Here is a 72,089-nt window from a genome sequence, read left to right as displayed (position 1 = left end):
AATGTGAACAATATCCTGCCATGAACCTTACCCTTGAAATCAGGAGCACAGAGAATACCATAAATATTTTCCCTTTAGAAACATGAAAACACAGGTAAAATATGCAACATTTTATGCCACTAGATGAAATAAAATCAAATCTTTATCTCCAAATTATTGTAGGAAAAGTATAAATCTACCAAAATGACAATGGAAACCAATGATAAACACTAGTACAAAATAACTTATCAGAGTTTATTATATACAGTCTGTCTGCTTTCCTAATTAGTCTTCCCTCAGGAATAAAAGTTTCCACAGGAAGGAAGTTTCTTCCATTTCTTCAGGGCAACACTTGCCCTTCCTAGAGTCAGTAGCAACACAAATGCCTTCTCTTGGGATTTAACTGAAACATGGGAAAGCTTGTTAGGGAAGCTGCAGTGCACTGCAAAAATTATAATACACTTGAAAAATAGCGTTCTTCAATTTTCTGTTCTGTCTAAAGAAATTAAAAACACTAACTGAAACAATGAGACTGGTAGATGAACTTATCTTCTACGTTAGATGGAGCACAGGCTTTGCAACATTATCAATATGACTGCTCAGTGCATCTACCTTGCATCCTATGGGAACACAGCACATCCGACTCCTTCAACTGAGCACCAAAATGAAGTGCACAAGCGGATCCTAATTGGATACTAAACTGACTGATTCTGAATTGGATTCATCTCAAATGGGATGAATGGGATAAAATAAGCTTTTTACTGTGTTTATCAGCATAATTGTAGAAAATGTGCAGCCTCTGATATAGCAGTTGGCTCCTGGATCTGAAAAGATTGCCAAACTCTAATATAATGTATTGTAGGAAATTCCAGCTACCGGTACTATTCAGAATTGCCTATTCTTTCAATTCTGTTTTAAGAACAATTATATATAACTTGATTTTCTATATACTAACCAAAGTTGGTTAATTACAATACACTGCTTAATATATTTAATAACGTCTGAGACCATGAGAAAAACAGCTGCTTCTATTAAAATATCCTTTTATAAAGGAGCTAGGTCAGCGGTTCTCAACCTATGGGTCGCGACCCCATTTGGGGTCGAACGACCATTTTACGGGGGTCGCCAAACAACGCGATCCGCCATTTTTCCCCCTCAGGGGGCGCCGCCAAAAATGTGCGCCGCGCATGGGGGCGGCGACGCGCATGCGCGGCGCATCCGTGTGACGGGATTCGCCGTCACACAAAGGTTGAGAACCGCTGTGCTAGGTTTTATTAGCATAGACTCTAATACCTGCTTAGCCTAAGCAATCTTAAATATCATCTTATATTATCTATTCTACTCTTAAGAATGGGTAATAATTAACAATTTTTAATGATTTCAGTTGTTTCATTTGGACATCTATTAAATCACTGCAGACAGCATATTTTTATTTGCATACAACTTAATTTCTTAATTAGCTTAATTTCTCAGAGAATCCGTAACTTTTCCAGCTAACGAAAAGAATTTATTTATCCCTGATTGGATGAAACGTGCTATAAAAATCGCCACAATAAAAGTCACTGATCACAGAATCACAGATTTGAAGCTAACAATTAAATCCAGCACCCTATTCAAAACATATATTCAAATTACAGGAAGTCCTCATTTAGCAGCCATAATTGGGACTGGCAACTCAGCTATTAAGCAAAGTGGTTGCTAAGACTGAAACTGTGAAGATTGGTTAAAGTTACTTTTTCATTACTGGTCATAACTGCAAAAATCACTAAATGTGGTAGCAAAGCTCGTAATGCTTTTCCTAAAGATGACTGTCAAATCTCTGCACGCATTCAGTGGAGTCCACTATCTCTATATGTCAGTATCAAATCGATCTTACATTACATTTCTTAATAATGAACTAGAACAATGGCGGCGAACCTATGGCACGGGTACTAGAGGCAGCACACAGAACCCTCTCTGTGGGCACACGCGCTGTCGCCCCAGTCCTAGGCCTTCAGCTGGGTTCTATAAAACCTTTTCGCTTTAGGCCTCCGCCACCATGTGCAAAAAAAAAAAGGTTCAATCAATCAATCAATTTCAACTTCTCACGGGAAAAAAAAGATCTCGCAAAGTTGGAATTGATTGAACTTTTTAGTCCCACCCAGTCTGCCGTTACCACCGCAGCCACGCCCACCCAATGGACTACACCCACCTAACTGGCCATGCCCACCCAATGGGCCATGCCCACCCGGCACTCGACAATGCATAAGTGGGTTTTGGGTTGCAGTTTGGGCACTCAGTCTCTAAAAGGTTCACCATCACTGAACTAGAACCAACCTTCCCATGACTTAAATGGATCTTTCTGTATGCTGAGGTGACGAAGAACAAGTCTTGATCTTCTTATGTGTGACTTTTTAAAAAGTATCCAAAGATTGCTGTCATATCTATTAGTTTTCTCTTTTAACACTAAATTCTTCAATTATTTCTATACCCTTGATTATGATTAAACAACTTTTAAATAGAAACTTTATAAAGTTAATAGTTCTAATCTCTTTAATTGGAAGAGAAATCAGTTAGAGGTTTTATTCATTAATAATATAAGGGCTTTTTAAAATGTGATTATTATTTTCATATTGTTCTGGTGCATTTAATGAAAGAAAAAAACAAAATATTAAAAATAGACATTCATTTTTCACTGTGAATAATGTGCTGTTTTTTCAAAAATAAACATATTTAAGCTTTGAAAAAATATGCACAAAAACATTGCAATATATAGTACTTAATTTTGTTATGAAACTTGTCCTTGATTACAGATTTTAAATCATAGATAGTCGTGATTATTTCTTTTGCTTAAAACATATCCTATAGGTCATTTAAAGTGTTGATGATGGAAGTAGGATAAAGCATCTATAATAAATAAAGAAATATATCTCTTTCTCTCCCCTTTCTACCCTCAATATTGTTTAGCGGCTTAGATGTTTTTAACTTATAGTTCAAATGTGGGATAGCATATTGGTCTAAGATAACAGAAATACTATTCTGACTCAGATATAAAAAACACCTTCTTTTAAATCCAGTCAGATAGATAACTCAAAAGAAAAATTCTTATAATAAACAAAAAATATATTTATTAGAAAGATTACTTGCATTCATGCTGTGGTTGATACTCCTGGAAAATACATCCTTTGTCCATTTCTTTAGACCATCTCTTTAGGTAAAAGTATGATGCTCTTCCATACCATCTTTATAACGACTCAGGCTTATTGTGTGACCTTCCATGGCCCATGCTTCTTACAGACAAAAAGATTCCCATGTGGCTTGTGTCCAGGAAGTCTCCCAATGACCTTTTAGACTCCGCCCACTGACCCATCAACATACCTAGCATTTAACCCACTAACTGCCAGACACTCTAACACACTGATACCTGCTCTCTAGTTAGGGCTACATATACGTTCCAGAATAAATACCACACAAATATGGTCAGCATTCAATTAAGTGTCAACCGTTTTGATGTAGCAGTGCAAAATTAAAATACACTAATTTTCTACAGGACAAGAAAGCTGATTGTGCTAAAGATACCAGATGAAATCATACAGAGATAAAAAGCCCTATTTACTGGAAACCTCCTGTGTAGTGACTAGCCATCTCACTCTTCCTTCCAGCAAAATGAGATTGGTTGCAATTAAATACCTTCAAATGCAGCAGCTCCCATCCCCTTACACTTACACACACACACACAAATATTAGCGATCTCTTTGCCCCTCCAGAAAGACACTTCCAAGCACCTCTGGGTTCCAACTCCCTAATCAGTTCAAAGATTGTTCTGAAGAATGAATAAAAAAAAGAAAACAGTAGTTTGTCTAAATATAATCCAAAATATAACTGTTAATCATATAATTTTATTAGTGCAACTCCTGATTCTTTCCATATGTTGTTTACTGCCCCTCCCTTCTTCAGAAAAAACTGAGTGCTTATGTTTTTGAGCTTACAGCGGAGATATATTCATATATAAACTGAGAAGTCTTGAGTTCTCAAGCCCTGAGCTACAATAACTAGCCTCAGTTAGCAGGGACCAGGAGATTACTTCCTTATGGTATATGACAGTTGTCTTTTTTACATTAAATAAACGGAATGCAATGATATGTCTTTTGTCCACTGGCAGTGTTCAGCCAAATTCCAGAAAGCACTCCAAATCACAAAAGTCGTCCATCTGCAAAAGGAATGCATCAACATTGTTTGAACTCTGGGAAAATACTGGGATTCTAAGGCAAGCTTACTCCACTTATAACTCCCCTATTTTCTTCTGATTAATTTATGCACACAAATATGTTAGGAAGGCATGGCAGGATACTTTCTCATTGGAACCCCAACAAACCCTCTCTTGGGGAGCCTCACCTACCCTTGGGAAAATGCCAACTGGATTTCACACATAACTTATGCTTACAGCTGTGCAGCTGTGTGGTAAAACGCTGTGGGGTCTTCAATACAGGTAATCCTCGACTTACAGCAATTTATTTATTTGAGTTGCATTGAAAAAAGTGACTTATGACCATTGTAGTATCCCCCATGGTCACATCATTTACATTTGGATGCTTGACAATTAACTCACATTTATGATGGTTGCAGTGTCCCAGAGTCATGCAATCTCCCTCTGAGACCTTCTGAACAGCAAAGTCAATGGGGAATGCCAGATTCTCTTAACAACCCATGTTACTAATTTAACTGCAGGGATTCACTTAACAAATGTGGCAAGAAAAGTCGTTAAAATGGGGTAAAACTCACTTAATAACAAATTTCTCGCTTAACAACGTAAAGGTTTGGCTCAACTGTGGTCATAAGTTGAAGACTATCTTATACACTCCCATCGGTTCCACACGAGCTCTCTTGCCTTCCACCGCCCCGCCACGAACTTGCGGGGACCAGCCCTGCCTCGCTTCACGCTTTGCTTGTAAACAACTTCTCACTAGAGCCGGGCGCGCCGTGCGTGGACGCTCCGGGGACTGGCAGCGGGAGAGAGCTGGGCGGCTGGGCAGGTGGCACAGCAGGGATGCCACTGAAGCGGAGCGGGAAGCGGGCAACGCCAGCCAGTTTTCTCTTTTCGAAGAGGGGAAGGAAGGAAGGAGTAAGGCGGGAGGGGGGATGCGTGAGGGTGAGGCCCCCCCCCTCGGAATTGTCCACCGCTTCCCGAAGGGTCGAGTCACCTGGATGTGGCAGGAAATCTCCGAGTCGTCCAACAGACGGATTGTGCATTTCATATCCTGGCTCAGCGACCTGATGCTCGAGCTACGGAACCGAATCATTTTCATGGTCCTTCTGCCCCCTCGCCTCACGCATTCGCAGGGAGCGAACATGCACCGCAAACCCGAACTGGGGGCCGGAGACCAGCCCTGCCGCTGCTTCGGCCCCTCCTCGCCGGGAGGGAAACCCCGAAAAAGGGAGCGACCCAGCGCCTGCCTCGTGGGCCGGCGGGCAACTCAGCCCCGAGGAGGCGGCGCCGGCTCCGGTTGCTGCTGTTGCTGGGCGAACATCCTGGAGAGGGAGAGGGGGGGTGGACTTCGCTTGCCTCGCCGAAGGCGGCAAGTCCACCTCTCGCTCCACAGAGGGCCACCGCCGCCGCCGCGTAAAGCTGCCGGGGAAGGTGCGTGGCCGCGGCACGCGCAAGCTCTGGGTTGGGGGGGTTGGGGGAGACGCTGTGCCTTGGGGGCGCGAGAGGCGACGGGCTGGCGAGGCTCCTGCTGACTGCGCGGCTGCGTCAGGCTCTGCGCTGCTCTCCTCTCCCGCCTCAGCAGCATCCTCGGCTCGCCGCTGCCCTTCCCGCAGTCGCATTCCCCCCCACCTTCTCGTGAACCTCCCGCGCTTTCCCCTGCTTGCTTACTTGCCTGCCTGCCCGCTTTCCCCTCTCTTCCCCGTTTCCCTTTTTCCATGTGCCCTTAGCTGCCTTCTTTCGATTCCCTCCCCAGTTCTCTGGGTGCTTTTCAACAAAGCTTCATTCACGAAAGGTTGGAGAGTCCAGACAGCCCAGCCTTCCATTTGTAACCAGTATATACCCACGCTTCTTGCCTCTTTATCTTTGCGTGGTTAAAAAAAAAAATCCGGCGGGGTGAGATGAAGTACAAGTACGCCGTTATTATAATAGCTGACCTAAAATCCAAAATCAAAATATCTGATCATGTTTCTCCGAGTGCTTTTCTTCACCTTTTCTATCACCCAAATATCCCTCATTTTCCCTTTCTTTCCATTTCTTCTTTCCCTCCATTTGCTTGTCACTTCGGTGCTTCCAAAGAAGAGTATTATTGTGCAGTTGCAGTAACTCGTTAATTTAATTTTACTATGTTTTAATCTTTGCCTGCTTTCTTATACCTTCTATTTTTTTTTCTTAATATAAACGTGGATTGAAAAGGAAATATGGCATAGCTGTCCACTTGCAGAAGGGACTTTGGTTGATAGTGCAAGGTGCCATTTATCCATAGAAGGATCTTTCTTTTCACGATTGCCTCTTCCTCCTTTTCCTTCACATCCTTTCTTCATAATTTTATGAGATGATGAAGATGATGGCTCTAATTATTATTTTCCATCTTGCCATTTGTCTTTTTTTCCCCTAAGAACCAAAGTAGGTGGGACAATAATGCCAAATGGAGCAGAGTGTATTATAAGAGGGACAGGACCTGGAGTTTCTAGTGGAAGGAATGGGGAAGTCGTTACTCTGATTATCAGTTGGGAGAATTCTGCAGTGGTGAATTGAAGAGCTTGTCAATTTACTGATCCAGCTATTCATGAATTAACACTGGAATATGCCACATGGCTTTGGTGGGCCATAATTGATCTTTATTCTGCTTTTATTGCCTCTTTTAGATTATGGAAATCTTCCAACCTCCTTGAAAGGTATGCCTTGAGGCTGCCCTTGGATGGTGTTTGAATAAATGAGAAAATACTCCTACCTTTTAAGCCTGGCTACCACATGGAATGGACTTGAAATGAAGGGAACATCCTCCTCTGGACAAAGCTGAAAAGAAATTTGTTACCAGGGAATGGTTATGCCATACTTAGGAACAATGAGGATTGGGCCTTGGAGGAAAAAAAAATAGCCCCTTTGCTATATTGTGAAATTTCTTCAACTATATCACTTTAGAAAGTTCTGGGGAAACAGCATAGTGAAAACTGGGAAATTTAGTTGGTGTTGTTTGTGAAATACTTTAAGCCCCTTCTTCAGCTAGTATCCATAATTTGGATGTTGTTTCTCTTAGCTTTTCTCCCTTATCCTTTATGTTTCTTTTTATTTATTTATTTATTTTCTGCAGGTCTTTAATTTTTGATATTATTTCCCTGTGGCAGGATAGTTTTTAACTCTTTTATTGATTTTAATTGCCTGTTAAAAGAAAAGGGTTATTGCAATTTATTGGAGGAAATATAACATTAACTTTCTTACTGTTGTTTTATTGTCTTTGCCTTCTTTGTTCTTCATTTTCTTCTGTTTTTTTCTCCCTGTTTTTACTGTTATCCAGCTGCCCTATGTATCCAAGAAGCAGCTTAACAGATATCACGTACAATACGCTTGGCAACTGTCAGGGTCAAGCTTTTCCCAGTTCCTAAAAATGTCTTGTTCTGCCAAGTGGAGGATGTAAATCCTGATAATATTAGCTTCTTGGCGCCTTTTTTGGCACCCAAATCAGGCTTCGGTAAATGAGGTCAAAGCATTGTATTGTGAACGGCAAAGGGTTAGAATATAAAGTATGGATGAAGAATCGTGCTTAGTTTAGTTCACTTTCCCACATCTTATATGCAGGGAAAATATATGCTAAATAATTATTAAGCCCTTCCATAAACATTCAGTATTCACACAGTTGTAAATCAATCAAGAGCTAAATATTCCTGACAAATACAGAATAAAAGTGTAAGAGAACAGTGGAATAAATAAAAAACAATATCCTCTCCCTGTGTAACTATAGTAGTGTTAGTTTTAAAATATATTATTTCAAACATATGGAAAACTTTCTGTTGTATTGACTCTGGAAGAGCAATTTGAGGGCCCATGAAGATTTTTCAGCTAAAATACCAGAAAGTTCATTGTGTTGCGTGCTTAAAAATGTCTTTGAGGGTGTCTCTATATTTTGCTATTCAATTGTATGTTCAATGTTTATTCCAACAAAATCTATACAATTCATAAATAAGAAATAATCACTTTTGATGGTATTGCTATTTTGGGATTGACATTCTGAACCCATATCCCAATAATTCTGCTCAATTGTTCAGCACGTGTACCCTAAATTTACTTAGCCATCTAACTTAGATATTTCACAGTGGCAGAAAAATGTACTTAGTCCGCTGACAGTTTTATGATGAGTAATTTCCCCTTCTCCCTTTGAAAGGAGAAATAATCAAAAGAATACCATTCACTTACTGAACTATACAAGTTTCTACAGAGGTATTGTGGGCATGTTATTCTGCAGCAAAAAAGTCTTAAAAGACTCGCATTTATTATCATGGAAGCTTTTGTGAATCATAGGCTACTTCATTAAATGGATGTAATGACGATGTTAACACAGTAATTTGAAAGCTGTGACACTCATAAAATTCTAGTCTCTCATAATTGCACAATTACATTATTCTGGTAACAAATTAATAGCTGAAAAGGTGAGTGATTTTATACTGCATCAAAGGTGCTTCCTTTTGGTTGTACCCACTGGATATAAAAGTGAGACTTGCCTCAAAGAAGCAATTTAATATTTTTATAGCACTAGGAAAAATAGTGCTTTTTCCTTCAAGATCTTTTAAACATTCTTTTAAAACTATTTTATACTCTATTCTCTATTTTTATTTATTAATGCTATTTTATTATAATTGTTTAAAATATTTCATTTATTGAGCAAGGCATTTTATTTTATACATTTAGAATCTGTATTTTATTTTAAAATTACAAATTAATAAGATCCAAAATAAAATTAAACAAAAGTAACTTTATCCATTATGTTCATATTTAAAAAATAAATGGAATTAACAGAACCAAATATGCTAAAGTTAGTTATCACATATAAGACATTTAAACAGACTCATTTTAAGAATCAGATACATTATACTAGAACAAGTGGTAGAAGCAACACAAACTGCAATTTCAGTTAAATCCCTCATGTAAAAATCTGAATGACTATTAGATTTCAGCAAAGAGATATAGATAATGCTAATTATTAAGTACTATGTACTCTTCATCCAGTTTTTTTTTTGTGCTACAGTATAATTAATTTCAAAGAGAATTCTAGTCTCTCATATTGTACTATAATAATATATTTAGGGTGCAGAAACCCACTCTCTCACTAGATGGCAATATTTTTGTCATTATCCTCCTTATAACATGCTAGGACTGATAGTCCTAGCATATTATAAAAGATTGGCAGTGATATTCTGGGAGAGTTGTGTTTTTTTCAAATATTATCCAGCGTTATTGACTTTCTAAATGAGGAAAAGCTCCCAGAAGGAAACAACGCAAAGCATCCCGCAGCATCAACTTTGACAAAAGAAAAGTGAAAACGACAAATTTTATAGACTTATCCTCATTCCCAAATGGGACATTTAGAAAAGCAGAATGTGAATAATGTTTATCAATAAAATGAATTTGCCTAAAGTATTTATTACCATATAAAATGTGTCATGGGATTCTCGGTGGCCTGTACACTTCATTCATCCTGACTGATTTGAAGATACGTTTCAGCTGAATATGGATAAAATACAAGGTAATATAGGGTCTCATCTGCACAGCTTATGAGCTTATAAACATGTTGCCAGCTACTGTCTTTCAGCATTAGCAAGTCCCAATCACAGCCATGATGGCCCTGAGGATAGCACATTATGTTTTGTGATGTGCTCAAGCAACATAGCATTTCAGCATATGCACAGGAAGAGCTATGTTATATAAAATTCTACTGCAAAGCATTTTACAATATATTTTAATGAAAAATACTGGGAAGTTTTCCTGGCTAGAAGTATTTTTTGATGGAAATCATTAATTTCTCACAGGTGTAGACTAAAAATTTTGTTCAGAATAAAGCAGAAGTTTCTCCTGCAAAAAAAAGTAGAATTTATCTTTGTAGCTGGCACTGTACATAAATTATCAGTACTGATTGTGATTTCATTGGTTAAGTACTCTGAAAGGTGATAGTCAGCTTGTTTCTCACATATTTGTGCCTGAACATTTTGTCTTGTATCTTATTTTCCACAAGATGAAAAGTTCTGTGTTCTCCTTCCCTTGTTTAATTGATGGTTAGAGGCAGTAGCCCCTTCATACAATGCTCATTATAGAATTAACAAACAGGAACATAATATGAGGATGGAAAAAACTTAACTTCCTAATTGTCATTGGTCAAATAGATAGAGTAATAAAAATGATACGATGGTTCTTTAAAGATGGATCTCAAGCTGAGCTAGAATTATTCTTGCCACCAAAATGTTAATTATTTGTCATGTTTTTAGTATCTGGAACTTACTAGACTAATTGGAAATTGCAGGCCCAATAAATAAGGAACAAGCAAAGTGGAAGAATTCTGTCTTAAATTGATTTGTTTGGGGCTACAGGCCAAGGAGCCGCAGTCAAATGGATTGCATCTTCCAAATGAAATAGTATTTATGTCTCCTTAGATGCCAGAAGAAAACACAATCTCCTTTATATAGTTTCCCCAAATGATAATCTTGTTATGGGAAAATACAAACACAAATCTAACATTAGTGTAAAAAGGTCACAAAGAGGAGTGGCTGAAAATGATTCACTGATCTAATCTAAAGTAGTATGTTATTCTGGAAGTATATGAAACAAAGTGAATGCAAATAACAGGTTAGTATTGAGAGCTACTCATGTTATATTTAGATATTTATCTTGTGCATATTATGTACTTATGGGATATACTTTTTGAATTAGAGTTACTGTAACTATGAAGACATGTACGTAATATTGAGTTCTGTCTCAATTTTATCTTGCCAAGATAATGAATCGTTCATTGGGATAAATAGCCTGTTATTTACAGTATGTACATTTTTACTTAAAGAAGGGATACAAGTTAAGGACAGAACTTAACTGCCTAAGAAAGTCAATGATATACCATGCCTAAATCAAGATTAATTTGTTTTTTTTATCAACTTCAACACATGGTTGTAATTCTAGTCAAATCTTCAATAATTTGCCTTGAAGTAACAGTTTTGTAAAATCTCTGTGGTAAACAGGGACTTGGAACTAAATTCCTCCTTCTAACTCTATAATATTTATTTATTGGTTTGTTTGCTTGGATTGGACTGGATTGCCATTGGTCAAGCAGATATCCCATTTCTGAACCACCCATGTCCCTCAAAGAGGGAATCTTCCAAATTATATAGTATTTATGTCTGCTTAAAATGGTATGTAAGGCTATTTAATTAGCGAAAAACCCAACACAGCTTTCAGGCAAGTTAAAATAAATTATATAACTTTAAAAGAAGAACCATGTGGAAAACAACTACCCAGGAAAAAAATTAAAGATTAAACACATGTAGTATACCAATAGGTTCACAAAACTACTAAGTGCAGGACTTGCTGAAAAAGCCAGGTTCTGATAGCATTCCTGAAGGTGTATGCAAATCTCTGAGGAAATGCAGTTTCAGAGGGTGGGGCAAGTGATGTGTCAGTATTATGGGACTCCCACAAGATAACATTTCTTCAGTAAGAAAATTGGAGTATGCTGACTCTGTTGGATCAAGTGGAACAGACAGACAATGAAAGAGAGGCAGTCCTGCAAATAACCATCAACAACTTTAAACTTAATAACTTGAATTGCCCCCAGAAACTTAAGTGGGAACCAGTGCAGTTTGCACACTAATAGTGTCATAGTGTACCATTGTGTGCCCATAACTACTTCTGCTGCCAGAGTCTGGACAAGATGTAACTTCTGATTTGTCTTCAAGATTAGAATGCATTGTAATAATATAAACAGTTGGACCATTGGAACACAACTCAAAATGAGATGAGCCATTTTAAAATAATTCTATTTATTTGGTCAGAGTTGCACTGCATGAGAGGGAGGAATCAAATGACAGCCCATGAACACTCCTTTATGTACATGCTCTAAGCCAGTGGTTCTCAACCTGTGGGTCAGGACCCCATTTGGGGTCGAACGACCATTTCATGGGGGTCGGCAAACCACGCTGTCCGCCATTTTTTCCCTTTTCCCTAGCTGTCCTACTCCCTCTTATTGGTGGCCACAACCACTTGGGGGTCACCACAACATGGGGAACTGTATTATGGGGTCACGGCATTAGAAAGGTTGAGAACCACTGCTCTAAGCCCTGTATTCCTTTATTTTCAGTTTTTAATCCCCTTCCTTAAAAAAAAAAAAAGCAAGAGGCTTTTTGCTTTCATATTTTAATTATATAGAGAATCTTAGATACTTATTTGTGAGCTATAAGAGCTGGCTATTGCATTAAAGAAAAAGAAGCAATACTGCTCCAGCTCAGGATATACAACTCATTAACGAAACGGCTTGGCAGATCATTTGACATGATGTCTTAGATGAGTTCTTAAAAGGGTGGAGAAGTCAGGGACTGTATTCACATTGTAAAGAGCCAGATTGGTATAGTAGTTAAGGCACCTGAGTAGAAACTGAGAAACTGCTGAGTCCTGTACTGGTGGAAGAGAATATTTGTCCCCCAGGGTTGAACTGTGGGATCCTTGATGCTCTTCAAGCTTGATTTGTTTTCTTGCAGATGTTTCATTACCAAACTAGATAACATCATCAGAGCTACAAAGGAGTGCTCTTTTTTTTAATAGTCATGCCTTAGGCACAAAGCTAGATTGTGCCTAAGTGGGTCAGACACTCTCAGCCCTAGGAAGGAGGTAATGGCAAAGTATTTCCGAAATCTTTCCAAGAAAACAGAAAAGACTAGTTCAAGCAATCACCAGGAGTCAGCCTTGGGAACTTGCTTTGGCCTAGTGCAGGGGTCCCCAAACCTTGGCAACTTTAAGGCTGGCTGAGGAATTCTGGGAATTGAAGTCCACAAGTCTTAAAGTTGCCAAGGTTGGGGACTCCTGGCTTAGTAGACTGGACTCACCTTTGTCTTGAGGACTAGTGTTGGCTTCATTTGAGTAGCTTGTGGAATTCATTGGGGTTGAGTTGGTGCCGGCACAGGAAATTGCTGAGGAATACCAATTCAGGCTCAGAAGCCTTAATAAAGACTCCTTACGTCATGATGTATGCCTACATGCATGAGTGGGACAGCACATAGGGTAACCAGAGTAAATAAGTTTCTTGTTACATTATTCCTAAATTAGCATGTTGTGTGAATTGATAATATGTTTTACTATTTCCAGTGTAAATAATTTGGGACCTATCTGGAAATCATTACTTATTTTAGGAGCATGGTAAAACATTACATTGAAGTCAGTATAGTTTTTTTTTTGTATAGATTTTATTAATTTTTATAGGGTTAGGAATAAGGTGGGGTTGGGGTTGGGATTTGGGTTAGGGTTAGGATTAGGGTTGGGGTTTTTCCAAATAACATTATCAATATTTAGCAAAAAATATTTAGCATAATGTCTGGGTTCATGTGTTTAACAAACAATAATAGATAATAGTTAATTATCATAAACAATATGTTACTTAATCGCTCAATAGCCTTCTTCTTTCTAATATATATTCAAAGTTACATATCACATTCCTTTCTAAATTGTTTTTCTAGCCATTGATAGAAATTATCCCATGTTCTAAAATACACTGAGTCTTCTTTGTCTTTTATCTTTAAAGTCAATCTATCCATTTCTGCACACTCTAAAATTTTCTTAATTAGTACTTCTTCATCTGATAAATTTTAATTTTTCCAATGTTAGGCAAACACAATTCTTGCTGCCGTTAGTACGTGTAGTATTAAGCTTTCTCATAATTTGCTATTATTCCTAACAAAAATAATTCTGGCTTAAAGTCTATTTGTTTTTTAGTCATTTTCTCCAACCATAAATGTATTTTAACCCCCAAATTTTTTGCTTTAGGGCATTTCCATCAGATATGATAATAAGTACCTGGTCTTTGTTTGCATTTCCAACAGTTGTTTGAAGTATTTTTAGACATTTTTGCTAATCTCACTGGTGTCATATGCCATCTGTAAAATATTTTATATAAGTTTTCTTTATATGCCACTGCTTTAGTTAATTTAATATTTCTTTCCCATAACTTTTGCCAGTCTTCTAATTCTATATTATATCCAAAGTTCTTTGCCCATGTTATCATTGTTTCTTTTACTTGTTCTTCCTTCATCTTTAAGTTTAACAGAAATTTATAGAGTTTCTTAATCAACTTTTCATCTGTTTTTAAGAATATCTGATCAAATTCTGTCTGTTCTTTATAAAATCCCATTGTTTTAACATCTTTTTCATATCTCATTTGAATTTGCAGGTATGGTCACCATGCTAGATCAATACCTTGTTCTAAGGCAGTATAGTTTTTAATATTGTTTTACTTCAACAATACTTGGGCAGCTGCAATTTATGTCATTTCTCATCATATTATCCTGTACAATAGTGCCACTCTGAACTGTTAACAGTAGGCCTTGCCTTACAATCACAATGGGGACCAGAATTTCCATTACTAAGCAAGATAGTTAAGTGGGTTGTACCCAATTTTACTATCTTGTTTTGCTACCGCTGTTAAGCAAAGCACTGCAGTTGTTAAATAAATCACATGCTCATTAAACAGATATATGGCTTCCTCACTGACTTTGCTTCTTGGAAGCCAATTGGTGATCACATGACCCCACGACACTGCAACTGTCATGCATACATGCTGGTTGCCAAGCACCCAAATTCTGATCACATGACTATAGGGATGCTGTGACCATTGTAAATCACTTTTTTCAGTGCCATTGTAAATTTGGTAAATTTGGTCACTAAATGAATGGCTATAAGTCAAGGACTACCAGTATTTTCATTCAAGCTGATGTTATTATTGAAATAACAGTAATGGTAATGGGATTTTATTAATATGACATTCCTACTTTTTTATCAATTCTGTCTCACATTTAATACAGAAAACGATGGCAAGGCTTCCAGATTGAATTTAGGTAAGCTTTTGTTCAACAAACACAAGGATTCAGATTGAATAGGATTGTAGCCTTCCAGCATGCACAAAAAAGAATTAAATTTTGCTGTATAAAAATATACAGAAATGAAGTTTGAGGACAGCATTAGATAAAAAAATGGGGGGAAGATCCCAGTATGACATTCGGTCCCTATCTGTAGACCAGTTCAAGCTCCTGACAAGCTCATCAGGCGATGTCCATCAGGATCTGTGGAATTGTTTGGAAACAGCAAGGACAGATTTGCCAGTGGGGCTTTCCTCAAAAAAAGAAAAAAGAAAAAAAGGTTTCATTCAAATAAATTGATTCTACACCAAAAACCAAGATAACAAAAAAAACCTCACACAGTAAATCAGTTTTAAACTAAATTATATGTAGTATTTTTAAAGAAAATCAGCCCTGACCGGTCTTTGGAAGCTGAAGCTTAAATATTTTGCCCACCAAATGAGAAAATAGGACTCATTGGAAAAGACCCTGATGTCGGGAAAGACTGAATGTGAAAGGAGGACATGGCAGAGGATGAGATTAGATAGCGTGTCATGAATTGGGCAAACTCTGGAAAGACAGTGGGGGTCGAGGGGGTCTGGCATGCTATGGTACAGGGGATCGAGAAGAGGTGGACACAACTTAGTGTCTGAACAAAAAAAATGTACCTAGTTAATACATAGAATATAATGTCATGTTTACAAAAACCTTAGATTTTCCATTACATTTAAAAATAAAATAAAAAAAATTACGGAAACCCGGACAGGGATCGAAAAAGCCAGATCTGGGTTTAAAAACCTAGCATCCGCACCTCTGAGCAAGAGGCGGAGAAGGGAAGGAAAGGGAAGGGGCAGGGCGAAAAGGTCGGCGTCGAGGAAGGCAAGCCGAAGCAAAGGAACCACTACTTGCTGCCCGAGCGCCCCGCGATGGTTTTAGTGGTGGTCATGGGAGTGAGCGGCTCCGGGAAGTAAGCGCAGCTCTTGGTGGTGGTGGGGGGGGGGGCGGAGGGGGAAGAGAGAGAGAGATACGCGGCCGGAAGTACAAAAAAGGCCGCGCTGCTTTTGTCGATGGCAAGGGAGGGAAGTTTGCTTTCGGCAGCTGCGTCGGTCGCTGCAGCCGCGGGGAGCCTTTCCGGCGCCTGTTGAGGCGAGCCGGGGCAGAGCGCGTGGGAGGCTCCTCTGGCCTCTGTCTCTTCTCTCTTTTTCTTCAAGTTTTTTCGGGTGTATTACTCCTGGTAAAATTGAAAAGGCAGGTCCGACTACCTTTGTGTATCTAGTCTTAAATGATACTTGGAATTAACTAGAGATGATACATCTTGTGACGCTCATTCAGGATAAACAACGTAATGTTTTCAAAACGAAGTTGTGGGTGCTCCAGCTCTGGAGGTTTTTGAGAAGAGATTGGACAACCATTCGTCTGAAATGATATATTTTCCTGCTTGAGCTGGGGGTTGGTCTAGATTTCTAGAAGACCGCCAAGATCCCTTCCAATTCTGTTGTTTTGATTATTGTATAGGAAAACAAAATGCATCATAATCCCCTATAAGATTACATGTAGGGATCTGAGAAATAACACCTTACTGCTTGATTTGGAGCCACTTCAGGATGTGTTCCTCGGGGACTTGTCTGTTCAAACATTTTTCTCTGTGTGTGGCATGGTTAACTTTGGCAAAATCTAACTTAATAACAAAAACACCATTGGACTACTCCAAATCATATTCCATCATGGCCAGGAGATGAACCTGTATGTGATGGGCATTGAATTAATAGGACTGAAGATTCATAGGCTGTAAGATACAAGGTTATAGAATGAACATTAGCATCTCCTTAAACCAAAAGTGTCTTTCCTACACAAAGCCAGGAAAAGATCCATTTGGTTTACACCCCTGCACATTATGAAGCAGGTTTTTTTTTCTTTGAAGTACTGAACAGATTAGTTTACCACTGAATTATTTATCAATTATTTATGAATAAAAAGTGGGATAGAAATGCCACAAATATATGTATAAAATACATTTGCATATTTATTTGCAAATATATTATTTGAATCCAGATTCCAGAATAATATGGCACCATTCTCTACTTGTAAATACTCTCTTTGGTACTTAAGCCCAAGCACTTTTGGGAAAAAGAGTGACAGTCATTTCTTTGTTTACAGCCTTGCCATAATTATGCAGTTAACCTTATGAAGAACAGGCATATTGTGACCAAGACATTTACAGAAGGACTAGCAGATGCAGAGAGTATGTTTGGCCTGGGTCTTCATATCTGGCTCTAAAATATTTCACTGAATGAGGTTTACTGATACTTGTGTAGTGCTTTTTTTGTAAAAAAAAAAAAAAGTGCCAGAATTCACACGTCATACAACCTGCCTTGCCTACCCTACAAGGTTCCATCCAAAAAAGGTGCTGGAACTCCGTTCTGGGTGTTCTATGACAAAAAAAGCCCTGCTTGTGTGGCTCAAATAGCTTTTTTTCCCCAAGAGAAGAAGCAGCAGATCATCTGAATAATAGCAATATTGAATCAGATGAAATCATGTAGTCTTGGTTATTATAGAAATAGCACTTCTACTCAGGTCCTTGATCAGTCAGTTATTAGCTATTTGTAATTAAGACGTGTTCATACTGAGAATTCCTACAATTTACTAAAATAGAAAAATACATGGCATATTATTTATTTTAGCATTTAGCCAATTGAGGTTACAAATACAAGAAATGTTTACAAATAGGCTGAAAAAAACATATAGAAATAATTTATTTTACACTATGTTGACTGCACATACTTCACATTTATATATACTTAGTCTACATTGTTTAGCGTTCTTTTTCCTAATAGCATTGTTGGAGAATCTTCTGATGTGAAAATGTAATTTTGTATTGCATGAAGGAACTATTATACGGGTGTGTTCACCACCCACACAAACATGTCAAAATTAATCTGGCACCATATTACCAAATATTGCCTTGAAAGAGTGGGCGAACATTCTTACTCAAACTCCCTGTTAAAATTCTGTTTAATCCAAGTAGCTATATTATACAGGATTACTGTTTAAATATGACTAATTGATTTTCGATTTTTCAGAATAGAGACAGCCTGAATAGTTACCAAAGAATAATGTAGAGCATTGAAAGAATAAACTTGCAAGAAGTTGTGACTTGCTTCTTTGAGGAAGTTGTTAAAGATCATTGTAGTCATCTGCAGCTATTACGCTTTGTGTTCTTGGTTATTTATTTATTAAAATTATTCACTTTCCATCATACCCATGGAAGTGTGAGATTTATATACCAAGCACACTCTTTCACGATGGCTGCGTATGATGATCCAAAGATGCAGTCATTACATTTTCCATCTGATTATTGGGCAGAACTAGTATTTCATATACATTTCACAATAGGGATAATATCTATGCTAGTTTTTCATACGTGAATTGTTTGCCAAATCCACCATCAGAAATAATCCCTAAGTTAGCATTAAGGTGTCAACAGTGTGGGTACCTGTGTTGGTGACTATTAACTTTTAACACAGAATTGTCTGTAATTTCATTTTAAATTGTTATATTTATATCCCATCATCATTTATGCCAGGGGTGTCAAACTGCCGGCACCGGCCAGACACATCATCCGGAAGCCGCACCCACCCCATTACCGGCAATGGAAAAACTGTGCTGATACGTCTTGCTACGTCACGTGACGTCGCGAGTTTGACATGTCTGATTTATGCTGTCCTCGGTGGCATTAACTCCATCACAGGCCTGAAAATTAATAAGATTGAGAACTGGCTCAGACTTCATGCTAAGTTCTAAAGTATGTGTTCTACTGTGGGGTTGGGAAGTCTTAATTTCACAATTCTTAATTCTAATTCACCTATTTTTTTAGAGAATCTTTCAAACTATCTTTTTCAGGGAGTATAAAGAGTTGCAGGGAAAAGGGAATCAGAAAAACATTCAATAGGACTGCACATCTGTTTTTTCTTAGAAATATTTGAAATAGTGAAAACTTGTCTTCTCATTTCCTATCCATAAAATTTGAAGAAACCAATAAATACTATATTAGAAACTAGGAATTCTTTACGTACGAGTGGGCTGTTCAACCAATAAATGATTGTAAAACTTTATCCCTGGAGATGTTTGAAGGCTACAGATGGACTATAAACCCATGTTTTAGAAGACTGGATTCATGTAAGATGCTAAATCAAACTAAACCACCTTATCATGATGTGTTTCTCTAGACTTAATGTTTTCTTCTTTGGATGTAGTTTTTACACATACTTGTTTTATTTTACAGATCCACAGTGGGCTCACTTCTGGCAGATAAGGTAGTTATTTGTAAAATTGTTGATTGTGTATTCACCATTTCTTATAAGTGTCTTCGAAGGTATATAAGAACTGTAATAGCTCAGTGAAATCATAACATCCAAATATAGAGTATTGTTCCTTGATCATTCACACTGTTTATACATTCAAAAGTAGCCTTGATTTTTGCACTCATCCGGTTTGTTTGCCTTGACATGCACAGGCAAAAATAGTGACACAACCCATGAATTATATTTCTCTTGACGTTGCAGACAACAGAGTTGTAGCCTAGGTTTATTTTCCATGTCTTCCAGGTCCCAACAGCCACAGCAAATCATCTTGGTAACAAAATGACATTATGCATGTGATTATATAACCATGTAAATATAGGTAGTCCTTGAGTTACAAGTGTAATGGACCCTGCCTATTCCACTCATAACTCGAAAACTCGTAGAATCTCATCTCTCGAATGAAATCACTCCCTTGCTCGTTAAAACGCACATAGCTCTTTCACTGAACATGAGGGTGGGGAAGGCCATGGAGGGTCTAGTAATGGAACAGGTCCCCAAGGCCTCCCTAACCCATTAAGATACCTCATGCTTCCCCCTCCTTCCCACTGGACTCACCTGGAAAAGATCCGTCTCCTCTCTCCCGCAGTTCTTGCTGCCGTCCAGATCTGAGGCCAGGGAATGCTTCTGAGCCCCCCCCCCTGCAGCCCGATCCGGATTCCGGAGGCCTTTTCCAGGCCGCTGCCACCGGATCTACAGCCGGGGAACGCTTCCGCGGCCTGATCCAGGCTCTGGAGGCCTTTTCCAGGCCGATGGCCGAATCTGCAGTAGGGAACACTTCCATGCCCACCCCCATGGCCCGATCCGAGCTCCGAGGCCTTTTCCAGGCTGCTGCTGCCCAGAAACAGGCTACCGGAGGGCTACGTAAGGTATCCAATCCAGGCAGCAGCAGCCTGGAAAAGGCCTCCAACGCCCCGATCCAGCCTATGGAGGCACGTGGAAGCGTCCCGCAGCTTCAGTTTCATTCTCTGTTGCAGAAAACAGAAGCCTAAAGTACCACAAGATCACGTGAGATCAGTAGCATGAGATCTCGCCCCATTGATCTCACGTGATGTTGTGTTATGAATGCATCGAAGGCCTGGAGCAGTCAAGAAAGCGAAGGATCTCGATCTTCGCAGGATTGAGTATTGAAGGCCTGCTGCCTAGGGAGACCCAGGCAGGGGTGGGGAGGGAAGGAATAACCAGAGTGAATCTTGCAGAGCCACTGCAGTTGCTCATAAGGGCGAACAACTGCCGTGGTGCTGCAGTATTCGTAATTTCCGGGCTTGCTTATAATCACTGTGGGGCGCTCATCACGTAACTTTGAACGAGCATTAAGTGAACGCTCGTAACTCGGGGGTTACCTGTACTATACTTCATATGTAAATCAGGAGATCTGACACAAGTTACAGCATTTACATGATTATGTCATCACACATACCATCTTTTGCCTCCCACAGATGCCCATGAACCAAGTTGGGTCTTAATTCTTATAATCCCCAAATACCAGACAATCATGTTGGTTGAGGAATTAAGAAGTTATTCCCAATGTAACTGGAAGGCGCAAGGTTATGGAAGGCAGGAAGTGCCTGAGACAAGAAAAAATATTGTCATAAATACAGTTCATATATATATATATTATATATATATATATTTTCAACTGGGGATAGAGTCTATTAGACATATTTATTTATAGACCTTTAATTTTGAGGGAAATCTAGTATTATCAATGTGAATCATATGATATACGATTGCTATAACAATTGCCTTTGCTCTAAAAGCATATTCTATTTTTATTAAAACTAAATAATCCATCATTATGTAGCTAGGCTGGAAATTCTATGAGGGTGATGATTATCATCCAGAGGAGAACAGAAAGAAAATGGCTGAAGGAATACCTCTAACTGACCAGGTATTGTACATAGACTTGAGGTCACTTTTATCTAATAAACAAAATGTTAGTGGTGGAGTTGGGAGAAACTTTATTAGAACAAAAACTGAATGATCTGAAGATAACAGATCAGTGAATTAAATACTGTCCTTCAAAGCTATGTCATTTGATATCTCCGTTTCCACTGGGTGTCAGTCCTTCTCTTTTTGCAGAGCATTGTATAAAATAGTTCTAGATCATGGGTGTCAAACTCGCCGTGTCGTGACTTTTTGCAATGCTGGAGCTGGGGTGGATGCGGCATCCGCATGATGTAACCGGTCTGCGGGCCGGCAGTTTGACACCCCTGTTCTAGATGATCTGATTGTAATTCAGCTGGCCTTGTGAGGAGTCTTTTCATCCAGATTCTCCCAAATTGATAATTGGCTAGTCATTCCTTTGCTCCCTCAATAAACTGCATTAAAAAAAATCTCAATATTGATCATACATTAAGTACAAAGATTTAATTATTCAACAAGATTCAGAAAACATTGCTAAAAGTTGCAAGAATTAACAAAATACCAGCAGTTTGAACTCTTAATGCTATGCAGTTAATGTGCTGCTTGGAGTTACAAGAAAATATGGAAGATATAGCAATGGCCTAGGGAATGGAAATGATTTGTGTTTCAATGTCAAAAGAGGCTACTAAACTACTACTAAACATTTGTACCTATCTTGTATGCGAGTAAGCCAACAATCGAAACTTCGTACCTAGATTTCAACAATACATGGAATGAGAACTGCAAGGTACAGAATTTGATTTCAGAAGAGGCAGGGGCACTTGAGGTCACATTGCTAATACTCAGCAGATAATGAAAGAGTTCCAAAAATACACCTGTTTTTACTTTATTGCTTATTCTAAGGCTTTTCACATGATAGACCAGAACAAATTGTCAATAGCCCTTGAAAATATGGGTGTACCAGGTCACATCATCTGCTTATTAAATAAATTGTATGATGACTTAAGAAAGAAGAGTTAGATGGAATATGGAGCAATTATATACATGGTTCAGATTGGGACAGAAGTGCACCAAGATTTATATTTTCACATTACTTAACATATTTATCCTGATACATGCTGAAATAATGAATAGAAATTGAAATTGCTGGGGGAAGCCAAACTATGACAGAATGTTGGTGATAGCACTTTGATGGCTCGTACAAAATATACTTGGTACCATGTGCCACTTATATAGCTGAACTGATGTTTCTCCCTCCCCCAAAAAGAACTATGAATTATTTATACAAAAGGTACTTTTCCACGAGGCCACGAGGCCAACGTTTCGCTTCTTGGAGGAGAAGCGAAATGTCTTGAAAGAAAAAACAAAGTCCAGTGGCCTCGTGAAAAAAACACCTTCGGGATAACTGACCTGAATGGCTGAGAATCTCCATAGACTATGAATTACTTCTATATGTGGTTTGTTTTCTATTCCAGTGTAGGCAGCATATGATTTCTTGCATATATAAAACTGAAACGACTGCTTTCTTTTTTAGTGAATGAATGTATATTCCACCCACCTTGCAACATTGGTAAACTTCAAAATTGTCAGTTACAAAAAAAAATGTCTAGTACCGTTTAAGTGAAAATGCGATGCTTTCGTAAGCAACTATGAAATCTGAATAAGATAGAGCTTAATTGGATTGTACCAAGAAATGTATTAATCATTTTGGCTGACTTACCTGATTCATATGAGTCACATGAGATAGGAGGCAGAAATTGCTGCCATAAAGAAAGACCGTATGTTGAAGCTGATATGTAATCTTCACTAGTATAATGATGCTCGGATACACTTTAAAATTTCTGACAGAAAATATTACAAACTGCAAGCTTTTGCAAATGTTACAGATTATTTCAGGTGAATCTGCATCATTTGCTTAAACTGGTCTTTCTCTTTTTTCTTTTTAGGATAGGATACCATGGCTTTGCCATCTACATGACATATTAATGAGGTAAACGAATGTTCCCATTGAAACATGAAATTGGTTTTGAGTGGATTCTGTTGATGAGGATGCAGTTCATCTAGCTTTAGTGTCTTGAGTTTGGTGAACAACTTCAAAACTCACAGCCCTAAACCTAAGCATAAATGCTAAGAATTAAATATGAACAATTTTGGGGACATGACTTGGAGTAGAGTAAGATATCCTATACAGAAACAGATGTCCTAAATCCCTTGAGTAGCACTGTTTCTCCATGATTGTCAGAAGCAAAATACTTGCAAACTTCTATCATATTAAGGTTTGCCGTACATTGATTTTTAATACATTTAAACTTTAATCTGTTCATAATAAAAGTGGACTGTTAGCTTCGGGACATTTCAGTGTTGGATTAGGATTTGTTGAACATTGTTAATAAGGGATGGACTATAATAGAGGGTTCCAAAAAGGTAGCAACTGAAAAAGTGGGGGAATTATGTGGTTTGTTACAAATTATTTAGCTGCAAACTAATTACACTGATGAACTGGGACAAAAGTAAAAACACACACAACCACACTATTTTTTTTTCTAATGCATAGATATTGTCAAATTCTAATTTTTACAGAGCACATGCATCTGGACAAAATGTCATCTTAGCTTGCTCAGCTCTGAAAAAAGTGTATCGGTGCATTTTGGAGAACGGAGAGGCTGGTTGTCAGAGTCTGAATAATCAACAAGAAGAAAAGGAGTCCACTCCAAGAAAGATCCTTTTTGTCCACCTGGCGGGGCCAATAGAGCTCATTGCCAGCCGTCTAGAAAAAAGAAGCGGACATTTCATGCCACCAAGTCTACTACAGTCTCAGTTTGATACTCTTGAACTGCCACGTGTGCCAGAAAACTTTATCACTGTTAATTTGGAAAAGTCTGTTTCAGAAATAGTATCTGACATTGAAAGACATCTGAGAAGTTTGTACTGATGTTTCTCCAGGTTTTCTTGTTTTGAAGCAGGATAACCCCAAATAAAATGTTGCTCTCACATAATTTATTCTCCTGATTAAGCAACATATTTATGTTTTATTTACTATACTTGTAGCATGAATAGAAAATCAAGCCTGCTTAGTTTTTGATTTATTCATTATCTTATATCTAATTTAAGATTTTTTTATATCATAATATTGACATTTATTTTAAAAACTGCAATTGAAAGTTTAAACAAACTCTTGGTGAGCAATCATATATTTCATTTATACTTGTTGAGTGAGAGAAAAGACTGCTGTTGCATTTGGTAAAGTGGAGTATCAGAAAATACATAGCAGTATCCTTGAACCAGCTGAAAATGTAATTTCATAGTAGTAAAATGCTGCCCAAAAAAAGGAGAATTGGAATATTGAAAGCAGCAGGACTTTTTATTCTAGGGTAGGGGCAGGCAACCTTGGCTCTTTTATGACTGGCTCAGGAATTCTGGGAGTTGAAGTCCATGAGTCATAAAAGAGCCAAGGTTGCCTACCCCTGTTCTAGGGTGACTAATGCAAAATCCTACTCTGTATCTGTCTATCCAGCATAAGCATATTCTTTTTACTGGGTGGGGAGGGGGCTACATTTTAATTTGTATTAAAAGGCAAAATCATAACATCAAAACTCACCAGTTTGTTACCTTATTTTATTTTAAATTATGTAGTCACCCATCTCAGTATGATGACTTGGGGAGGCTAACAATGGTTAAAATCCAACATAATAACCACCATAATAAATACACAATTGGCAACTGAGATAAAACCACAAACACCCGTCAACATCACCACCTAATGGATTCTCCCACACATTCTGATCCCAAGCCCAGATTCATAGCTACCTCTTCAAAGCCTTGCCAAAGGCCAACAGGATTGAGGTTAATTTATGATGTTCCAAACAGCAGGCACAACCACCAAGATACTCTTTCTCAGTCCCACCAGTTGGCACGCATTATTTGAGGGTCTTGTAGCCTGCAAGCAGCACCTTCACTTGAGCCTAGAACCATCACTACAGCTTTACAGAAAAGTTGTACCTGCATGACATTAGATTCCTAGTCTGATCTACTTTGAAGGATCTGATAGGTAGGGGTGAACTCTTCTTCATCCACCCCCAATCTCCAACACCGAGAAAACATCCACAGCATCCCTTGGCCAAGAGTAAAGAGAGAAAGCCAGGTATATTGTTATTTCATCCTGTGCTTTCAGATAACCTCACTAGCAGTTTCATGTAAATGTTAGTGGAGAGAGTGCTGAGCTATGAGCTGGCACCATCTAGAATCAGCCCTAGAGGAAGGAAAGCACCAACATAGCACTGTGCTGCTTACTCCCAACCAGCGAAGTTGATTCAGAAGGCTACCATGATTAATTGTATGGAAAGCCACTGAGGTGTTAAAACCTGACCTCTGTGTATAAGGTTCAAGTTCACTGCCTTACTATATTCTGCCTATTATACAGGAATCTCTGCAGACTGCCAGCCTTAGCCAAGTAACACAAGATTCTATGGCATTTAAAGGGGAGTCAGTTCTGGACCTGTTGCAGCTGCTCAAGGACTTGAGGTTAACTCCATGCTCTAGGCTTCCCCTCTCGCTGGCTGGAGGTTTCTCAGAACAGAGGTCATCTACAAGCCCCATGCAGTTTTATACTGTCATAGGGCAGGACTCAGACTCTACTCTGAAAGAGCAGCTCCAACTGAATCAGTGGAATATCATCATCAGGAGACACCAAGTCAGGAATCACCTGAGACTGATCAAACCCAGGCACTACCAGAACAATTAGACAAAATTCTGCCTCCAAGCCCTTGGACTTTGCAAGTCCAAAGACTTTGTCTGGAGAACAGAGCAAAATCACTCAATAAGGGTCCTTGCAAATAATAATAATAATAATAATAATAATAATAATAATAATAATAATAATAATAAATGTTACTATCCTAATTAAACATAGCTAGTGGCAGCCTGATTTAAGAGGCAGTTGTGAACCGTATTATTCTGTTGGAAACAATTAACTGATCTGTTGTTTTGTCATTCCTGTGAATTCTGGTCATAAAAAATCCTAAAACCCTTGACTTTGGAACTAGGTGACCAATCTGATTTGGCTATCTGAGCTCTGGACTGGATTTCAACCTCCTCTGTGTATTCCTGTTGAAAGCAAAAGTACCTAGCCAAGCTTTCTTTCCCAGAGACTGTTTTGTTTTACACTCCTTTCCTTGTCTGCTGTTTATCTACTCAGCCCAGTAAATTTCTATTCTCACCTAACAACTGTGCGTGTATGTTTAAAACCTAAAACAGGATACTCGGTCTCATGCCCAGATCTGAATCCCAACCAACTAAAAGATAATTTGCTTCTGTTAATCTTCTCTACAAACTTCCCTGAAAACCTTCCCTTTTAAAGAGACAATGACATCACCCCTTCTCTCAAAGAATTCACAATGGTTAAAATCCAATCACGTCACCTCCCAGGATATAGTTCTAAATATACAGGTGGTTGAGCTAGTGTAGGTAGCCTTCAGTTAATATCCATTCACTCCGTTAACATTTGAAGTTATGAAGGCGCTGAATGAGACTTGCAGCCAGTCCTCAAAGTTGTGGCCATCACAGTGCCCTGCGGTCATGATTGCCATTTGCAACTTTCACTGCTGACTTGACAGTCAATGGGGAAGTGGCAGGTGGCAAATGGCAATTACATGACATTGTGCATAACAACTGGAACTGCTTAATTACTATTGTAATGGATGCAACCATCAGTGTAATCATAAGACTTTGTACTTTATGACTCCGTTGCTTAGTGATGGAATTCCTGCTCCCAATTACTATTGTTAATACTTACTCTCCTAAGGCGTGCTTAAGTCATCTTGAAGTACCTAACCATCAGAGGGCCTTTACTCTGGCACACCCACCTCTCATTTGTCCTTGAAGGCCAATTCAAGACGATCCCTATCCAGAGAAACAAGGCCCATGACTCTGGATATGTAAAAACCACAGAACATGCACTTTTCCACTGCCTATTCTACAGGTATTTGTACTAGCCTCTTTTCACCATTATTGCATAAAACACTAGGAGACACAGGACAATTTTATACCTCCCTGCAAGTCTCAGATACCAAACCTGTCACAACATGTTGTCAAGTTCTGCACAGCCGCACTTAAAATTAATCAGATAACTGTGCCATACAGCAGTTTTAATGAGTATCTAGTTTTTTGTTATAGTGCTTTATATTTAATTTCCTATGTTCCCCTATATCCATTTATTGGTCCTACCTCCGTGTGTGTGTGTGTGTGTGTGTGTGTGTGTGTGTGTATATTTGTTTTCTGAGGTTTTCGCGGGTGTTTGTATGTAGGTCTTTGGTTATTTGGGTTTTCTCCAGCGTAAAATTGGAAGTGTCTTGGCGATGTTTCGACGAAGTCCCATTCGTCATCTTCAGGCTGTTGTTTTCAGCTTCATGCTTCAAGGAGCACGAAGCTGAAAACACCAGCCTGAAGATGACGAATGGGACTTCGTCGAAACGTCGCCAAGACACTTCCAATTTTACACGGGAGAAAACCCGAATAACCAAAGACCTACACACATATATATATATATATATATTCCAGCGCTACCTGTACTCCAAAAACTCTACAGGTATTCCTTGACTTATGACTGCAATATAGCCTGTACTGTCATAAGTCATGACAGTTGTAAAATGGGTTATCCATGGATATTTTATGCCAGTCATTAAGTGAGTCCATTGTTTGCTATAAGCCAATTTTTTTCTAAAATCAGAAATGCCATAAAACAATTGTGTGACCGTGGAAGGCTGCAAATGGCCATAAATGTGAGCCCACTGCAAAGTGCCCAAAATGCAGCCACGTGAGTGCAGAGTGTGAGAGAGATCATTGGAATTGGGTTGATAAGTACCCCCAGCAAGTATTGTAACATTGACAGGTCATTAAGCAACTTTATCCACTTTATCATACCTAATAAGTTCAAACTCCTCCCAGATAACCAAGCCATTTGAAGCTTCAATCATCCATACAGAATCTGCTTCACAGTCAGAGTCCAACTTGGAATACAGATGACTTTATGCAACAGATATCCAACAGTACAGTGACCTTGCAGATGACCCTTCAACCATGGGTTTTCTAAAACTACTGACATTTCACCACCCTTATAGCATGATATATAACTGAATTATGATCCACATACTAGAACCCACTTCGTGATGATTGAAAATTTCTGGCATATCTGCCAAAACCAAACAACTGGAGACGCTTTTGTCTTATTCAATGCTTGCTTACTACAATATGTTATCACACCAAGAAAAATATACTGCAAGTCAAAACTTCACAATATAATACATGGTGAATTTGTGCTTTATTACCTCCAACAGAAAGAGTGTTGCTCAAAGTAATGGCCCACAGCAAGTGTCATAGCTGTGACTTTTAATTAGAGTAACAGGAGATAAAAGAGACTGGAAATACCAGTTACGATACGTTGTTTTGAAAAAAGGAAACAGGTTAAATAGGTATAGCTAAAAGGGAAAAGGCAGCACTATGTTAACTGAGCCAAATCAACAATTATGGTTTGTTGTTCACATAAATCTAGAATAAACCAGAAAGTTTTGGTTTTAATTCCACAGGTGGCCTGCTACTGGGAGGAAATGACTTTTTTTCTAACCTTTTGTTCCAGATAATGGCAGCTGTAATAATTGTTACAAAGATTATTATATGACAGGATAGATGGAGAATCACAAATGTTACAACTTGTAGTCATAAAGCTACAGCTTTGAAGATGAAATGTTGCTTTTCTGTTAAAATGCATTACTGGAGAATGCTGAGATTACTGAACTCCTTCAAAGATAGCTACCGATGTTATGTTCAAAGCATTGCAGACTTAGACTTACATAAAGTGTGCCCTCTTGTGGTGGAATTATTAGCAAAACATTGTTACTTGATGTATCCCAATGCGGGCATGTTGTTTGAAGATTAGAAACATTCTGAATATGCTTAAAATTATCACGCATTTCCATGATATATTTTATTATGCCATCCGACAAGTTCTTCATATCTGAAAGTATATCAAGCATTAAACAAATTTAATGTTTTGAGCAAAATTCAGAATGGGAGACCTGTGACCCCCCCCCAACTTTCTATTTGAGTAAGATCTGGAGATCATGTTCCTCAATACTGCCTCCGCCAATTAACTGTAAACTAATCAAACCTACAACTTCCGAACCAATAGCCCCAAAAATGGGGGGAGGGGATGCTATCTATGAGACAAACCTGCCAATAATTATTCATTTCACACATTCCATTCTATTGTAATAAGATTTGCTTTCCATATGGGATAAAATTGATTTACATAGTAAACATGGATAAATGTTGATTGAGGATATATGAATCCAATCTTGTACATCTATATATTATATGATATCATTTATATTGATCACTGAAATAATATATGGAAAGTGTTGTGGTAGTATCTGTACTATGAGGTATGTTTCATTAAATAAATTACAAATGTGGTGTTATTAAAAATTGGAGTGGAGACATCAGCCAAGGAAAGACTACACAACTGAAAATGCATTAAAGTCAGTATTCAGTTTTGGCCTTTTCTTAACTTTTCATCTATTTTTGTATTAAGACTCCACAATCTACAAAAATGGTGTAAAGACAAAATCTTTTTTCCTTCTAAACCAAACTACAACAGCAAAAACTACATAGTTGACATCACATCCAACAGTCTCTGGGCAATTGAGGACTCCCCTGGCAATCAAGGGTATCTCTAAGAGAGTAAAGTAGAATGGGTCTTTCTCTAAAGTCCTGAGCACAACAATAGGTACAGAAATTTATTCCCAGGATAGGGCTCCATACTTTAATTCTCATACCTTGTTTTAAAGAAAAAATAATATTTGATCTGAAAAAAAATCAGAGATACAGACAGAGAGGGCTAGATGGACAAACAATTTGATCTAAAGCAAGTAGTTCTAGGTTTTCACACTGCCAGCATCTTCCAGCTCAATTCATATGAAAGGTCAGCTAGGAAATCTATTATTGGACACAGGAATATTTGTTTAGAGCAAAGAATGTAGCTTTAGACCTCAGGACTAAATACGATCTCCCAAAATGTACTACCATAATCTTTAATGTGGTACAAGGGGGAAAAACAAATGATTGATGTTTATCACAGTAATATTTAAAACTCAATGTAACGATAAATCTATTAAAATATGGTTTAGTTAACATGAAAAATCCAGCAAAAATCCAGATAAGCTGATTTGAGAAAATGTAAAATGTTCAAATCTGTGAAGGAAGCTTCTATTGCAATGGTGTTTCAGATAATACTTCATTTCCAGAAAGAGCATCCTAAATGCAAATTATTTGGACTGGGAGAGAGGGAAGCTGAATAAGATGGTTTCAGCTTTAATAATGTAGAGTCTGAATTTCTTTATCAGGATAAAATGACCTTAAATTGTTGCTCACAAAGAAGTTTAATTTATTTATTACCTGTGCACAAGAGAAATAACTACCAATAAAAACCCAAAAGATATACAGTATTTTTACATGGTGGTTAAAAGTAATTAGAGTATCACATGACAGGGTCAGTGAAAATATGCGTCAATTACCAAATCATAATGCAAGTTAGAATCTCAAGGGGATAAAGTTGAGAAGCTTTAGCCAAAAGCAATCTCAGATCAAATGTGCTCCTCCAATCTGCACAAAGATGAAGGTAATTACAATCAATCCTTGTGAATATTGAGACAATGTTACAATTCTGTACATTTAACAAGATCAGATCAGCAATCTCAGTATTTTAAAAGACTCTGTCAAAGCACCTTTATCAAGAGATGCTAGCTAAAGATGCTGTAAGATTCTATTAAACTGGAGATATCTTGCACATTTCATTTATTCTGGGCTTTGACATATTTTATATTATTGCAATGAAAAAAAATCTGCTTGGAAAAAAACCTTTTTCCAAATGTATATACTGTGTAGAGATAAAAGAGCAAGAATAATAGCTAAATCAAGTGGTATAAATCTTGCAGCATTTTGCTAGTAAGAGAGACATGCCAAGTCACAATAAGCAATATGTACCAACAAATCATAGCTTCAATTAGTTTCCTCTTTAATTTGTATTCTACATAAATTATTATCAAAGGCTAATGTTTAAAGAAGCAACTAAATTGGACAGTTGAAGGTCAGATAAAACCTGGTCACTCAACTGTGGAAACAGATTTCCTTTTTTTTTAAAAAATCACAATAAATGCAAAATGAAGAAGTGTTTGATGCATGCAACAACCAAGTGAAAAGCATTGATTCCCACTGTTCGAAGAAAACTACTGCACTCCACCTTAAATGCATCAGACTGAGCTTAGTTAGAACAAGACAATTCCCAAGAGTCAGAATGAAATAAAGCTGATAATTTTAAAGATTTAAGAGCTGTTATCAAAAATAAATTACATTTTTCAAGTTTCAGAAACGTTGCTATGATGGCTGGGAACCCAGTAGCCTTTCAATGGCTGCATTGATGTCACCTCCTGTTGCTATTAGAGCTTGTAAGTTGGCTTCACGGTTCAAGAAGCCCATTGCGCTGAGTTGCTCTAGTTGCTGCTGAAATCTGATTTCAGGATTTTGTAGTTGCTAAACAGAAATAAATAAAAATGTTTAATATTTTTATACTTTTCCATTCAATGCACTTTGAAAAAAAAGTTAATTAGAAAGTTAACTTCAATCACCCTTTTGTAATGAAATATCCTCTTATTTCCCAAAACACCAGGTAACAATCTGAAGCAGAATACAGTAATACAGAATACATTCAAAAGATTTCCATCCTGAGAACATGGATAATAAGAATTCCCACAAAAAGCTCATAAAAAACTTGCACTGTGTCCTACAGCTAATTTTTAAAAACTGCCAGATTCCAATTATCCCTCAGGCCTGATGTGGGTTTTTTTTTTAATATATCATAAGGGAGATAGGGCTTAGGTAACACAATTTACAAGTTATATTGGCTAGCATGAACATCATGCCAAACCAAGAATGGATAAATTACAACTTGAATATAAAAACACCATTACTTTATTTCTGTGACTAGGAGGTAAAGCCAGCTACCTCATCCAAGGATGAATATTAATCTGGAAAATATTTAAAGTTTCTGAGTACATTTATAATGGTTTGATTGAACATTTAAACCAGATCTGGAGCAATGGGCCTGTATGCACCTCAATGATTTGGGAATCAAAGCTGTACCATCATTGCTTTGAACCATTTATATCAACAGTTTCTACTGACTAAGGTCTCTGCTTCTACAATTCCTTCCTAAATTGAAAGCTGGTCAACTCTTTTACCTGAGCATTTGCTCCAGCAAGGGCCTGTAACATCTGTTGAACAAACTGCTGGTGTCCAGTTTCACCAGTTCCTGAAGCTGGGTTTGTATTTTCATTTGCAATTGAAGTGGGCACTGTTGTTCCAGTAGGAACAGCAGTATTCCCTAATCCAGCACTTCCTAAACCAGAATTTCCTAGTCCAGCTATACCAGTATTGAACCTGCATGAAAAGAAACATGGAAACAAATTATTTATACAGCGAACACTAAGAATCATACATAGAAATGCAAGCAGCCAATATATTCAATATGGACATGAAAGCGTATGCAGAAAATCACAAACTATAACAAATAAAATTCTTGTCCAAACTTACCCAGGTATAAGGCCTGGAGCTTCTGTTGCTAGAGTCTGTAAGCCTTGCTGAATCTGAAGCAAAGCCTGCATCGCTCTAGGATTTGACATTGCAGATAAAGTATCGGGGTTCTGCATCTATGAGAAGAAACGTTCATTGAAAATGATTGAGCATGTCTCCCTTCAAAACTGTAAATAAGCAGCCAATCTTTTCATTTTCTTTTTGAAGAAGAAAGAGCAAGTGGCAAACCTTCTGTTCTATAATTGCTACACTTCTCCAAGCTCAAAATCTTAATGAGGAATTGAGCTTTCAAGGAGAGAAAACATTATTTATCTCATGCCATGAAAGGAGGAGAAGAAAGAGAGGTACACTGTGTAGACTTCCAGGAAAGAAATGGCAAGACCAAAGAAAACTCCACAAAAAGCAGAGCCAACAACTGCAGCAGAACGAAGGGCCAAAGGACAGACCAATAATCAAGATCACCCACAAGCGCTCCAGACAGCTGCTCCCGGTAAGAAGACCCACCTCTGACTGGTTTAAAGCTCTGGGAGGTAAGGGAATAGTCATCTTGCTCAAACCGTGGTCAGTACCTTCAGGACACTAGGTTCGTATACAGGCAACCCTCCAGTTAAGAACAAGTTCCATTCCTAACTCTGTCTTTAACTTGAATTTGTATGTAAGTGGGAACTTGTACTTATGTACTGCCTATTACTAAAAATGGCAGATGACATTTTCCTTCCTTGAGCAGATAAACTGCTGAAACTGCACAATGTTTTTATTAACCTCTGAAGACAAGCTGTCTTCAGCAGCTTGTCAGCTCAAGGAAAGACATTGGCGTTTGTCACTTTTAGTAACCAGGTTGTCCATAAGTTGGCCATTCTTAACCTAGAAATTGCCTATACTTCTTTTTTTTTTAATTTTTCCTTTTTTTCCTCTACAAACAAACATAATATACATTTTTTTCTTTTCCCTTAACAATACTGTCTTATATCTCTTAAGCTTATTTACATTTATTTACATTACTTCTTGTACATTTTTATTTCGCAATTCTAGCCAGTTATAATACATGTCCCATACCTCATAAAATTCTGTAGCTTCTTTGTCTTTTATTTCTAAGGAAAGTTTGTTCATCTCAGCACAGTCTAATATCTTACAAACAATCATTGCATTTGTTGGTATGTTCTCCCTTTTCCAACATTGTGCATATGCAATGCGTGCTGCAGTTATAATATGCATAATGATGTATTGGAGTCGTTTCTCTATTTTTGGGTTAATTATGCCTAATAAAAATATTTCAGGTTTGAGTTCGATTTGTTGTTTTGTTATTTCCTGTAGCCATCTAATCACTTTTGGAAATTGCTTATTAATTGTGTTTCACAGCACTATGTGCATTTCCTTCAATCCTAGCTAAATACGTTTTAAATATAATTTAAGGACTTACACATTTGACAATATGCACATGAAGGAGAAAGAAATATTTCATTATGCAAACTGTACCACCAAAATACAATAAAATTCTTCAAAAATGGACAACCTTCTGGGAGCTTGAGGACAACACTGAATGTAGCAATGATTTAAGGAGCGGTAATTACTTTCTTAGCTTTAGGAAAGACTTTCTGAAGCTATAGATAAGCCTACCATTGGACTTACATTAGTTTTTATGCATTTACGGCTGAAATTAGTGAAAACTATTTACAAGAATTTTCAGCAGTGCAGATCGCAAGACTTTTTAAAGGACTCACAAAGAAGCAACTTGTAAGAATACACAAGATACCTATCCTCGTAGTACAGGAAAATTCAAAAGGATGAATTATCCCCTTTCTTAAATACCAGAGGTGATCAGATTGTAGATGAATGCTCTGTGAAAAGTTTCATCTAAACAGCATAACATTTTAATATGATTATCATATGCGGTGCTAATCTCTTCTTTTGACTTACTTGTTGAAGGAAAGTTGGAATTTGTTGTCTCATTTGTTCTTGTAGCTGAGGATTCCCAGCAAACAAAGGGTTATTCAACATCATCTATAAGGATAAACAGACATTTTATCATCATCAAACTAAACAGACATTTATCACCAATAAATAAATAAAATAAAATAAACCCTCCGGTAAACTTCTACTTAGCAAACATATGCTGAAACCATGCGATCTTTCATGTATGCTGAACTCTCTCCTTACTTGGCAAGACAAGAGGCGCAGACACATACACGGAGTCCTTGATTTATGATCAGTTGCTTAGTGATCATTTGAAATTATGATGCAAGGATACTTATGACCCAGATTTGAAGTTATTATGCCCCCCACCCCAATAGTTACACGATCACATTTTGGGAACTTGGCAGCTGGCATTTATAGCTGTTTGCAATGACTCGAGGTCATGTGACTGCAACTTATGGTTTTTGCTGGAAACTTGCATTAACTTCTGATTTCCTGTGATAAGACCAATTGTGGACAATGGATTTGCTTAACGACTACAGTGTTTACTGAATGGCTGCAGTGATCCACTTAACGTCTACAGCAAAAAGGAATGTAAAATAAAGGACAGTCATGTGTGACCCGCTTAATGACCAGCACAACTTACAACTGTAATTCCAGGCTTAATTACAGTCATAAATAAAGGACTATTGTTAAGCACAGCAATGCATACATATTATAGACAATGGCTGAACTTATCATGGTAATATGATTTGCAATGTATAAATCCAGTGAGTAGTTTGGAAACCATGGCTAATGGGTCAGTATTCTATATGAATCTATTGTTCAAACAATAATTAAAATAAATCACAGCTCAGTATATTGTAAGACTCAAACAACTGGCAGGAACAAAGCTTCTACATTCTTACTTCTTAATTCATTCCAACCCACAGGATTCCACAGGCCTACTACTATTATGCCTACCTACTGTCTCATTTTTCAAACTATCACACCTCCTTTCATCATTCACCATGTCCCTCGATCTATTAATTAGCTCAATTTCTTTTTATCCTCTTCACTGAGATGTTTATACATCTCCTCCTGATTTTTCCACTTGAACATCCTTTTGTCAGTCACTATATTTAAGCCTACTTTGATGTCATCTCTTCAAATGTTTAGTTTTTATTCTATAGATAAATGGGTTGGGAAAACAGCTTGTTTTCCCCAATGGTAAAAGTCTATATATGCTCACTGTTACTACTAGTAGTAAGTGCATACAAGGCAAATTAATAAAGATACCCTGCCTAAGAAAAAGGAGGGATTCCTAAAATTCTCTAAATTACCCCCCCCCCAATACCTTATTCTTTAGTTCTTGAAAACATTCTATAAAGGATCTACAAAAGTAACAGCACCAATCATTAGGCCTGCTCTGACTTCTCAGACATGTAATTCGGGCAGTTCAAATTTGTATTAGCATGTTACAATATTTATTAAAGCAGCTTTTACAAAACAACAAGTATTGCTAAAAGGAAGAACTTGGCACTGTAAGAGATAGAAGCAAAGGTGCATTTGAATTTCACAGGATGTCTTTAAAGGTCTTTGAAAGGTCAAATATAAATAAAAACAATTTTAAAACAAGTCAAAAGTGACTGTGGCTGGAAACAATGAAGGCAAAATGGTCATTACAACTTTTGTAGAATTCAGGAGAAAATACTGGGTGTTTGTAATTACTACGACCTAAAGCAGAGGATAAGAAACAAAGTGGCAACTGTTTATATCTAAATGAAATGTAATATAATAGATTAATAGAAGTCCACATTTTACTAATTATGGGAAAGACCACAGGTGAATTTTAATTCAGCATGGATTTTAGTCATAGACTTACCTGGGCTGCAAGATCAGGATTCTGGCTCAATGACTGCATCATGCTTCTCATGTAAGGCGCAGACAGCATATTCTGCATCAACTGTGGGTTTTCTGTAATTTGCTGCAACAAGCTCTGCATGCCAGGTGTGTTGAACATACCAGCTTGAAAGGGGGAAAAAAGTTTCAGCAACACAGTGCTATGGCATCATCTCTTGTCTCTTGACTTAGATGACCATCTATTCAGTGCAATTATTTTCATCACCCAGGGTCAAACAAACATGCAATTCAAAGTCCAAATCAAGTAAGAGATATCACGTTGTTTAATAATAGTCAATAACCAGTATTTAATTTGCAATCCAAATTCATTTAACACTCAATTGAATTTAGAACAGCATTAACATGCATTGCCTTTCTGGATAGGTAATTTGTAATTGAAACAATGAGTTGGTGGCACAGTAGTTATAATGCAGTATTGCAGGCTAATTCTGCTGACTGCCGACCGCCAGCCATTTGATCCTCACCGGCTCAAGGTTGACTCAGACTTCCATCCTTCCGAGGTGGGTAAAATGAGGAGCCAGATTGTTGGGGGCAACATGCTGACTCTGTAAACTGCTTAGAGAGGGCTGTAAAGCACTGTGGAGCGGTATATAAGTCTAAGTGCTATCGTTATTTCAAGAAAATCAAGTAAGTTGCTATATGACAAATATACCTCCTAGCCCAGGTCCCAAATTTGGCACTGCTGAGCTTTGTCCTGTGCTTCCAGTGCCGCTGCTTCCAACACTACTGCCTCCTCCATTATCTCCACTGTTGCTACTGCTGCTGTTTGAAGAGCTCTGTGTGGTAGCTTGAGGAGCCCAAGGATTTGGTAAAGGGTCTCTGTTTTCTGTGCGAGATGGCTGGCTGTCTCCACCTGATGAATTGCTCACCAATGAAGCAAATGGATTTCCCCCAAACTATAAAAAAGTTAAGAAAAAAAAAAAAACAGATTTACCCAGCAGGAACAAAACCAATTCCTCTGGAAACAAAGTGGTTCACTAAACAGCAGAACATTTGTTTTGCAGAACCAGAGTAATCCAATTGTTCCCTGGATGGCCTCACCCAGATCAACCTATTCAAAACTGTTATCTAAGATTTTGCATTAAGACTGATCAGATAGAGTTGAAGATTTTCTGCTTTGTTAGAGATCTTCTGCGAATGTTTGCCTTATATACGGAAAGCAAACAAGAGTGTGCAACAAACCCCCTTGCCACATGAGGTGCCAACATGTCTATGATTTCCCCACCCAAGGTGATATCCACCGAACCCTGAAGTTTCAATAAAAAATATTATTTAATTAAAAATGGTCACCATGGTTACAAGATCATCAAATCTCACGTGGTTTCACTGTTCTCATCTCATTCAAGACGTGTACTTTTGATGTTGTTATATAATTACGTGAAATCCCGAGAGTGAGTTTCTTGAAAACTCACAATCAACCTGCAATTTTTAAACACTGACTTTTTGATTTTTGCACTATTTTGCATGATTGCATAATACTGTCCACAAAAGTTTCTACATTAAGGAGAACCTTTATCGGAACAAAATGTTTGAGCAATAGTATGAAATACCTTTATAAATTACTTTAAAGTGTCTCAGACAAGGTTTTTGATTTTTTAAGTAAGCAGCCTATTATGTTCATCAATCCATCATAGCATCAAGGGAAAAAAATAAAACACAAGCTAGACATTCGTTGCTAAACATTTCGTATTTTAAGCACTATTTACAGGGGTTTCTGCCAAAAAATTTCTCAAAAACTAAAGCATCACATGCTAGGTAATTATGAGTCTAATGATACCATCACAGCAGACTTTCAGTTTTCTCATTCTACAGCTTAGCAGGAAAGCTATACCAAAATACTAAAAGGCAAGTCAAAAGAGCTCAGTTTTGGCCCCTATCAAATAAAATGAAAATAAGGATGAAGTTAGACAGTTAATTTCAGTTTAATTAAAGTTCTAGGATTACTCACCTGTTCCTGTGCTGCGTTCAGCATTGGCTCCTGTATATCTGTGTACATTCGTCTCAAAGCATTATAGCCACCAGGTATACTTTCAAGATTACTCAAGGCACGATCCTGATTTCTCATCATTTCTTGCATCATTGCAGGGTTTCTAGCGAGTTCCAAAGTCTAAGAAAGTTAAGTAAGCTCTATTAGAAAAGAACAATTCTGCCAACAAATATATAGATCAGGAGCCAAAGACTCCCTTCATGCTTATTCAAAACCTACAAAGCTAGAATAGCTTTGTAATTAAGATTCATTGTGAGAGACTGCTGAAGAGGTTAAGAAAGAATAAGAAGAAATTTCAGACAGAAACATCTGACAGGGAAGAAGATTTTTGACAGTTCATCTCATAAATGGCATCTCAGTCTGAATTGCAAAAAATAAGGACGATGGAAAATATTTCTTTTCCTATTATTGTGTGTTTGCTTATTCTCTATAATCCTTTCCTCTCCAATGGATGTAAATAAAACATTAATTCACTTCTTGCTAATGATCCCAACCTCAGGGTGAGCATTCCAAAGGGCAAAGGAATAGGGAAGAGGACTATAAGATTCGCTATTTTATTCAGCATCCTTATAAGTTGCATTCTGGAAATTTTCCCTGACATTTGGGCTCACCCAGTTGTGTGAGGTCATATCCTTCTAATGCTGTAAAGCAGTGATTCTCAACCTTTTTAATGCCGCGACCCCCAACCGGTCATAAGTCAAGGGCTACCCAACTGGTCGTAAATTGAGCACTATCCAAGCGGTCGTAAGTCGAGGACTTTCCCTGCCCGGGAGCACCGCGAATGCGTGGTGCTGCCCCCTGCGCCGGCCAAGGCGTAGCTGGCAAGCGGCAGAGACAGCGCAGGCTGACCACCGGCTGGGCCACCAGCTGGTCCAGCCCAAGGGAGGTAAGGCACCCGCCAGGCCCCACGCGCGCCAGCAATCCTCCCTGCGCCCACCGGCCTCCCACCTCCCACCCCTCTTTTACTTACATTTTTAGTAGTTGCTCAGCAGGGAGGGGTGGAAGCTTTCAGACAACTCGCCTTTGCTGCAGACAACTTGCAGCACTGTTTGCAGAATGGGACTTTTGGCAGCAGGGCAGAGACAGCCTGGACAATTCCTATTGGCTTTTGAAAGCCAATAGAATTAGACTCTATTCAAGAGAGTCTATTCTATTGGCTTTCAAAAGCCAATAGAATAAAAGGGAGTAGCACAGCTAAGGAAAAGGGGGAAAAAATGGCGGACTGCATTGTTTGGCAACCCCCGTGAAATGGTCGTTCGACCCCAAATGGGGTCCCAACCCACAGGTTGAGAACCACTGCTATAAAGCAAAGGAAAGCTGAAGCAAAGCACAGTTGTGGTCATGTGATTTTCACTTAGCAACCACTTCACTTAATGACCAAGTTGCCAATTCCAACTATAGCTGATAAATAAGACCGACTGAATTTGGGCTATCAATAGCTATATATTACTTTCCTAATCACAACATACTGTAAAATGCCTATTGCTACAAACAACACTGAAAAATTGCTATTCTGTCCTATCTACATTTGTGAGTTTCCTGAATCTACATGGTTAGCTTTAGTGTTAGAAAAGACGCTAATCCAGAGCAGCTCTTATGTTCTTGTGTCTGGATGCAGGTAATAACAGCAGGGTAAATTCATCCTTGAAGGCAGAGGCGTTCTTGGCACCATTTAAAAAGGTGCTACTGAACCCTCTTTTCAAGAAGCCGTTATTGGACCCATCATTCTGAACAATTTTTGCCCAACCTCCCTGCTTCTATTTTTAGGAAAGGAAGAATGTAGATATCCAGGATCTTCTGGAGCTGCAGCACAAACATGGACTGTGCTCTACATGGGACTACATTTGAAGAGTATCTGAGAGCTGCAGCCGGCGCAGAGTGTAGCAGAGTGGGCAGTTTGAGTGCCCCTAGGGCTGCACATGTAACAACTCTGCTCTGCTTCCAGGTTCAATTAAAAGTGTTGATTATTATCTTTAAAGCTCATCATGGCATAACCAGGCTACCTGAGAAACATCTTTCTAATTACATCAACCCATCCCACCCAATCAGGCAGAGAGGGTATCCTGTTGATTAAAGATTCTTGATTGTGGGGTCTAGGAAGACAGCCATCTCTGCCATTGCCCCTGCCCCATGAAATATCTTGTCTTTAGAAGTGAGGCAGCCCCCCACTCTTCCAGCCTTATGGAAAGCATCAAGTTCTGGCTCTGCCAACTGGCAATGGGATCTAAGAATGGCATGCAGCTTTGGGAGATTGTGGGTGACTTGAGGGTGCTACTTCTGCATTTTTAAAAAACCTTTTGTTTCTATTTTTAACTTGGTTTTTACCTATGTCTCTTTTATATGTCTGCATGGCTTGTATTTGTAAATTGCCCAGGGTCTTTTAGTTGAGATGAGTGCTGTATAAATTTGATAGAGCAACAAACAGACTGTGTCTTTAAATATGTAGTGATATATAGTAAAAATGCAATGGCTATTCACAATATCTAGGGTTAACCAAACTTCATTGATTAGGTATAAGTGCTTGAACCATGCTCAATCTGAACATGCTTAAAATATAAATATTCTGTGATTAAGGTTGTATTTTGAGATTCCAAGGTTATCCAAATAACTTCCTACCAAATCTTCTCCAATGGAAGAACTTGAAAGGACTTTGAAATGTTTGGAGTAAGTGCAAACAGTTGGCAATGTTAATTTAGATTGACCCAAGGCATAAATCATTATAAACCAACTTTGAGTTCATCTGTTTAAATGTAAAGCAATGATAAAATTAATATGTGCAACTATCTAATTCATGTTTAATTATTAAATGAACCATAATTATATTTTATGTGTTATAAGCCATTAATTTACTGTATACGGGGACAAATCATGATCTAATACCTATTATATGATCAAAATTTTACTTACCTGTCGCATAATATCAGGGTTATTGAGCATATGACTGATTTCTGGATTTCTCTGTATCAGTTGCTGCATTTGAGGATTGGCCATAATTAATTGTCGCATTAGGTCTGGATTTGAAAGCATACTTTGAACGAAGGGATTCTCCATAATCTGAACCATCATTTCTGGATTGGACATGAGCTGTCGCTGCATTTGACTTTGTAATTCTGAGAAGTTTGAGGTACTCAGACCTAGGCTACTCAGACTTGCGAGTCCTCCAAGACCACCTTCAAGAAACAACAAAAGTACTAAATATTGTTTCAGGATTTATTTCTGCATCACTTTTTATTAATAAGGTTTTTTTTAGTTAAAGGAGATTTCAAGTTATCAAATTTCTTTTCATACTTTGGTTAGTATGCTTTGTTGTTAGCTGTCCAATTTTGTTTTGTGCCATTTTTTGAGTTAACTGCGTCCAATACTTTAACTGTGTCCAATACTTTAGGAATAATGTCACTGTCATTTGTACTGAAGTATGTAAACAAAGTCTGATGACAGTATGTGATTCAGCAAGATTGCTGACATTGTTAAAAGTAATTGTCTTTTCGGCTGAAAACCAGTTTGTGCCTATATGGTTCTCCCTCTTTTGGTCATGACAAAATAGTAAGGTATTCCTTAAGGAATTGTTTCTTCTTACCTTAACGTCAAATAATGATTTCTTCTATAGGTTAGAAAAGCAGAATTATATTCTTGTTTGTAACAGAGAATACAAATATAGCACAAGTATCAGAAATCTGGCAGAACGGAGAACATTGATTTTTTTTATTTAATGATTTATATCATGAGCATTCTCATAAAAATGCCAGATTCCCAATAACCAACAGTGAAGGTTGCAAATGGCGATCATATGACCGTGTGACATGGTAACATCGTAATTGTAAGCTGGTTACCAAGTGTGTGAATCACAATCATGTGACTGCAGTGATGTTGCGACTGCCGCAATGAGGACCTGTCGTAAGTTCCCTTTGTTCAGCGCCATTGTTACTTTGAATGGTCTTGGCCCTAATCTATTTAAATTCAGTTTTACAGTTTTCCATACAGTATCCCTGTGTATACAACCTGTGTAATAGAGAATTTTGGACCAGTGTTTCCAAATTTCACAAGAATGCCCAGTGCACATATGGAAAGTCTACTGGATATATCTGGTAATGGACAATACATATCATACCAAATTAGAGCTTATTTAGAGAATATCTTCTTACTAAGGGCCTTACCTAAACCAAATGGACTGGTATTTGTTGGATTTGTAGAGGTACTATTGGTTGGTGCTGTTGTGGTAGCAGTACTCTCTGAAGTACTTGTTTGTTGAGTTGAATTATCATGTGATCTATAAAACATTAAAAGAACAGTTCTGCAATGAACAAATTTAGTCAAAAGTAGGAACTGAATGAGGAACAAAAAGGTGTTTGAAAGCAGCAGTTCAGTTTTCATTTATCATGCTCAACATGATAAAAATATCTGATTAAGTTAGCCTTATCCAAAGTAATTATAGTTGAATTTAAGACTCTTGTAACATCATGCCAGTCCTCAACTGATGAGTCAGTAGAATCCACACATTCCAATGCAAACAGGGTGCATTACAATTTACTTTTTTAAAAAAAGAAGACAAAAAAAAAACCCAAAGGGAAATTAAGATGGCCATATGCACCGAAAATGGACTTCGTTACTTTCAGTTCAAGTCTAAAGTAAATCAAGCCCTTTGCATCTAAACCGAGTAAAATGATAAATATCACATAAATATTTTATAGGAGTGTACAAGTAGTCCTTGATTCGCAACCAGTCATTTGGGACCGTTCAAAGTTACAACGGTTATGAACCATTACAAAAGTTGGAAAAAAGTGACTTACAACTAGCCTTCGCACTTACAACTGTGACAGCATTTCCAGTGTCTCAGGATATATGAAAAAATAGATTCTTGGCAACCGGCATGTATTTATGAAGGTTGCAGCATCCCGGGGTCGTGTGATCACCGTGTGTGACCTTTCCAGCTGGGTTCTGATAAGCAAAGTCAACGGGGGAACCTGGACTCGTTTAATGATTGTGTAATTCACTTAACGGCAGTGATTCACTTAACAACCATAGCATAAAGGTTGTAAAATTTGGTACGACCTAATCTCCTTGCTTAATGGAAATTTTGGTCTCATTTGTGATCAAAAGTCAAGGACTACCTGTACACTACTACATTTTTATAATTTTTAATGAGATAATTTTGTGCATAGAAATATGAAAGAACTATGGAAGATATATTCATCAAGCTAGTCTAATTTGATCACTTTTGTCATTTCTGTTATGCTGCAGCCTGATTCTACAGTTGTTGAAATTCATTTTTTTCTCATTTATCTAGACTCAGTACGTCATAAGGACAAAAAACAGAATTTTAGAAATGCCCATAAATTTATTTTAAAAAACTGAAATATCACATTGGCATAAGTATTCAGACCCTTTGCAACAACACGTGAAATTTAGCTCTGGTGCCTCCGGTTTCTCTTGATCATTGCTGCCATGTTTCTACATCTTGATTGGAGTGCAACTGTGGTAAATTAAATTGATTGGACATGATTTGGAAAGGCACATGCCTCTCTATAGAAGAGCTCACAGCTGACAATGCATACTATAGCAGAGCAAAAGCCATGAGGTCAAAGCTCCTAGACTGGATTATTGTAAGGCGCAGATCTGGGGAAGGCTACAATAAAATTTCTGCTGCACTGAAGGTTCCTAAGAGCACAGTGGCCTCCATAATTCTCAAAGAAGAAATTTGGCACAACCAGCACTCTTCCAAGAGCTGGTTGCCTGATCAAACTGAGCAATTGGGGGAGAAGGGTTTTAGTAAGAGAGGCAACCACGAATCCCATGGGCATTCTGACTGAGCTCCAGAGATCCTGTGTGAAGATGGGACACAGTTCCAGAAGGATAACCATCATTGCAACCCTCTATCGATCTGGGCTTTATGGCAGAGCAGCTAGACGGAAGCCTCTCCTCAGTGCAAAACACATGAAAGCCCACTTGGTAGTTTGCAAAAATGCACCTGAAGGACTCTCAGACTGTGAGGAACAAGATTCTCTGGTCTGATGAAACCGAGATTGAAGTGTTTGGCCTCAATTTTAAACGTTATATCTGGAGAAAACCAGGCACTGCTCACCACCTGCCCAATACCATCCCAACACTGAAGCATGGTGGTGGCAGCATCATGCTGTGGGGGTGCTTTTCAGCAGCAGGGACTGGGAGACTGGTCAGGGTTGAGGGAAAGCTGAATGGACCAAAGCACATGGATATCCTCAGTGAAAACCTGCTCCACAGCTTTCAAAACCTCAGACTGGGCCGAAGGTTTATTTTCCAACTCTCTGAATGCCCTAGAGTGGCCCAGCCAGATCCCTGACTTGAATCCTATTGAACATCTCTGGAGCGACCTGAAAATGGCTGTCCACTGATAGTTGCCATCCAACCTGACTGAGCTTGAGAAGATTTGCAAGGAAGAATGGCAGAATATCCCCCAATCCAGGTGTGCAAAGCTTGTTGTGTCACACCCAAAAAGACTAGAGGCTATAACTGCTGCCGAAGGTGTTTCAACAAAGTATTGAGTGAAGGGTCTGAATACATTTGCCAATGTGATATTTCAATTTTGTCTTTTTAATAAATTTACAGACATTTCTACAATTGTGTTTTCATTTCGTCATTATGGGATACAGAGTGTAGATTGAGAAAAAAATGAATTTCAACAACTGTAGAACCAGACTGCAGCATAACAAAATTGACAAAAGTGAAGGGGATCTGAATGCTTTCTGAATGCACTATATGCCTACAGCAGGATAGTCAACCTAAGATGAACCATATAATGCTGGGCAGCACTTTTCAGCATCCCTAGGAAGCACTGCAAATTGTGAGAATAAAGTTTTGAATTGTAGTTGTGCAGTATTTGGAATGCCACAGGTTACCTTCACCATAATACACTGACAAAAAAGGGAGGGAAATGAAATCAAAAGCATTAAAACTGCGTCAACTGCTATTAAAGAAGCTGATGGACGATCAATATTTATCAAAGATATATAATCACTGGTGTTTCATAAATTAGCTTCAAAAAAACAAAATTCTGTTCTGCTCAAAATTATACACAGAAAATTTCACTTCCTTCATTACTGTATTACCAAGGTACTTAACATATCAATTAAAGTACAACAAAAGATATGACATCATTTGATTTATAACCTATTTTTCATTCAAAGGACATTTAAAATAGATACACATCACATCTGTGTTCTTAAAAGAAATTCAGATCAATTTGATGATTCGCACACTTTTCCAACAAAGGTATTATTGATTACAAATCAGTGTGATATATAGTATTCTCTAAGTTAATGTTTCTCTCTTGTCTGACTCTAAATTAATTGCAGTTAAGATATCTGTAACTTACTTAAAATATACTTAAATCACTAGCACTGATGATGTTACCTACTTTGGGTACTTAAACATCTGCAAGAAAACAAGGAAGATCAGTACCAAGGACACCTCATAGCTAAAACATTAATGCTGTTACAATAACTATTCAACTGATCAAATAGAAAGGATACAAACCTAATTAGTAGTTATTCTCTGATGAAAAAAGATATGAAATCCTAAAACTGCCATAACATGATGCAAGATAATGAACAAATTGCTATAATTGTTCAGCTTGTTCAGAAACATATTCCAGAAGGATTTTTGCTCCTGGGGCTTATTGTAGAAAGCAAATATACTTCAGAACTAACAGAATTAAGCACATTGGTTTCTATTTGGTTTTATTAGATTATTTTTAAAAAACCTCTAAAACAATGCAAATCATTAAGACGAAATAAAACTATTAATCAGAGTTACACAAGCCAGCCTACCTGTTTTGTGTCTTGATGACAAGGTGAACAGTAAGTCCATCATGAATTCCATGTTGGGTTAATGTATCTTGATCTTTTAAGATTTTTCCAGCAAATATCAACACAAGTTGGTCAGAGTGAGCCTTAAAGCGCTTGGAGATTTCTTCCTTAAACTAAAAAAAGGGGGGAATATAGTTTAGATAGTGCATTAATTTGCTCAATTAACTTATGAGTTGCTCCCATGTTCAGTAAAACATTACCATACAATTATATCAACTGCAGAAATTTGCCCCATTCAGATGCCAAATATTTTATAAGACAAAATGTTTATACAATCCATATACGTACAATTAATACATATGAAAACTATATAAACCATCTTTGTAGAAAATGTATACTGGAGATTATGAAAGGATGTCTGAGTACTTAGAGCAGGCATGTCCAACCCATGGCCCATGGGCCTCATGTGACCCTGGAGAGCTAGTAATGTGGCCCCATGAGTTCATAAACTTTTATGTGATTTATCTCATCCCAACGGGATTGGCTCATCCCTCCCATGCCAGCAGAGGAGGCATGCTGCAGGCCCCATCGGCCAGGGTATTCTGGCTGGAGGGGTCTAGGAAAAGAGCCTTCTCTGCCTTTGCTGCTGCATTTTGGAACATCTTGCCCCCGGAGTGAAGTTGGTTCCAGCCCTTCTGATCTTCCACAAGAACTTAAAGACCTGGCTCTGCCAGCAGGCTTGGGGCTCCAAAGGGGGAACTTCACATTGGAGGTGGTTGACAGATTAGTAACAGATCCCATCTCCCCCTGCTGCTCATTCTACTCCCTCCCCATCTTTTAGTTAGGGTTAAATATTTGTATTTTTATACTATTTTATTTTATTGTGTGTAGGTTTTATATAGTTTTATCCTTTTAATATTTTCAGCTACCCAGAGATGCTGTATAGTAAGATGGGTGGCTAATAAATTAAATACATACGTACATACATTAACTATATTGTATATTTTATATGCAGCCCAAGACAATTCTTCTTCATTCAATGTGGCACTGGCAAGCCAAAAGGTTGGATACTCATGATTTAGAACAGAAGTCCCCAACCTTTAGCACCAGGGACTGGTTCCATGGAGAGAGGTTTTTCCATGGACCGGAGGGTGTATAGTTTTGTATGCTGCCTGCATCCCGCAGATGGAACTTTGCTTGTTTATGCAGATCAGCTGCTGGCATGCCACGGCCCGGTACTGGTCCACAGACTGGGGGTAAGCGATTGCAAGTCCATTGCGGGAGCTGTATGCGGGGGAAGTGGTGATTTGCGCCCTTCCCCAGCTGACAATCGTTGAGCACGGGAGAATTGCTTCTCCAGGGCCCGGTGAAAGCGATCAGCCTGCTTGTCAGCTGACTTGCTTGAGCTCTTGCCAGATTTAGACTTAGCTTTAGCCTTTACCTTAGCCGCGGCTTCTTGACCAGGAGATTTGCGACTGGGTTGCTTGACGGCAGCAGAAGCATGTGGTTCAATGTTGTCTGCTATGGTTAATAGAGAAGGGCTCCTGATGCGGCACTGGAACGATCTCGCTCTGCAACAGATGTCAGTTGCCCACCGTGATGGGACTGACTTGCACGTGGATCAGCGTGGTCCAGCCCACTGGACAAGCAGGACTCACGCTGGGCGCGTCAAGGCGCTCGTCACCAGGGGAAGAGGCAAAGTTAATGTGTCCGTAATGCACAGTCCTGTGGCCCGTGTGGTGACGAGATCTCACATGTCTCACTTTAGTGGCGATGGTCAGGTCCTAATGAGCAACCACTAGATCAGTGGTTCTCAACCTTTCTAATGCCGTGACCCCATAATAGTTCCCCATGTTGTGGTGACCCCCAAGTGGGTGTGGCCACCAATAAGAGGGAGTAGGACAGCTAGGGAAAAGGGGAAAAAAATGGCGGACAGCGTGGTTTGGCGACCCCCATGAAATGGTCATTCGACCCCAAATGGGGTCCCGACCCACAGGTTGAGAACCACTGCACTAGATGCAGAGTGGCAGAAGGCTAAGGTGAAGGAGTGCTAAGCGACAAGGGCCTGCGCAAAATTGTATGTGCAGTGGAGAATTGTTGCTGAGAGGTGCCAATCAGGGAGTAGAAAAAGGGTCCACTGAATTTAGGTTGTGAAAATAAATTCCAAATGAGATTGGAAGCTGTCAACTGTACGCTGGTCTAAATTATAAGGAGTGAGGCCCAGCCGCTGTGTGAGGTGATGAAAATGGCGGCTACATGAGTGGGAAGGGAGCAGTTGGTGAGGAAATCCCAATTAGAACTAGCAGCTGTAAAGCGAGGAAAGCAGCTTTGAACAATCAATATTGCTGGCGGCTGTCTAATGGGCGATACGAGCCCTCCAAGGTTCAAGCCTTCAAGGGCTTGTCAATGCCAGCAAATGGTTGCCTCGCAGTGCGCTAAAATGGCGGCCGCACAGCTGAGAACGGGAAAGGGCAAACCCTTGAAACCTGAGGAGCAAGAGCTTGAAATGGCCAATGTCTGCTCCAAAAATGCTAGGAGACGCGCAGAGAGCAGTCTCCCTCTCCTCCTGATCTCTGTAGCTTGCACAGTAGAATTTAGCGCTTCGTGCCGAACAGCTAAGAGGTGCGGCGGCCGCAGTGCCTCCCAGCAGCGTCGGAAAGTCCGGAGCTGAAATCAGCTAAAATTGATGAATGCTGGGGTAAAGAGCAGCGAGATATTAAGCCTCGTGCTGAAACTGGCTCTTCTAGCTGTGATTGAGTTGTTGTTAACGGCCCCTGAAGCGTCTGACAAATTAACGGCCACCAAAATGGCGGCTGCAGCTCAAAGCTCCGGAGCTGACAGCTAAGGGAGGCTTCAGGGGACAGAAGCCTTTAGGATCGTAGCAGAAAGCTGAATAGAAGCTAAATAGTTTCTGGCTGTCCTGTCAAAGCAATCCCTAATGGATTCCTAAAACTCTGAGAAATTTTTGGTAGGACAGCGTTTCTAAAATGGAAGCTGCAGTCCCCTGACAGATGGCAGAGACGGGGCGTTGACTTACCTGAACGCCTTTTCTCAGCACGGAGATGGATAATCCACGCAGTGGGTTGAGACTGTATTCCTGGCCAATCAGATCAGTCAGCCAAAGTTGCCACGCCCCGTCTTGGACCATGATCCTCCAGTCTTGACTCGAGCGCAGCCATTGACGGACAGTAAGACGTTTTGGCTCCACTAAATATACCCTATTATTCTAGTCTATAAGGGTGGGTGTGGATTATCCATCTCCGTGCTGAGAAAAGGCGTTCAGGTAAGTCAACGCCCCTTCTCCAGCACTGGAGATGGATAATCCACGCAGTGGGACATACCAAAGCCTATTGTCCCTTGGGTTGGGGAATAGACTGGTCCCGTGTGCAACTTTGGTCTAGCACCTGCTGGAGAACCCTCCTACCGAAGGAGGCCTCTGCAGAGGAGTACCTGTCGATTTTGTAATGACGAATGAATGGAGAGGGCGAGGCCCAAGTGGCTGCCCTGCATACCTCTTCAATAGAAGCCTGCATGGCCCATGCTGCTGAGGTGGCAGCACTCCTTGTGGAATGGGCCGTGATATGCTTGGGGACTTGCAAGGACTCCGCCTGGTATGCCCCCGTGATGCATGCCCTAATCCACCTACCGATGGTAGAGGACGAGACCTTCCGGCCCCTAGTAGCAGGGTTGAAGGATATGAAAAGCGCTTCCGAGCGTCGGAATTCCGCTGTGCGTGAAATGTAATGTCTTAGTGCCCTGCGTACGTCCAAGGTGTGCCATTGTTGTTCCAGGGGATGAGCTGGGTTTGGACAGAAGTCTGGTAGGACTATTTCCTGTGATCTGTGAAAAAGGGAGTTGACCTTTGGAATGAATGAAGGGTCTATTCTTAGGACTACCTTGTCCCTGTGAAAATGGCACAGGTCCTTCCTCATTGAGAGAGAAGCTAACTCGGATATCCGCCGAGCTGACGTGATGGCTACCAAGAATGCTACCTTATGGGTCAGATAGCGAATGTCACATGTTTTGAGTGGTTCGAAGGGCGCTCTGGTAAGAGCTTGTAGTACTCGTGGTAGTTCCCACGATGGATACCTATGCACGGTTGGCGGTCTGATGTTTGCAGCCCCCTTGAGGAAGGATCGTATTAAGGGATGCTTGCCCAAGGATTCACCGGGGCTGGCAGAAAGTATAGTTGAGAGGGCGGCGATTTGCCTGCGCAGTGTGTTTGGCGAGAGGTCCCTCTCTAGGCCATCTAGTAAAAATTCTAGGATCTTGGGAATTGTGATCCCTTCGAGTAACAATTCCTGTTTAGAGCACCATGATTGGAAGCTTCTCCACGTGGCCTCGTAGATACGGTTCGTGGAGGGGCGCCTTGATGCCTGTATGACCCTAATTACACCCTGTGAGCAAGCCCCCTTGGCTAAAATTGACCGTTCAAGAGCCAGACGGCTAGTTGTAGCCATTGTGGCTCTGGGTGGGAGATCTCCCCCTGCTTGAGGGAGATCCTCTCCGGAGGAATCCGCCATGGATTCGTGCGGGAGAGACTCCTCAAGTCTGCGAACCAAGGTCTCCTTGGCCAATAAGGGGCCACAAGGATTACCTCGGCCCTTTCCCGCAGAATCTTGCGTACTACCGCCGGAAGGAGAGGTAAGGGTGGAAACGCGTACAGGAGCCCCCTTGGCCATGGGCTCCGTAACGCGTCCGTCTGCTCTGCTCCCTTGGATGGGAATCGGGAGAAGAAGCGAGTTAGGTGGGCATTGGAAGGAGAGGCAAAAAGGTCCACCTGGGGAAGCCCGAAGCGGTGACAGACCTCCCTGAAGATCCTCGGGTGTAGTTGCCACTCCGAGTGATCTATTGTTGATCTGCTCAACAGATCTGCTTGGATGTTTGCCTCCCCCGATATGTGGTCGGCCTTTATGGAGGCCAGATTTTGTTCCGCCCAGGCCCCCAGTAGGAGGGCCTCGGCCGAGAGCGAGCGAGAGTGTGTGCCCCCCTGACGGTTTATGTGGGCCTTGGCTGTCACGTTGTCCGTCAGGACCAGTACGTGCCTGCCTTTTATGCTGCTGTGAAAATGCCTTAACGCTAGGTGAATAGCCCGCAGCTCGAGCCAGTTTATGTTGTGTCGGAGATCCACCGCTGACCAGCGGCCCTGTGTCCACTTGGTCCCCAAGTGGCCTCCCCAGCCGAATAAGCTCGCATCTGTTGTGACTACTACTCTGTCTGGTTCCCTGAAGGGGGACCCCCTGAGGAGAGCTGGAGATAGCCACCACCTGAGGGAGTGTCGTACTCTCAGAGGTATGCCTACCCTCTTCCGGGATGCACTGATTTGTTGTCTCTGAAACGGGAGCATGAACCATTGCAGTTCTCTTGAGTGCAGCCTTGCCCAAGGAACTATTGCTATGGTCGATATCATCTTCCCTAGCAGCTGGGAGAGGCAGACCAGCGTCACTGACTGACCGCGGCTTACCTGTTTTACGGCTTTCTTTATGCTGCTGAGGCGTTCCTGTGATAGGTACACCTTGCATTCCTTTGTGTCTATGACCGCTCCCAGGTGGAGTATTCTCATAGTTGGGGTTAGATGGCTCTTTGGAAAGTTCACCGAGAAGCCGTGGTCCTGCAGCATTTTTATCACTAACTTTAGGTCCGCCCGAGACTGCTGGGCGGACGATGACTGGATTAGAATATCGTCCAGGTAGCACTGGACTCTGACTGGTACGTTTCTTAGTTGTGCTGCCAGAACCGCCAGAATCTTGGTGAACACCCTGGGCGCTGATGACAGGCCGAATGGAAGTGCCCTGTATTGAAAATGGTGCCCCCTGTAGGCAAACCGTAGAAAGCGGCGGTGAGCCAGAGAGATAGGGATGTGCAAGTATGCCTCCGTGAGGTCGATCGATGCCAGAAAATCCCCTTTCCTTACGCTTCCAAGGATGGAGCGTAGTGTCTGCATTTTGAATTTGCGGTATTTTATGTAGAAATTTAGCCTTTTCAAATCCAAAACGGCTCTCCAACCCCCCGAGGGTTTTGGGACCACGAAGAGGATAGAATAAAACCCCTGGTCTCTCTGGTTCATAGGCACCGGCTCTACGGCCCGTATGTTTAGAAGGTGCTGAACGGCCTCGTTCATGAGCCTTCTCTTTGTTGGGTTTGTGGGGCAGGGGCACGGGCGGAAGCGGTTCGGGGGCTTTGAGAGAAATTCTAGATATAGACCATGACGTATGGTGTTCCTGACCCATGCTAGTCTGCCCCCTATGGGAAGGTCTGGGCGGGAGTCATCTGGTACGGCGGAAGGGGCGGTTGTTCCCCCGAAAAGGCCGTCTTCCCTGTGTTTGCCTATGTCTTGTGTTCTGTCTGTCCCCCTGTCTTTCCCTATCCTGTCTAGCTTGGAAGGGTTGGGAATTTTGAAAGTAGTTGACCCTGGCTTCCGTACGAAAGGATTGTTTCCTTCCCCAGGAGCCGGGTCTCTTGTCCTGCCTTTTAAGCATGTGTTTAAGGACCTTGCGCTTGTCCTTGTTCTCTGTCAGGTATGGCGTTAGTGCCTCACCAAACAGCTTTGCCCCTTGGTACGGAGCCGAAGCCAATTTCCACTTGGATTTGGTATCCGCCTGCCAGTTCTTTAGCCAGAGGATGCGCCTGCTCGTGTTGTTTGCCGCCATTGCCTTGGCTGAAAACTTGGTCGCTAACAGTGTTGCGTCCGACGCATATTCCGTGGCCGCTACCATTTTGCTGAGTTCCTGATGAGTGCGTATATCTTCCATGGGAACCCGGCCCTGTAGCTCACGGAGCCAACAAAGTGTGGCTCTGGTGAAAAAGGACGCGGAGGTAGACGCCCTGGTAGCCCAAGCTATTGCCTGGTGCGTTCTCCTGTAGTTGGACTCACTCTTTCGGTCCTCGGCTTTAAGAGCCTCAGCAAAATCTCCTGATATGGCCGTGTCCGATATCAGGGGACCTATGGGTTCGTCCACCACCGGCACCTCCAATGTTCCCTCTAGCTCCTTTGCTACGTTAAATAGCTTCCTCTCCGCATTGCTAGGAAGCGGTAGGGAGGTTGGCGCTGCCCACTGTTTCCTTATTGTGTTTAGGAACATGGTCGGGCATGGTATGCGGTGTTGAGTGGTTACCTTTTCGGCGAACGTCGGCTCAGCCTCCGTGTCAACTGTGACAGGCTCCGCTGGTGTCCCATGCCCCAGATGGGCTGTGGCCTCAGCCTTGCGCAGAATAGTAACAAAAAGAGAAGGGTTAAACAGGCCGCTGAAGGACGGCCCTTGAGGTGAGGTGTCCTCCTCCTCCTCAGACATTTGAATCCCTTGTGACGTACCTGGCTGGTCCAGGTAAGCTTCCTCAGAGACCGACGAGTCTGAGACGGAGGAGAGGTCCTGATGGTCCTCCGTTTCCTCCCGATGCCTCGTTCTAAGTCCTAGAGACTTGGCTTTTGAAGTTTGAGCCCTGGCCTCAAATGCACGGTCCACTGCCTGTGCTATTAGGGTAGCTAGCAGATCCCCCGTCAATGCAGGAGGAGTGACCATTGCCTGGACCCTGCAGGTGCTGTGGTTAGCATGGTCCTCGGGGTTTCCTGTAACCTCCGTGGGGAGGGGGATCGGGAGAGCGATGAGAATTCGCCTATCCCACCCTCTGTTTGGGACTGTGATGAGCTCCCTAATGACCAAATGGCCCGTGGGGATGAAGGGAGACCCAGCGGTAGATCAGAACCTATTCCCCCATTCTGCCTATTTTCAATTCTGGCCCTTTTCTGGGCTCTGTCGAACTCTTTTTCTAGGGCTTGGTGTCTTCTGATTGCCTGTTTGTCAGCCTTCTTTGATGACTTCCTTGCAGCCTTTCTAGGGGCTGCAGAGGATTCCGAATCCTCTGAAGCAGGTGCTCCAGAGGATGAAGGCGGGGCTCCAGTGGAGGGAATGATTGCTTCCTCCATTCTCCACTAACGCTGGGCCGCGATAGGGGGGACCCAGGTAGTAGGAGAGCTCCAACTTTGAGTAAGGACAGGCGCACTACTGGGGGCGTCTGGAACTCAGGAGCAGACTCTGCCAAATTGTCAGAGTTAGTCACTGTGCACGGATAAGAACAGGCACGCTAATGGGAATGCCTGGAACCCGGCTTGACTATGGTGGGTAAGGACAGGCACGCGACTGGGGATGCCTGGAACCCACCACTAAATCCAGAGGCGTACGGGCCACTAATGGGGGACCCGAAGTCTGGAAGGAGCCAAAGGCAACTAAACACAGTTAGTTATGAAAGGTTCTTATTTACTTTAGGTAGAAGACACCAAGTCCTGGCATCAGTAGCTATGTGTCTGATTTGAATGTCTCTGAATGACTAATAGATGCTTTAGTACCCCAGTACTGCTTGCCTATTATTCACTCCAGCGGCTGAACCTAGCTTCCTTAAGGAACTTTAACTCCCCTGTTTGGACAAAAAATATGGCCGCCGCTGCCAGGAAACTACTGCGCATGTGTTAACAAGGCTGCCTATGCCACGTGCGGTTGTAACAAAGAGCTGCGCGTGCTTCCAGCTGTGCAGACAATGGCGCCTCGTTTAAAAAATCCTGAGCAGCCTGGAGTGAAAAGACTGCTCCTTCACACGCCAGCTGTTTCCCTTACTCAATCTCCCTCCCAGCATGCGTCCCCTTTGTCCTCCGCTTCCCTCGCTAACTGCTTTAAGGCGGCTGCCGGCTGTTGGAAGGTGGCTGGGGTTGGTTAGGGAGGGGAGTTAGGGATTTCCCCCTTTTAAGTGGGGGAGGTTTCCCCTGTAGGAATCTGACTTCCTGAGTTTTACAATTTAGCAAGGAAATTTTGAGTGGTCAATTAAATTGAATTAAATTATCTCTAATTAACTTTTAAACTAAGCAATTTCAGCTACTAGAAAAAATCCCCCCCTAATGGAAAGGAACTATACCTGCCCAGGAGCCAAAAGTTCTAGATGTGTCTTCATGGCGAGATCAGTCAAGACTGGAGGATCATGGTCCAAGACGGGGCGTGGCAACTTTGGCTGACTGATCTGATTGGCCAGGAATACAGTCTCAACCCACTGCGTGGATTATCCATCTCCAGTGCTGGAGAACTAAGGATTTTAAGAGGAAAATTGAACAGAAGCTGTTGGCTTCTGTTTCTTTCCCCTAAAAGAAGAATCCACTAATGGGTTAGAAGGAAAAATATTTCCCCTGAATCAAACCTGTCAGAAGTCAGAATTTGGGAGTCAAAATTGTCATGTCCTCATGGGCGAACAGACTAAGTTGAAACTGGGAGGTACCAGGCAAGGACGGGCGTGACAACTTTGACAACTTAAGTCTGATTGGGCAGGACTGAAATAACCCATTGGTGGATTCTTCATCCATCATGCTGGAGAACTTTAAATTTACTGGTTAAATTTTCACCTACACTTAACTATAGTTCGCTTTATTATCCAAACAAAGCTAACATATAATTTATCAGCCATTAGTTCACCAGAAAAATGAGTGAGGGTACAAGGAAAATCACAAGATTAAGTCAACCGAGAATACAAAAGCAGGGAAGTCTCATCTTTCCCAACACTTTTCAAATTCCTTCCAATGATACAAAAAATTCAGAAACTGCAAATGTTCTGCCGATACAAAAGTTGCCAATATAAATGGGAAAGCATGCCATATAAATGTATTTACCAGCTAAATAAGCAGCCCTTCAAAATGCCAAATTGTTCTTCAGCCTTAAAAATGATGAAGGATCTCTTTGCTAACCAAAATGTTGAAAGGCTGTGTCCTCTTCAAAAGTTAGCAGTGTAAAGCCAGTTTGGTCTAAGTAAGATCCCAGACTAGAAACCAGGAAACTGTGAATTCTAGTCCTGCCTTGGGCATACAAGCCAGCTGGGTGACTCTGGGCCAGTCACTCTATCACAACCAGACTCATCTTAAAGGGGTATAGTGGAGAAAATAGGAGGAAGAAGGAATATTAGGTATGTTCACTGCCTTGAGTTATTTATAAAAAGTATAAAACCAGGATTTAAAATCTAAAAGAAAAATTACCACTGAAAATCCAGATACTTGCAATTGCATGTGAATATGCATATGCAGCCACAGATTATAATCAGCAACAATCATGCTTAAGTGTTTTCCAAGTCTGATAATATTTGGTGATCACTGAAACAGCTATGTCAAATACTGAAAATACAATCCTCTGACAGGCTAAGCAGAAGATTGGAGAGGATATATTTTGGATAACTGCAGCAATTATAATATTCAAGAGTTCATTCATATTCCCCATAGAAATATTACTCTCTATTGGCAAGCAGAATATTATAATAGAACTGCCATAATTTTGAAATTAAAACAATCAACTACATGACTTACTACTGGATTTAGAATTTAATTTTTCTTTAATTTGCTTTAATTTTTAAAAGATCACCCTATACTCTAAAGTGATAAGTATAAAAGCTTAAGCAGACATTCCAATGCCAGATTCAGTATTCTTTTATTATACTACAATTTATACAGCATGCAGAATTCTTCTTTTAACACAGCATTTCTTTTACTTCTAACATAAAGAATATAGTCTTGACCTTACTGTGAACAACACAGGACAACAGTTCTGGCCTCAAACTTCAAAAACAAAACAAAATGTTTGCTTGTTAAAAATGAGTAATGTAGCCCAGCTATAATCAAGCTATATGGAGTTAGAGAGAAGGCCACACAGAAGTGGAAATAACTTATAGATAATATTTTATCAGGAATCAGATGCACACATAAAAGAAAACCAAGGAAAAGGAAGAATAACATTAGAAATTGTTTTGTTTGTATTCTATTTGATTTTATTTATTTTATCTCATACTTGGAAAAAAACTTCTACAATTATGTCTTTACTAAATATAGTTTTTGTTGAAAATCTTATTCATTAAAGTCTAGCTCTAAATCGTGATAGATTATGACATATATCATATAAAATAAATGGCAATATCCAATTATTTAATCAAGTTGATCTTATAGACATTTACATGAAGCAATTTCAACCTAATCCGAGCTTCCCAATTAAAATAGCATGGATTTGAAACCTTTGCCTGCTTTGTGCATTTGTTTGCAACTTACTGACTATAAGTAAGAATTATTTGAATATTGACAACCTCTTCAATTTTCATGAACTCTGGGTAAATTTTTCTCAATGGAATCTATTCACACTTTCAACTGAAAAATCATTAAATGGAAAATACAAAAACATAATGACGTTCATCAAATGTGAACAATCCTCTCATCCTTACCTGGAATCCACAAAGGCAGTCAAGTCACCAGCAATATCCATACATTTTTAAAAGAACTATCTGCCCAGTTTTCTAATAGAAAGAGAATCACCAAATCCTTCCCCAAATTCTGCAAACACAACACTCTAGGTAAGTCTCAGCTGATACTGTGTTTCCCTGAAATTAAGACCCGGGCTTATATTTTTTTGCCTCCAAAAGAGGCACTAGGTCTTAATTTTGGAGAATGTCTTACCTTAGGACCACCACAGCCAGGCATCCCACACCCTGACACGTGTTGTGCCGCTGCTTGACTTCTGTGGCCGCTTGCTGCCACTTGCGGTTGGATGCCATGTGACGCACTGCACCTTTGCCACTCCTCCCGGTGCTTTGTGCCATTCTACTGCTCGTGGCAGGATGCTGCATGGCTCTTTGGGCCATTTCTGCAGCAGAAATGGCCCAAAGTGCCACATGGCCTCCTGCCGCGAGCAACAAAAGCGGCCCAAAGCACACAAGCAACAGAAGCAGCCCGAAGCGCTGCGCAAGCGGCCCAAAACATGCGAGCAGTGGAAGCGGCCCAAAGCGTCATGCGGCGTCCTGTGGGGAGGAGTGGTAACAGCACAATGTGCAAGTGGTGGTCAGCCACAAGTGGCAGCAAGCGGCCGCAGAAGTCAAGCAGTAGTGCAACAGGTGTCGAGGTGTGGGAGGCCTGGCTGTGGTGGTCCTACCAATAAGGTAAGTGGGTTCGGGGTGTGTGGGGCAGCTTCACCCCCATACCCCCATCTTAGCTTGATTTTTAGGGGTGTACCTCACCCTAAAACTGGGGCTTAGTTTTGGAGTAGGGCTTATATTAGGCCCACCCCCAAAAATCAAGGTAGTGCTTATTATCGGGCTGGTCTAACTTTCGGGTAAACATGGTAGTACAATAATTGGCCCAAAGAGTGGAAAACTTGCATCCCTTAACCTAATTTCAAAAACTTTTCTAAGCAAACAGATTAGCCTTTGGCAAAAACAATTTGTTCTGAATTGTTGTATGGGGAAAATACATACATATGCTAGATAACACAACCTTTACATGCTCTATCTCCCATCTACTGCCAATGTCAACTTCTCCAAGTGGTAGTTATGGGAAGGCTTAAAGAGAAAGTTAAATGGACATCAACATGATAAAATATTAACCACTGATCATCTAACAGCAAGCAAAATGCTGACAAATAAATGTCTGAGGTTTGAACTTTCCCCAGGCCTAACAAGCTGCAAGGAGGAAACCACCAACCTACAAAGCTTGAAACAAACCCCAGAGTGCTGGAATAAGGAGTCATAAGAGATATAAGCAGTTTCTTTGGAGGAAAGGTATAGAAGGGGCGTTGTCTTACCTGAACGCCTTTTCTCAGCAAGATGATGTAGAATCCACCGGTGGGTAATTTTAGCCTTCCTGCTCAGAAGAGACTAGGTCTTCTGAGTATGTCTTCCCAGTTTTGACGAGGCGAAGCATCCCTGACGAAGTCTGGCGCAATGGCTCCAATCATCGTTGACACTTTCCTAGACTACCCTAACGGGAGGGTGTGGATTCTACATCATCATGCTGAGAAAAGGCGTTCAGGTTCTCCAGCATGATGAGTGTAGAATCCACCGGTGGGACATACCAAAGCTGCTCATGTCCCTACCGGGGGGGGGGGGAGTCTAGGCTTGTGTCTCCTGAAAAGAAACCTGTTGTAGGACCCATCTGCCAAACGTGGCATCCGCCGCTGCAAACCTATCTATCCTATAATGCCTGACAAATGAGGAAGGGGAGGACCCCATCGCTGCCCTACAAATCTCCTCAACCGAAGCCTGTGTGGACCAAGCCACTGACGCAGCTGCACGTCGAATGAGCCATGATGTGTGCAGGAAGTGGAAGTGACTGAGAAAGATAGGCCCGAGCAATGCATGCCCTTATCCACCTACCAATGGTCGAAGATGAAACCTTCTGACCCATGGTTGAGGGTTGAAAAGACACGAACAAGGCCTCCGACTTGCGAAAGGCCGAGGTTCGCTTAACGTAATGATGCAGAGCCCTGAACACATCCAATTTATGCTACTGTCGTTCTAGACTATGTGAAGGATTTGGACAGAAATTTGGAAGAACTAAGTCTTGGGACTTGTGAAACAAGGTATTGATCTTTGGAATGAAGGAAGGGTCCAATCTGAGGACCACCCTATCCTCGAAAAAGGTGCACAGATCACTCCTAACTGAAAGTGCGTTCAATTCCGAAATCCTTCTAGCCAATGTTATGGCTACTAGGAATGCCACTTTCAAAGACAGAAAATGAAGAGAACAGGAACTGAGGTTCAAACGGAGAGGTCAGATCCTGCAACACCCTAGGTAGGTCCCAAGACGGATAGCGATGTATCGCGGGCGGTCTAGCGTTAACCGCCCCCTTTAAGAAAGCACTAACCACCGGATGTTGCGACAAAGGAACCAAGTTGTCACAGGTAAGGACCGTTGACAGGGCCGCGACCTGCCTGCTGATGGTACTAGGTAATAAACCCTTGTTCATACCTTCAAGCAGGTAGTCCAAAATATTAGGAATTGTAACCGAGAGCGGCCTGAGATTTTGCTTAGTGCACCACATGCAGAAGTTCCTCCACGAGGCGTCATAAATTCTATTAGTCGAGGGGCGCCTTGAGGCCTGAATCATTGAGATCACCCCGGACGAATAGGATTGCCTAGCTAAACCTTCCTGCTCAAGTGCCAGGCGGCTAGCTGGAGCCACTGTGCATTTGGGTGCTAAAGATTCCCTTGCCTGAGAGCCACTCGTTCCGGGGGAATCCTCCAAGGTGGTGAGAGCGATAGATCCACAAGGTCGGCAAACCATGGATGCCTTGGCCAATGCGGAGCAATCAAGATTATCTCCGCCCTTTCCTGAATCAGCTTGTGGATGGTTGCCTATAACAACGGAAGGGGAGGAAAGGCATAAAGCAGGCCCCCTGGCCACTGGCACCGAAGGGCATCCGTTCCCTCCGCTCCCCGTGTCGGGAACCTGAAGAAGAATCTGGGAAGTTGAGTGTTTGACGGGGGAGGCAAAGAGATCCAGATGTGGACGGCCAAACCTTATCGAGATGTCCCTGAACAGTGCTGGGTCCAGTCGCCACTCCGACTGGTCCACTGTGACCCTGCTCAGGGAATCTGCTTGTCGATTTGCCTCCCCCGATATATATTCCACCCTGATGGACCCCAGGGTGGACTCTGCCCACACACCTAGATCCAAGGCCTCCTGCATGAGCGACCAGGATCGGGTCCCTCCCTGTTTGTTGATGTGAGCCTTGGCTGCCACGTTGTCTGTCAGAATCAGGACGTGCTGTCCTGTCACTGGGGAGGAAAACTGCCAGAGTGCTAAATGTATGGCCCTGAGCTCGAGCCAATTTATATTGTGAACTAGGTCTGACTGGGACCACTGTCCCTGGGCCAGATGAGTCTGAAGATGGGCACCCCAACCGAACAGACTGGCATCTGTGGTCAAGGTGAGCCTGTGAGGCTCCTTGAAGATGGTCCCTTTGATCATTGCGGATGAAGCCCACCATAGGAGGGATAACAGAGTTTGATGGGGAACCCTGACCTTTCTGTTGGAGGAATTGAGGTTCTGTTTCTGAAAGCGAAGGAGGAACCACTGAAGGTTTCTTGAGTGAAGCCTGGCCCATGGAACGATCCCCATGCAAGAAACCATCTTTCCCAAGAATTGAGACAGCTGTACCAGGGGCACTGTTTTGTCTCTCCGAACTTGATGTACCAGCTTTCGGATGCTGACCCGACGTTCCTGTGAAAGATAGCCCTTGCAAAGGTCTGAATCTATGATCACCCCAAGATGTAGGAGGCGCTTTGTGGGGATCATGTGGCTCTTTTTGAACTTCACTGAGAACCCGTGAGCCTGAAGGGTATGTATCGTGACTTTCAGGTCTGACTGAGCCGACCCGAAAGAGCTGGACTGAACTAGGATGTCGTCTAGATAGCATGGCACACGCATCGGCATCATCCTGAGGTGATCCGCCAAGCCTGCCAAAATTTTTGTGAAAACCCTTGGAGCTGAAGATAGACCAAAGGAAAGGGCTCTGTATTGGTAATGCCGGCGCGCGTAATAAAACTGAAGGAACCTGTGGTGTTCTGGAAGTATGGGGATGTATAAGTACACTTCTGTAAGATCTATGGAGGAGAGGAAGTCCCCTTTCCTGATACTGGCGAGAATGGACTTTAGGGTCTGCATCTTGAACCTTCTGTAGGTCAAGAAGTAGTTCAGACCCTTTAAGTCCAGTATCGCCCTCCATCCCCCTGAGGCTTTGGGGACCACGAACAGAATGGAGTAAAACCCCTCTCCTTCCTGTTCCTGTGGTACGGGTTCTATGGCCTTGATTTCTGTCAGATGGGAGATGGCTGTGGCTACCAATCGTGCCTTGGTTGTGTTTTGTGACACCAGGCACTGTATGAAACGGTCTGGGGGAAGCAAGTAGAACTCTAGAGTGAGACGGTATTTGACAGTGTCCCTGACCCAGGAGTCGGTGGTGGTAGTCTCCCAAATGTCTCTGAACAGCGCCAGGCGACCACCAATGGGAGAGTCCTCCTTGGCGTCACTTGGACCGCCTGTAAGGACGGCCACCTGAGCCCTGGAAGGGACGTTTGGATTGAAATTGGCCCTTGGTTCCCATGCTCTGGCGGTCCTGTGGATGATCCTGCCTTGGATCGCGAGCCTCTTGACCAATCCCAGGACTGCCCTGCCCGAAAAGGCTGTCTCCACTCCCAGGAACCAATGGGACGGAAAGCCTGTCTACGAAACTCCTGCTGGGGCCACCTATCCGACCGTCTGGAGGGGTGTGCCAGAATCTTGCGTTTGTCGTTGCCCTCAATAATGTGCGGTTCAAGGATTGAGCCGAATAGCTGTGTACCACTATATTTGGACGTGGACAGATGCCACTTTGACTTCAAATCAGTTCTCCACTGCTTCAGCCACAGTAACCTACGAGAGGCAACTGTGGCTGCAATAGATCTAGCAGAGTACCTGGTTAATGAAGGGAAGCGTCTGCCATGTACTCTGAAGCAGCCACCAGCTTCCCTAGTGTCTGATGTGTTGATCCGGGGGAACAATTGCCTGCAGTTCACGGAGCCACTGTTCAGGCGCTGCCTCCTCATCCTCTGACATGGGCGTGTCAGCTATCTCCAAGTCCACAGACCCCTCCTCCCCTAGCTGGGAAGAAGTCTCAGAGATGCCTGAATCGGGGACAGTGGTACGTCCCGCTTGAGAAAGAGGAATAGAAGGAGGCGGTGGTGGTTGCAAGGGTCATTGTCCCCTAGAAGACATGAATTGCATAAACGCATTGTGTATAAAAGCCTGAAACTGATCTGACCACATATCCCTTTGTTCAGAACTAACCCCAACCTCAGCTGGAATAAATGTGGCCTTAGGTCCTTGATGAGTAGATGATGATGATGAGCGAGGGGGACCAACCTGTTCAGTTTCCCCCTGAGAAGACCAAGCCCTGGGGGCATCATGAGAAGGTGCAAATGGAGGCTCAAATGGGGAAGTGTCCAATGGAACGGGGGGAACCACTTCAGCTTCACTGGACATGAGCCTTTGGGCTTTGGAGAATTCCCTCTCCAGTGCCAGATGTCTCAAGGCTTCTCGCTCGGCTGCCTTGGAGGGCTCCTTAGTGGTGATGTGTTTTGTCTTAGCTTTTTTCTCCCCCCCCCCCGCGTCCAAATCAGTAGATCTGCGCTTTGTTTGTGCGGGGGGGAATACCAGAGCCCTGTGATGCCTGGGGCGAGGAACTGTCTGCCATTGCAGTCTAGATAACCCGGGTAGGAGATATCCAGAAGTGGTGGGAACCCAAACACGCAGATCTAGTTGACAGAGATGGAAAACGATCCTTGCTCTGCACAACAGCAATGGCAAGGACAGCCAGACAGCTCCCTAGAACTGCCTGTCTAGGCCAGTGACAAATGCCACACTCTAAGTGGAACAGGTGGTCTAAAAGTAATTTCCCCTTCGCTCAACTCACACCAGAAATAAGTATATGTGACAGAACCACTAATGAGTAGTTAGAACAATAACGCCAATACGGACCAGGACTCAAATCTTTGATTCTCCTGAGAACAAACTGATAACCCCCCCCCCCCGTTAAAGGCCTGACAATGCAGGCCAGTGGTAAATAAAGCAGGCCTCAATGCCTTGGAAAGGAACACAAGGTCTCCATAAATTGGCTTCCGTGTCTAAGGACACTCTCAAAATGGCGGCCGCACCTAAATCACACTCAAAATGGCAACTGCTCCCAATAACGCCTCCAAAATGGCGACCGCGGCCTGCACACACGATCAAAATGGTGGCTGCGCCCGTTCAGTGCCTCCAAGGAAAGGCAAAAATACCAAAAGAGTGGAATGGAAGGGAATCAACCCCCCTGCTAGATCGAGAACTTTAAGGAATAGCCACTTTAAATAAGCACTCTCCCCCTTTCATGAAAAGGCACTTGCTATTAGTCGCGCAGCCTCCGCTGCAATCTGAATCCTGCGGCCGAGAGGAGCCTCGTTGCAACAAAGCTAGAAAGGGAAGCCTCCAAACAGCCTGAGTCTCGAAAAGACTCCGATCTCCGAAAGCCAGCTGGTCGGCTGGTCCGCACCCCGCTGATCCGCTAGATCAGAGGTGAAAACCCCTGCTCGAAAAAACAGCCTGCAGCCTTCTTCACAGGAGCCTGTTAGGCTCGAAGCCAGAAAGCCTCTCCAAATTTCAATTTAAATTTTTGCCAATTCGAGTTCCAATTGCAAAAACAAACAAAAAAAAAACACTACAATTTAGATGACTAAAAAGGATTAACTCAATCAGATTCAATAGATGATCAATTAACCTAGCCTAGGTAAGAAGCCAAAAAAAATTGCGCCCTACTGAGCCAAGACTAAGTCAAAACTGGGAAGACACACCCAGAGGGAAGCATGGCCAAAGTTTTGACCTAATCTCTTCTGAGCAGGAAGGCTGAAATTACCCACCGGTGGATTCTACACTCATCATGCTGGAGAACAAAAGGACACATTCAATAGGCCATCCCAGACCAAAACCATCTCAAGTAAGATCTCACAAAAATAAACATCACTGTCATTGGCCTGAACAAAAAAAGACTATCAATTAAAACACACAACTGGCATAATAATGGTAATGAAACATACATAGGTGCAAGCTGACAGCACACTGGTTGATCTAAAGACACTGCTGCCAACCAACATACGCAAAACAATCATTATAGTAGTTTCCATATCTTACAACCCTCAAAATAAAAAGGCCCCAAAGACCTACCATTCATTGGTCAATGTCATTCTCCCCACAATAACAATAACAAAGATGAAAACAAGTGCTTCTCCAAAAACCTGAATAACAGTTAACCCAACCAGTATAAAAAGAAAATCACAGATTCAAATGCTTAAGTAAGCTTAAGTCAAGTAAGTAAAAGCTTCATAGGCAAATTCTCATGTGAACCAAATGAAAATGATGAACAACTAGCAACCTTCTCCAAGCTTCAAATCATGTATGTGATGAATACCTAATTTGAAAAATCAGCAAGGAAATGCTGGACTTGGCATTTTCCAAATGAAACCAAGGCTTGGAGCCGCCTGGAGTTGGCTGAAAGATGGGTGGCTATGTTTTAAAATAAATCAGACCTACTACGTATTGGACAATTATATAAAATTATTACAAGTGTCAAAATAGTACACTGACAACATTGATAATATAATGACAATAGATACAACTGTACTTAAAAAAGATTTTGAACGAATTTGGAATCATAACCTTAGTGTTATCCCAACAATATGAATATCTCATTAGGCAACTCAAAAATTACATAGTGATAGCAAAAATTCAGACAACAGCTGAAAGAAGCTCTTGCATTAGGAACAGAGCTAGAGAGCTCTTAGAGAAGAGGAAGGAGGTCAAAGGAGAAAATACACTCAACAGGATTAAATTCTATAAGCAGAAATGCAAAGTGAAGCTAAAAGAAGACTATGAAAATGACTGAATTACAACTTGTGGAAACAAGAAAGAGGTGAGAACCAGCATTAAAAAAATGCCAGAAGAAAATGTAACAGAAAGCAGGGCCTTCAAGAAGGATGATACCAGCACAATTGACCAATAAATATTTGAAAAAATACAAGCATTTTCATATTATGATCTTTCTTTCAAAAAATACCGGTCCAAACACCAACATATATGTAAAAATTCAAGTTATCAAAAATCAAGCTAGATGATGTAAGACACAAGGGCCACAAATTATCTTTGAAGGTTAGAAAGCTAGAAAAGCAACTGACCACATTCTTTAATAACTACCTAAACACAGGTGATATCCCTGACCAATGGAACTCTTCAAAGATAGTTCTTATTTTTAAAAAAGGGACTCCAAAATTTGCTAATTATCATCCAACATAGTTTCTCACCAACTCTTAAGTTCATCAAGTTATAATGATTAGAATATTAAAAAGTTAACACCAGTTATGAAAGGAAACCAAATTTCACAAAGGATACTCAACCATCAACAACCTCCCTCACAATTAACAAGTTGTTGAAACAAACAGGAGAAATATGTGTCCCTATGCTTTGTATTTGATGACTGTCAAATGCTTTTTGACAGTATATAAATGATTGCAATCAGAAATACATTGAGAAATCAAGATATTAATAAGAGCTACACCCAGCTAATAGAAGGCGGTTCAACTGACACCATTTTCTTTTACTGCCCATTACCATCCTATTACACCAAGTTATCGAATAAGTGACACAATCTCCCTAAAGCTTTTCACAATGGCTCTTGATGAAAATTTTAGATGGCTCAACTGGGCAGATAAAAGTATTAACAACAATGGCAAGAAGCTCACCTACCTACAGTTTTAGCAGATGATACTATAATCATCAGCCACCATTTCCAAGATACCAAGCAGCAGCTAATTGAGTTTAGCTGCTGCTTGGTAAACAGAGCAGTTGGCTTGGAAATCAGCACAAAAAAACCTAAACACTTGTAAAATTTATTCCATAAAAAGAAACTAAAAGGTGAGTTGACATAGGATGTGAATCCTACACCTCACATTGGCTGGGAATAAATGCCATGCACACAGTGAACAAATAGATATCCTACTATGTGGGAAACAGTAAAGCAAGTGTATACTCCAACCCGTCTATCCCAATAATGATTTACAGCTGCATGTGACCTAAGAAAATTTGAAGTAGAGAAGCTTCAAGTAACATAGTGTGAAATAGGAAAGTGAATATTTAAGATCTTGTTCGGAGACTGAATCCAACATACAGAAATTTGTATCAATACCTAAGATATTGACAATGTTGTTTGCAACCAGCTAATTGTCAACTTCTCACAGTAAATATACTTCCAAAGAGTATGTCTATGTAATGTGTACATATGTAATATGTACATGTGCAAAAAAACCCCAGTGTCAGATCAAAAAAAATTATTCATGGAGTTAATAACCGATTAATACTCTGTAAATGAGAATTTAAATGTAAAACTAAATGAATTTTTACAAACACTGTTCTCTTCAACACACATATAGCTACAAGTATACCTTTATAAAGACCCTCCTTCTCTTCAGAAATAACAGAAATTGAAAGAATACAAAGAAAACAAGAGAAAGATGAAATGAGGGGAAAGCAATGGGAAGGCAAGAGAAGAAAAACAAGGTAGAACTAAGGCAAGGGGAAATTAACTGTAGAAAGATTTAAGTTGCACATATATTGAACTCACAAACATAAACTTATGCATGCTTAAGTTCAGGTATGTGCCTCCACCTGCTGCCAGCACTTTCCCTTTAGATATTGTCTCCCTCTATTTGGGGAACACAAGATGAAACCCCTCACTGCAACTTATTATGAGGTTAGGAGAATTTTGATTCTTTTTTATGAATATAGTATTTAATCTAGTAACTATTTACTTAAGAATTTTTGCATTATTCACATTTTAAAATACACTCTGTACACTTACACAAACAATAATTACATGTAAATTCCATGAAATAATATAACACTTTGGTTTGACTATCCAATACTATTTGTATTCTTTCAATGCAATCAGAGACTAGGAAAGGAAAAATATTTTAGCTTTTTTAGGTTAAATCAAATTTATAAATTTATAATACATTTACTATCCAAAGTTTAGATGCTCAATATGTCAGTTTTTAGCCCAAACATTCTGCTAATATGGGATGATTCTGTGAGATGGCAAATTAGTTGTTCTTTTTTGCAACTTTGCCCAACTGGTTTTGAAAACTTACATGAGTTCTCAAATGTAGAAACATAATTAGATACGATAAATCAATGTCTTAGTTTAATAACTAGATCTAATCTTTGCTGTAGCCTTCCTAGAATCAGCATATTATTGTATAAAAAACATGAATCAGAATTCTGATAATAGGGTAGGCTATATCAAAAAGCTTATTCCTTGCTGAACCAAACAGTGAGATATTATAGAAAGTCCTATATTATTCAGAGCCATAATCTACTGCCTTTTTAATACCGGTAAAAGAGAATTTTCCATTCCTATGATAGCTTAAGGGTTTTTTTTTATGAAGAAGACAAACGCTATGAATACTTCTTATTCCAGTCAACAGAATGTAATAAAAACTCACCTGTAGTACAGATAAAAAATGTGCTTATCTCTTCATAAACAGCATAGAATCTTAGTAAAAATAATTTTAAAACACCCTTAGACATTGACATGTAGTTTTCTGAAACATGGTTTCTCAATATGAAAACATTTTTCAGTCATATGTAAATGATATGATTGAAATATTATGCAGAAGTTAAAATTTAAAAGGTCTTGGCACCTAAAGGTATACAAGAATGTAAAAGAACAAATTCTGCTTTTGAAACATTTCTCCAGACACACTTATCTAACAAGAGAATTTATTCATGATTTCTCACAGGCATTTTAATCCCACATTTAATTTGGTTCCTTTCTTGCTGTAACTTTTTACTGTATTCTACAGATGAGTTTTTGTCCCCACAGATATGACAGTAACTGTTTACTGCACCAAAACATACAATGAAGCAAGTCATTTAAATAAATCGTGAAATTGAAAGCTTCAGTGCCAGTATGCCAGAGAAAAATAATTTATACAAATTGGTTTCTAACATCTGCAAAATTTATTATTTAAAAAAAAAATTAGGAAAAAAGGTATTACGTTGGACATAATGCTTGTGACCAAAGTCTTCAGTTTTCAGACTAAACTTAGTTTCACTTTAATAAGCTGTTACAAATTTATACATGCCTAATATTTCAAATTAAAAATAAAGTCATGATTTAAACCAAGCAATAAGGCAATTCTGTGTCTGTTACAAAGAGTTTAATGTTGTAAGATAAAATTGAAACTCTTAACTTCTCTTTGAAAGAGCAGTATGAACCAAAACTTTAGCTCCAATCCACAGCCCACTGCACTGATCAGCTAATAACGCAGCCCCGCAAGATCATAAACTTTTATGTGATTTATATACATTATATATTTTACATGTGTCGCAAGACAATTTCTCTTCACTCAATGTGGCAGGGGCAAACTAAAAGGTTGGACACCAGAATGTTAACCAGTCTATTCTTAGCAAGGATAAAATTAGAGTGATAAAATTAAAAAATACCCCAAATTTACTGGTATAATGAATATTCAGTTTATTTAGCATCAATAAATTTTCCTTGTTTGGTAAATTTTTATTCTGTTGACTATTTGTTAAATTTTGTATTCACAGCCATTCCAGATTTTGCCAATAATTTCTAAATTTGTCTTTATCTTACAATGATGTTTTGCTCATAAAAGTTTCCATCTGAAAATTGAAATTAGGCCTAATTCAAATTACAATTCCAACATACCGTATTATTTTTCTGAACAGGCCAGAGCATAAAGACAGTTAACAAGCTGGCAGATAGTATGCTTAAGAGCAAAATGCCACATGTATAGATGTTTAAACATAGCTGCAACACATGGATTTTGAAATACAGGTAATCCTCAACTTACAACTACAATTGAGCCCAAAGTTTATGTTGCTAAGTGAGACATTTGTTAAGTGAGTTTTGCCCCATTTTACGGCCTTTCTTGCCACAGTTAAGTGAATCACTGCAATTTTTAAGTTAGTAACATGATTGTTAAGTGAATCTGGCTTTCCTGTTTTGACTGTCAAAAGGTCACAAAAGGTGACCCCGGGACACTGCAATTGTCATAAATATGAGTCAGTTGACAAGCATCTGAGTTTTAATTACCTGACCATGGGGATGCTGCAATGTTCATTAGTAACTTTTTTCAGTGCCGGTTTAACTCTGAATGGTCACTAAATGAACTGTGGTAAGTCAAGGACTACTTGTATGCAAGTGGTAGACCATCAAGAAGACCAGTACAGATAATGCACTACTATAATTCTGTATCCAATATGCATTGTGGAGTTACTTCTATATGACATACCGCTTCCAGAAAGCATTCTTCTACAAAAGAAGGTATATATCAATTACAATTCTTCAATATGTAAATATGTAAAGAAAACAAAATCCATGTTCCAAACGAACAGACCGTATAACCATATACTTGTTAATGTAGACCACAGAAACTGTTGAGCCGAATCGGACCAAAGGTCTTTTGGTCCACCATTTCCTTCCTCTGGGAAGGCTGTAGGCAGAGCTGCAACAGCACTCTCCCACTTGTATGTCCAGAGGCCTAAACCATCACCAGCAGCCATTTCAACAGAGAACTCGGGGCTAATGTAAAGTAGAAAACCAGCCTGTTTGAAAATGACTCCATACCTTCCATTGGCTTCCCATACTAAACTTCAAGGCTTGCTAGCACGTTAGGACTGTATTCAGAACAGAAGTCTAGATTTCGCCCTTTTTTGTTCCTTTCTAGACAAAGCCGAGAGATCCCTCATTAGCATTTCCGGCCTCCAAGAACTACATCAAAGTGTTTCCATCGGTCAGCCAACCCCTCTCAAGGGCCTGTCTCCAGGACACGCTGACTGTGAAGTAAAATCCTCTGAACAACACAAGCCACACTTCTCTCCACAAACCCACCTGGAGAAAAGCGCTCCACTTCCACTTTGGACCTAGTCCGTCCAATCCCTTTCCAGGCCTTCGATGAGGCAAACAGCTCCCGGCCCGCGCCAACAACTGGGCCGGTGACTGTGCAGAAGCGCCGCGCACTCTCCTGGCCTTTCGGCGGCCTAGATGCCGCCGGTAGGAGCGGGTGGTCAGTGCTTCCCTCGCCGCCGAGCGGTGGCACCGGCCACGCCCCTCCCCCTGCATAGCTCTCGCTCCCCGCCTCACCTGCCGGATGCTGCTCGTTTCTGGCACCGCAAACTCCTCCTTCTCTTTCGGGGTTTTCACGGTGACTTTAATGATCCGCGGCTCAGATGCTGAGGCAGACGTGGCCGGGACTGGGGGATCGGTGGGGCTCTGGGGCCCAGGAGGGTTCTCGCCGCTCTCAGACATGGCGCGCGGGGGGGGCGGGTGAACGAACGGCGGGGCGGCCTCCTGTGCTCGTTAGCCAAGCCGCGCAGCGAATGCCGGGTAAGGTCGACCCTCTTCTCTCTTCTCACCGCCTCGCGCGCGCGCGCACCCCACCACTGTAAAGCTCTCCCACTCTCGGAGAGTTCAACGGAAACAGCCCGGCTCAATTGTGGCGCCTACCGATGACGTCATGGATCGGGGAAGTTACTAGAAAAGAGGAACTGACTTGGCCGGCGCATGAGAAATTTAATAGGCAGCTACGCGCATGTGTAGAATAAGGCCACGGGAGTGAGAACGCATGCGCATTGGGTCTTCATTTTTACTGCGCAAACGCAGTTGAACTGAAAGGCCTAAGTTGGCATTGTTAGGTGAGTAGGTACTTTGACGTTGTGGGGAAGTACTTGCGCCGCTTGCTGACGTATTTTTTGACGACTCATGGATAGTTGTGGCGCAGTTTTTTGGCTCGTGTTTGCTTCGTGGAAAGCTTTGCATTTTAAAAGCTAAGGGAGTGTTTCTTTAATACTCTCTCCAAGTGGTTCGGGAGGAGGAATTGTATTAAAGTTTCTGAAATCATTATTCATAATTGTTTAAGAGCGCCCTTGAAACTTTTGACTTCTTTGAATATATATCGGCTCAGGAGTATGTCTGAAGGCATAACCCGCTGGAATCGGAGTCCACAATGAATTATAATGCCAACAAGAGAAATGTAAATCTGTAAGCCACTTTTTATTGACGCTCCAAATACAAGGAGTCTATTTATTTACCCGCTTGTGCGGTGGCCAATCTAGTTAGGATCAAATAGGATGCAAAAGGGTCTGGGGAGGAGATCATAATAATGGTCTTAGTAATGAATTCAGGTGACTGGCATGGTTTATTCTACCTGAAGTGTTGATTCATTTCAAAGGGTCTGTCTCGCACTTA

At 40.7% G+C, this 72,089-nt stretch overlaps 3 protein-coding genes and 1 long non-coding RNA gene across 11 annotated transcripts in view; 2 read left to right on the top strand and 2 right to left on the bottom strand.

Moving 5' to 3' along the window:
• Positions 1-5,967, bottom strand: part of FRMD3 (FERM domain containing 3) — a 78,093-nt gene extending 72,126 nt beyond the window's left edge. The window contains exon 1 of one of the 3 annotated variants that reach the window (XM_039323511.1): positions 5,160-5,967. In XM_039323511.1, the coding sequence (XP_039179445.1) occupies positions 5,160-5,309 (150 nt within the window). In that variant the 5' untranslated portion in view covers positions 5,310-5,967. The remainder of the gene's footprint in view (positions 1-5,159) is intronic. The other 2 variants (XM_039323512.1, XM_039323513.1) reach the window with 2 other exon arrangements.
• Positions 5,459-8,545, top strand: LOC120299081. Its single transcript, XR_005554335.1, has 2 exons — positions 5,459-5,596; positions 6,811-8,545. It is a non-coding gene; the product is annotated as an uncharacterized LOC120299081 (long non-coding RNA).
• Positions 8,546-14,809: 6,264 nt separating this feature from the next.
• Positions 14,810-24,241, top strand: IDNK (IDNK gluconokinase). Of its 5 annotated transcripts, none has more exons than XM_039323519.1 (5): positions 14,824-15,988; positions 19,304-19,334; positions 21,188-21,270; positions 23,192-23,235; positions 23,826-24,241. In XM_039323519.1, the coding sequence occupies exons 3-5, from the start codon at positions 21,241-21,243 to the stop codon at positions 24,175-24,177; spliced, it is 426 nt and encodes a 141-aa protein (XP_039179453.1). In that variant the 5' UTR covers positions 14,824-15,988; positions 19,304-19,334; positions 21,188-21,240; the 3' UTR covers positions 24,178-24,241. The 5 variants fall into 5 exon arrangements, with proteins under 5 accessions (XP_039179451.1, XP_039179453.1, XP_039179450.1 ...); XM_039323516.1 differs by having other exon boundaries at positions 21,184-21,270; XM_039323520.1 differs by lacking the exon at positions 14,824-15,988 and adding an exon at positions 16,100-16,269 and having other exon boundaries at positions 21,184-21,270.
• Positions 24,242-28,541: 4,300 nt separating this feature from the next.
• UBQLN1 (ubiquilin 1) lies at positions 28,542-71,150 on the bottom strand. Of its 2 annotated transcripts, XM_039323485.1 has the most exons (12): positions 70,986-71,150; positions 46,491-46,642; positions 42,843-42,955; positions 41,596-41,858; positions 38,650-38,808; positions 37,354-37,597; positions 36,664-36,806; positions 34,803-34,886; positions 32,886-33,001; positions 32,534-32,732; positions 31,647-31,826; positions 28,542-29,253 (listed from the first exon to the last, which is right to left on the bottom strand). In XM_039323485.1, the coding sequence occupies exons 1-11, from the start codon at positions 71,148-71,150 to the stop codon at positions 31,671-31,673; spliced, it is 1,794 nt and encodes a 597-aa protein (XP_039179419.1). In that variant the 3' UTR covers positions 28,542-29,253; positions 31,647-31,670. The 2 variants fall into 2 exon arrangements, with proteins under 2 accessions (XP_039179419.1, XP_039179418.1); XM_039323484.1 differs by lacking the exon at positions 28,542-29,253 and having other exon boundaries at positions 30,658-31,826.
• Positions 71,151-72,089: the final 939 nt, after the last annotated feature.

Source organism: Crotalus tigris, unplaced genomic scaffold (assembly GCF_016545835.1).
Source record: "Crotalus tigris isolate CLP2741 ecotype Arizona unplaced genomic scaffold, ASM1654583v1 scf7180000024276.985868, whole genome shotgun sequence".
Classification (NCBI taxonomy): domain Eukaryota; kingdom Metazoa; phylum Chordata; class Lepidosauria; order Squamata; family Viperidae; genus Crotalus; species Crotalus tigris.
Note: the sequence above shows the minus strand (reverse complement) of the source record. Positions and strands in the feature narration are given on the sequence as shown.

Coding starts and splice junctions, on each gene's coding strand:
- IDNK (XM_039323516.1), top strand. CDS start 15,948: ATGGTTTTAGTGGTGGTCATGGGAGTGAGCGGCTCCGGGAA. Junction 15,989..19,303: donor GGAGTGAGCGGCTCCGGGAA/GTAAGCGCAGCT, acceptor TTTATTTTACAG/ATCCACAGTGGGCTCACTTC. Junction 23,236..23,825: donor CTACATGACATATTAATGAG/GTAAACGAATGT, acceptor TAATTTTTACAG/AGCACATGCATCTGGACAAA.
- UBQLN1 (XM_039323485.1), bottom strand. CDS start 71,150: ATGTCTGAGAGCGGCGAGAACCCTCCTGGGCCCCAGAGCCCCACCGAT. Junction 37,598..38,649: donor TGAACGCAGCACAGGAACAG/GTGAGTAATCCT, acceptor ACTTTTTTATAG/TTTGGGGGAAATCCATTTGC. Junction 36,807..37,353: donor TTTGGGACCTGGGCTAGGAG/GTATATTTGTCA, acceptor CCCCCTTTCAAG/CTGGTATGTTCAACACACCT.